The sequence below is a fragment of the Lactuca serriola genome, chromosome 7 (genome assembly GCF_051521515.1).
Source record: "Lactuca serriola cultivar US96UC23 chromosome 7, Lser_US96UC23_V15, whole genome shotgun sequence".
Taxonomy (NCBI): Eukaryota; Viridiplantae; Streptophyta; class Magnoliopsida; order Asterales; family Asteraceae; genus Lactuca; species Lactuca serriola.
In genome coordinates, this window is record NC_136414.1 from 73,950,699 (window position 1) to 74,022,787 (window position 72,089).

The 72,089-nt window shown below is 37.6% G+C and overlaps 3 protein-coding genes and 1 long non-coding RNA gene across 4 annotated transcripts; all 4 read right to left on the reverse strand.

Moving 5' to 3' along the window:
• Window positions 1-17,760: 17,760 nt before the first annotated feature.
• Window positions 17,761-23,793, reverse strand: LOC145064924 (uncharacterized). The gene is made up of 7 exons (XM_079012291.1): window positions 23,325-23,793; window positions 21,093-21,743; window positions 20,898-21,020; window positions 20,651-20,788; window positions 19,250-19,363; window positions 18,719-19,161; window positions 17,761-18,615 (listed from the first exon to the last, which is right to left on the reverse strand). Exons 1-7 carry the CDS (start codon window positions 23,731-23,733, stop codon window positions 17,956-17,958), a joined length of 2,538 nt encoding a protein of 845 aa, XP_078868417.1. The 5' UTR covers window positions 23,734-23,793; the 3' UTR covers window positions 17,761-17,955.
• Window positions 23,794-25,566: 1,773 nt separating this feature from the next.
• Window positions 25,567-27,147, reverse strand: LOC145062293 (uncharacterized). Its single transcript, XR_013687522.1, has 3 exons — window positions 26,828-27,147; window positions 26,624-26,717; window positions 25,567-26,006 (listed from the first exon to the last, which is right to left on the reverse strand). It is a non-coding gene; the product is annotated as an uncharacterized LOC145062293 (long non-coding RNA).
• A 20,023-nt stretch (window positions 27,148-47,170) lies between these two features.
• Window positions 47,171-47,701, reverse strand: LOC145064098 (BTB/POZ domain-containing protein At5g47800-like). Its single transcript, XM_079011613.1, has one exon. It carries the CDS (start codon window positions 47,699-47,701, stop codon window positions 47,171-47,173), a length of 531 nt encoding a protein of 176 aa, XP_078867739.1.
• Window positions 47,702-59,264: 11,563 nt separating this feature from the next.
• On the reverse strand, window positions 59,265-59,912 carry LOC145064099 (uncharacterized). The gene has a single exon (XM_079011614.1). The coding sequence runs from the start codon at window positions 59,910-59,912 to the stop codon at window positions 59,265-59,267; it is 648 nt and encodes a 215-aa protein (XP_078867740.1).
• Between the last annotated feature and the right edge of the window lie 12,177 nt (window positions 59,913-72,089).

Genomic DNA, 72,089 nt, shown 5'->3' on the forward strand with positions numbered 1-72,089 from the left:
CGCGGTAGCGGCACATCATGCACACACTTTGGTTTCCGCATTTACTAGATTTCTTTGGGAATTATACTCTGATATTTCGATTGGTTGTATGATTTGGCTTTTAGACATGATTTACGTTGTGATGTGGTTTTATCAAACAATGTATTTAATTATTAACGTTTACTAAAGAAATGTTTTAAAATCCAAATTTCTAGACGTGAAAATTGGGTCGTTACAAGTTGGTATCAGAGCCCTGGTTTGAGGGATTCGGACTCACCTTCGGGGGTGTCTGAACTCAAATCGAGGAATTAAAAGATTTTTAAAAGAAAATGTTTTCTAAAATTGAGAAAAGAGTTTAAGAAAGAACGAAGTGTGTGATGTGCGCGACCGGCTGAGCTCAAGTAAGTATTCCCTAAAGTACCCATACAAGTTTATGTTATGTTTATCAGCTTTTGTAGAACAGCATGCTAGAATAGGACTAAGGATCTAGGAGTGATGCCTTATGTGCCTGCTTTATGTGTTCCAGCTGTATGAGAATTGCATGCTAGTATAGAGTAGACAGCAGTAGGGTAGCCTGTTAAGGTGTGCATGATAGTATGAGTTAGCACGGTGTGCTAGTTCAGTTTCTCTCTATGAGAGCGGAATTGCTTGAGGTTGTTTCCCTTGTCTGAATGTTGCTTGCTTCGTGCTACGAGGGACTCCGAATAATGGGAATTAGCCATTAGGCGAATACGTCACGTCACATGTGATCAGAGTTGAATAATCTTAGAGTACCGGATTTGATCCTACTGCGCAGCTCTTGTTTGAGTCCAACCGTTGTAGGGATGAGTCGGGTACTCGAAGGATTATCTGTGTCTCGTCGAATGTGATGGTATTCGGGTGATGGCTAATTGGCATTACAAGGAGGCCTGCAGCAGCTGAGGACTGGATCGAGTAGAGTCCGAGATTTCCCTAGGGCGAGCCTGGGATGAGTATAGTAGTGATCAGCCTTAGTGAAAGGGATCTGGTGGAGTCGAGGCAGTCCTTGAAGAAGGTACGAATAGATGTGGAAGGTAGTATGGGCCCGTACTACTGAAAGCAGAGGATCTGTACCCGAACCAAGGAAGGCCAAGACAAGACCAGGGAGCTTGTAAGTAGCTGTGATCCCTCAGGAAGTATCAATATCTCTAATGATTGTTGTGATGTATTGCAGAATGGTGGTACTTCGATCGAGGCTGGTGGATGGCGGTTCAGGAGAGGGGTCAGGTTCTGGATCAGGTTCCGAGCCGATAGATGAGGGGCTACGCGAGTTCATCGCGTCAGAGATCACCAAAGGCATTCTTGAGTCGACCCCCATCCTCTTTGGGTCGATCAAGGAATGGATTATGGAGTTGACGGAGGATCTCCTGCGGGCATTCAGGAGTGATTTGGCATCTAGCCAGTCGGGATCTCGCACACTGTCCTTCAAGGACTTCAGGGGCAGTGGTGCGCCGGACTTCCATGGGGTGAAAGACCTTATTGCTTCCAGGCGATGGATTGCAGACATCGAGTCTGCACAGTTGACTAGCTTCTGCCCCGAGGGGTCGAAGGTGAGGTATGCAGTGGGGTGTTTACGGGACCGAGCCCTGGATTGGTGGGAGTCAGTGGGTGACTCATTGGGAGCCTCAGCTATCGAGGCTATGACCTGGTTGGACTTTGTGACCAGGTTCAGGGCAGAGTTTGCACCGGCTGTCGAGCTTCAGCAGCTGACTAGGGAGTTTCTGGATATGAGACAGACGACGGAGACTGTGGCGGAGATCACCGCCAAGTTCCGGAGAGGGCTTTGTTGGTGCCCCAGTATGTTGGTGACGAGGATATGAGGAGGACTCGTTATCACGATATGCTTCGAGCTGACATCCGGGAGCATGTTAGCCTTTCGGCTTGCCCTACCTTGGACTCTATGATTGCCAGGGCGAGGGAGAGGGAGATAGATTTGGAGCACATCCGGAAACGGGAATTAGAGGAGGGACAGGCATTAGGGGCTTCGGGGAAGAAGCCCAAGGGATCAGATGGTAGGCCGAAAGGCCAGTCAGGACCTGGCCGCTGCAGGAAATGCGGCAGGCCGCACGAGGGGGCGTGCAGGATGGGATCATCAGGCTGCTACAAGTGCGACAAGTCTGGGCACATCAGCAGGGATTGCACTGCTCCGGCAGCAGTTATTCAGACATCAGAGTTGTTGTGTTTCCACTGCAACCAAAGGGGCCACAAGAAGGCCAATTGCCCCCAGTTGACAGTTTCAGCGCCGGTGAAGGCGCCAGCTCCAGCGACCCTGTGGATCACGGATGGCCGACAGGGCAAGGCAGAGGCTCCAATGGTGAGGAGCCGATCATTCCAGTTGGCTACCGAGGAGGCACGCGCCGCACCCGATGTGGTGACGGGTAAGATTCTTTCCCTCTATCTTTTGTTTTATGATGTTATGATATTGATATGTGCTCCGTATGTATATGTATGCATTAGGATCGTTCCATGTGAACGGCATCCCAATTCAGGTATTGTTCGACTCGGGTGCATCCCGATCGTTTGTTTCTCTTGCGCTTAGCAAGAGGTTTCATGAGACTTCAGGCGAGTTAGATTGCCCTTTAGAGGTAGAGATTGCTGATGATTGATCGGTGCGAGCATTGATGGTGTTTCGAGATTGCGTTCTGCGACTGTTTGAGGAGCGTTACCTGGTAGACTTGGTTCCCATACCGTTGCGTGGGAACAAGGTGATTATTGGCATGGATTGGTTGAGCCCTAATGGGGCGGTGATAGACTGCGCACAGCAGCTGGTGCGGGTCAGGACCCCAAGCGGGGGAGAGTTAGTGATTCATGGCGAGAGGCCGCAATGTGGACCCACTGTATGTTCAGCAGCGAGGGCTAGGCGCTATCTCCAGCAGGGATGCGCAAGATACGTCGCGTATGTGATGGATACCTGGAAGGCGGGTAAGGCGTCAGTGAGCGAGGTTCCGGTGGTTCGAGATTTTGCAGATGTTTTCCTGGAGGAGCTACCTGGGATAAATCCGGAGCGACAGGTGGAGTTCAGGATTGACCTTATCCCCGGTGCGGCTCCGATAGCCAAAGCACCGTATCGGTTGGCTCCTCCCGAGATGCAGGAGTTGTCTACGCAGCTGAAGGAGCTGCTAGACAAGAGATTCATTCGTCCGAGCAGTTCGCCTTGGGGAGCCCCGATTCTATTTGTGAAGAAGAAGGATGGGTTGCATCGGATGTGTATAGATTACCGGGAGTTGAACAAGGTAACGGTGAAGAACCGTTACCCACTCCCGAGGATTGATGACCTCTTTGACCAGCTTCAGGGAGCATCTTGGTTCTCCAAGATTGACTTGCGTTCGGGTTATCATCAGATGAGGGTCAGGGAGGAGGATACGCAGAAGACCCCGTTTCGGACGTGCTATGGCCATTATGAGTTTGTGGTGATGCCGTTCGGGCTCACTAATGCTCCTTCCGCGTTCATGGACCTCATGAACCGCGTTTGCAGACCCATACTGGATCGGTCTGTGATAGTCTTTATCGACGACATCTAGGTTTATTCGAAGACTCAGGAGGAGCATGAGGAGCATCTGAGAGAGGTGCTGGAGGCCCTGAGGAGGGAGAGCTTCTATGCCAAGTTCTCCAAGTGTGAGTTCTGGTTGCGCGGGGTGCAATTTCTTGGACACCTCGTCAACCAGAACGGGATTCTGGTTGATCCGGCCAAGGTCGAGGCCGTGATGAGATGGGAGGTTCCGAAGTCTCAATCTGAGATTCAGAGTTTCCTAGGTTTAGTGGGCTACTATCGGAGATTTATTAAGGATTTCTCCAAGATAGCCATACCCTTGACGCGGCTGACGAAGAAAGCCGTGGTCTTTCGGTGGGGACCCGAGCAGCAGGCTGCATTTGAGACACTGAGGCAGAGATTGTGTGAGGCGCCGATCTTAGCCCTGCCAGAGGGTGTAGATGATTCTGTGGTTTATTGTGATGCATCCATTTCAGGGTTAGGCGCGGTTTTGATGCAGAGGGGGCATGTCATTGCCTACGACTTGAGGCAGCTCAAGCCTCATGAGGCAAACTACCCGACGCATGATTTGGAGTTAGGGGCGGTGGTTTTTGCCCTCAAGATTTGGCGACATTACCTCTACGGGGTTCGATGTACCATTTACACGGACCACAAGAGTTTGAGGTACCTCATGGATCAGCCGAATCTGAACATGAGGCAGCGTCGGTGGTTGGACGTGGTGAAGGATTATGATTGTGAGATCCTCTACCACCCGGGGAAGGCCAATGTAGTGGCCGATGCGCTTAGCCGCAAGGCGGCGCCGATCAGGGACGTTTGCTTGAGGATGACCGTAGTGACTCCCCTATTGGAGCGAATTCGGGAGGCTCAACAGGAGGCTATCAAGGAGGAGCATCGGAAGAGCGAGCGCGTGGTGGGTCAGGTGTCCTCCTTTGATTATGATAGCCGAGGACTACTGACACTACACCGTAGGGTGTGGGTGCCGTATCACGGAGGCGTGCGCCAAATTTTGTTGGAGGAGGCGCACAAGTCCCGATTCTCTATTCATCCCAGGGCGACGAAGATGTATAGGGATCTTCGTCTAGATTATTGGTGGCCCTGCATGAAGCGGGATGTGGCATGGTATCTTGAGCGGTGCTTGACCTGCAGGAAGGTCAAGGCCGAACACCAGAGACCGCATGGTAAGATGCAGCCGTTGGATATTCCACTATGGAAATGGGAAGATATCACGATGGATTTTATTACGAAGCTTCCCAGGACCGTGCGTGGAGTGGATTCGATTTGGGTCATCGTGGATCGATTGACCAAGAGTGCTCACTTTATTCCGATTCAGGAGAGCATATCGGCCGAGAAATTGGCCACCATCTATATCAGGGAGATCGTGGCGCGGCACGGGGTGCTGGTATCGGTGATCTCGGACAGGGATGTGCGTTTTACTTCCAGATTTTGGAAGAGATTTCGTGACGAGTTGGGCACTCGTTTGCATTTTAGCACCGCCTTTCACCCGCAGAAGGATGGCCAGAGCGAGCGGACCATCCAAACTTTGGAGGATATGTTGCGGGCATGCGTGTTAGACTTCGGTGGTAGCTTGGATACCTATCTTCCCCTGGCCGAGTTCTCATACAACAACAGCTACCACGCGAGTATTGACCGTCCCCCTTTTGAGCTGTTGTACGGACGAAGGTGCAGGACCTCGATATGTTGGGGTGAAGTTGGCCAGAGAGTCATGGGGAGCACTGAAGTGGTGCTCAAGACGACCGAGAGGATCCAGCAGGTCCGGAGCAGGCTTCGGACTGCTCAGAGTCGGCAGAAAAGTTACGTCGACAAGCGTCGATCCGACTTGGAGTTCCAATTCGGGGATATGGTTCTCCTGAAGGTGCCGCCTTGGAAAGGCGTCATTCGATTCAGGAAGCGGGGCAAGTTGGGCCCGAGATTCATCGGACCATTCAGGGTTGTAGCTCGGGTGGGCAAGGTGGCGTATAGGCTGGATCTGCCAGCCGAGCTCAGCCAGATCCACAACATTTTCCATGTTTCTCAGCTGCGGAAGTGCCTAGTGGACGATTCAGCGGTAGTGTCGTTAGAGGATATTCAGGTTGATGACAGCGTGAATTACATTGAGCGCCCAGTCGCAATCCTCGACAGAAAGTCGAAGGATTTGAGGAACAAGAGGGTGGAGCTAGTGAAGGTGCAATGGCAGCATCGCAGGGGTTCGGAATGGACTTGGGAGCCGGTGGACGAGAAGATGGAGCATTACCCCGAGCTGTTTCAGGATCGAGCAGCAGACTTCAAGGACGAAGTCTAAAATAAGTGGGGGAGATTTGTAGCACCATGTTCCTGGTATGTAAATCTTATTTGAGTATTCTCTTCCTTTTTGCCTTGGACTCGACGAGTCATAGGTCAGTCTCGCCGAGTAAGGACGGGACCCGGGACATGTTTAAGTTGGCGACTCGGCGAGTCCATATTCTGGACTGGGCGGGTCACCGCTGTTGGATGAAACCCTAAGTTTCAGGGGTTTGCAGCCTATTTAAACATCATATCCGCCCCAAGCCAGCCCCCATTCACCCCCAGAGCTCCCAACCCTTGTTCTAAGCTTGTTCCTTGAGAGTTTGAGGCTATTGTGTGTGTTCTTGAAGGTTTTGAGGCAAAAAGGGGAAGTAGATCAAGAGGAAGGAAAGGAATCCAAACATCTTTGCACTCTTTCAGCAGTTCCTTTGAGGTATAATCCGTTTTTCCCCTGTTTCTATGCTTATTACTTCATGAAAGTCATTCTTGAGCCAATCCCCAAGTTTGTATGTGCAAATTATCTCGTAATAGGCTGATTGGCCCTTAGATCTAGGCATGGTTGAGCTCTAGGAGCTCAGATCTGTTGCCTTTATGGACCCTCATTGCATGAAGACCCTAGATCTACCCTCTTGAGTACATTTTGAACCCTAAAACCCTCATGGGTGAATATCTACACGTAAAGTTGGAAACTTTACGTGTGATTCGTGTTCTAGAAGTCCAGATCTGTGAATGGCATGGACTGGAATCGAGCAAATCTGTGTATTTAGTGGGTGCATGGCAACGACTCGGCGAGTCGTTCATGTGACTCGGCGAGTCTGCTTGCGAGTCTCCGAGTTTGTCCCCTTTTCGTAGTGTCGAGTGTGCAGTGAGTCACGGGGTGTGACTCAGTGAGTTGGCAGCTGAACTCATCTATGGAGGAACTCGGCGAGTCGATTCCCTGACTCGGCGAGTTCAAGGCAATCTCCTTAGATCAAGAACAGACTCGGCGAGCTGTTCATACAACTCGGCGAGTCGCCGCATAAGTGTTCATCAGATGAAGATGAACTCGACGAGTTGTTCATATAACTCGACGAGTAGGATGAAGGACTTGAATATCAGTTTAGAAGAAGAACTCGTCGAGTCATAGCCTAACTCGACGAGTAGAAACGGGACTCAGGAAAATCATCTAGATAGGGACTCGGCGAGTTGGAGAGCCAACTCGGTGAGTCGGGTCAACTGAAAGTTGACTCTGACTTTGACTTAGGGCTTGACCAAGGGTAAAATGGTCATTTTACCCAAAGGACAGTTAGCAGTGATTGATTGAGTATGTTGTGGGAATTGCAACCGGAGGATTTCCGGAGTAGCAGCAGTAGCTACAGTCAATCAGTTCAGCAGCTACTTTGAGGTGAGTTACCTTCCAGTAGCGGTGGGTCTACGGCTACAATGTCGGCCCACCAGTAGGAGTCGTATGTTAGATGATTGTCTTTGTGATATCATCTTGGTTGCTACTACCTGTTATGTTATATGCTAGCATGATACGTTATATGTGATAGTAGTAGAGTTCGGTTGTTAGGACCGAAGGGTAGTCAGATACCCCAGAAATGTCTGACAGTATGTGATGATATGTTTGTATGCTGACCTGTTATGTTATGCGATAAAGGTAGTAGGAGGGGACCAGTCCCCGAGGATCGGTTGTTAGGACCGATGGGTAGTCAACACCCCAGAATGGCTTGACATGGGTAGTCAGCACCCTAGAATGGCTTGACATGGGTAGGACGGCACCCCAGAATGGCCGTATGGGTAGGTCGGCACCCCAGAATGGTCGTACCGGGTAGTCAAGCACCCCAAAATAGCCTGGCAATATGTATGTTATGTGTTTGTATGGTATGTGGTACTATGGGGGAACTCACTAAGCTTTGTGCTTACAGTTTACAGTTTTGGTTTCAGGTACCTCTTCTTCAAATGGGAAGGAGTTGGCGCGGTAGCGGCACATCATACACACACACACTGATTTCCGCATTTACGAGATTCTCTGGGATTTGTACTCGGATATTTTGATTAGTTGTATGGTTTGGCTTTTAGACATGGGTTACATTGTGTTATGGTTTGATCAAACAATGTTTTTAATTATTAATGTTTTCTAAAGTAATGTTTTTAAAACGAAATTTTCGGACGTGAAAATTGGGTCGTTACAAAATGTTTTCTAAATTGAGAAAAGAGTTTTGAGAAAGAACGAAGTGTGTGATGTGCGCGACCGGCCGAGCTCAAGTAAGTATTCCCCAAAATACCCATACAAATTTATGTTATGTTTATCAGCTTTTGTAGAACAGCATGCTAGAATAAGACTAAGGATCTAGGAGTGATGCCTTATGTGCCTGCTTTATGTGTTTCAGTGGTATGAGAATTGCATGCTAGAATCGGGTAGACAACAGTAGGATAACCTGTTAGGTTATGCCTAATAGTATGAGTTTAGCTCTGTATGCTAGATCAGTTTTTCCCTATGAGAGCGGATTTTCTTGAGATTGTTCCCTTAGTTCGAATGCTGCTTGCTTTGTGCTTCGTGGGACTCTGAGTGGTGGGAGTTAGCCATTAGGTGAATACGTCACGTCACATGTGATCAGGGTTGAATAATCTTAGAGTGCCGGATTGGCCCTATTGCGCAGCTCTCGTTTGAGTCTAACCGTCGTAGGGATTGAGCCTGTTACTCGAAGGATTATCCGAGCCTTACCACATGTGATGGTATTCAGGTAATGGCTAATTTGCATTACAAGGAGACCTGCAGCAGTTGAGGACTGAATAGAATAGAGTCGGAGATTTCCCTAGGGCAAGCCTAGGATGAGTATAGCAATGATCAGCAATAGTGAAAGGGATCTGGTGGAGTCAAGGCATACCTTGAAGAAGGTACGGATAAATGTGGAAGGTAGTATGGGCCCATACTACTGAAAACAGAGGATCCGTACCCGAACCAAGGGAGGCCAAGATGAGACCAGGGAACTTGTAGTAGATATGATCCCTCAAGAAGTATCAGTATCACTAATGATTGTTATTTATGTATTGCAGAATGGTGGTACTACGATCGAGGCTGATAGATGGCGGTTCAGGAGAGGGGTCAGGTTCCGGATCAGGTTCCGAGCCGGTAAATGAGGGACTACGCGATTTCATCGCGTCAGAGATCACCAGGGGTATCCTTGAGTCAACCCCCATTATCTTTGGGTCGATCAAGGAAGGGATCATCGAGTTGATGGAGGATCGCCTCAGGGCGTTCAGGAGCGACATGGCATCTGGCCAGTCAGGATCTCGCACACTGTCCTTTAAGGACTTCAGGGGCAGTGGTGTGCCGGATTTCCACGGGGTGAAAGACCCCATTGCCGCCAGACGATGGATTGCAGACATCGAGTCTGCACAGTTGACTAGCTTCTGCCCCGAGGGGTCGAAGGTGAGGTATGCAGCAGGGTGTTTACGAGACTGAGCTCGAGACTGGTGGGAGTCAGTGGGTGACTCGTTGGGAGCCTCAGCTATCGAGGCTATGACCTGGTCGGACATTGTGACCAGGTTCAGGGCAGAGTTTGCGCTGGCTGTCGAGCTTCAGTAGCTGGCCAGGGAGTTTTTGGACATGAGGCAGGCGACTGAGACTGTGGCGGATATCACCGCCAAGTTCCAGGAGAGGGCTTTGTTGGTGCCCCAGTATGCTGGTGAGAAGGATATGAGGAGGACCCGTTATGATGATATGCTACGGGCTGACATCCGGGAGCATGTTAGTTTTTCAGCTTGCCCTACCTTGGACTCTATGATAGCCAGGGCGAGGGAGAGGGACATAGATTTGGAGCACATCCAGAAACGGAAGTCAGAGGAGGGACAGACAGGAGGGGCTTCGAGGAAGAAGCCCAAGGGATCAGTTGGTAGGCCGAAAGGCCAGTCAGGACCGGGCCGCTGCAGGAAATACGGCAGGCCGCACGAGGGGACATGCAGGTTGGGATCATCAGGCTGCTACAAGTGCGGCAAGTCTGGGCACTTTAGCAGGGATTCCACTGCTCCAGCAACAGTTGTTCAGACATCGGAGTTGCTGTGTTTCCACTGCAACCAGAGGGGCCACAAGAAGGCCAATTGCCCCCAGTTGACAGCTTCAGCGACCCTGCGGATCACGGATGGCCGGCAGGGCAAGGCGGAGGCTCCGATGGTGAGGAGCCGGGCATTCCAGCTGACTACCGAGGAGGCATGCGCCGCACCCGGTGTGGTGACGGGTATGATTCTTTCCCTCTACTTTTATTTTATGATGTTATGATATTGATATGTGCTCGGTATGTGTATATGTGTTAGGATCGTTCCATGTGAGCGGTATCCCAGTTCAGGTGTTATTCGACTCGGGTGCATCCCGATCATTTGTGTCCCTTGCACTTAGCAAGAAGTTTCCTAAGTCTTCGGGCATGTTGGATTGCCCTTTTGAGGTAGAGATTGCTGATGATCGATCGGTGCGAGCATCGATGGTGTTTTGGGATTGCGTATTATGGTTTTTTGAGGAGCGCTATTTGGTAGACTTGGTTCCCATTTCGTTTCGCGGGAACAAGGTGATTATAGGCATGGATTGGTTGAGCCCTAATGGGGTAGTGATAGATTGCACGCAGCAGCTAGTGCGAGTCCGGACCCCAGGTGGGGGAGAGTTAGTGATTCATGGCGAGAGGCCACAGTGTGGACCTTCAGTCTATTCAGCAGCGAGGGCTAGACGGTACCTTCAGCAGGGATGCGCAGGATATGTCGCGTACGTGATGGATACCCGGGAGGCGGGTAAGGCGACAGTGAGAGAGGTTCCGGTGGTGCGAGACTTCGCAGATGTTTTCCCAGAGGAGCTTCTTGGGATACCTCCGGAGCGACAGGTGGAGTTCAGGATCGACCTCGTTCCTGTTGCGGCTCCGATAGCCAAGGCACCGTATCGGTTGGCTCCTCCCAAGATGCAGGAGTTGTCTACGCAGCTGCAGGAGCTGCTAGACAAGGGATTTATTCGTCCGAGTAGTTCACCCTGCGGAGCCCCGATCCTATTTGTGAAGAAGAAGGATGGGTCACACCGGATGTGCATAGATTACCGGGAGCTGAACAAAGTAACGGTGAAGAACCGTTACCCACTCCCAAGGATTGATGATCTCTTTAACCAACTTCAGGGAGCATCTTGGTTCTCCAAGATTGATTTGCGTTCGGGTTATCATCAGATGAGGGTCAAGGAGGAGGATACGCAGAAGACCGCATTTCGGACGCGCTATGGCCACTATGAGTGCGTGGTGATGCCGTTTGGGTTCACCAATGCTCCTGCCGCGTTTATGGACCTCATGAACCGCGTATGCAGACCGATGTTGGATCGGTCTGTGATAGTCTTTAACGATGACATCTTGGTTTATTCCAAGACCCAGGAGGAGCATTTGAGAGAGGTGTTGGAGACCCTGAGGAGGGAGAGCTTGTATGCCAAGTTCTCCAAGTGTGAGTTTTGGTTGCGCGAGGTGCAATTTCTCAGACACCTTGTCAACCAGAACGGGATTCTGTTCGATCCGGTCAAGGTCGAGGCCGTGATGAGATGGGAGGTTCCGAAGTCTCCATCTAAGATTCGGAGTTTCCTGGGATTAGCAGGCTACTATCGGAGATTTATTCAGGACATGTCCAAGATAGCCGTACCCCTGATGCGGCTGACGAAGAAAGCCGTGATCTTTCGGTGGGGACCCGAGCAGCAGACTGCATTTGAGACACTAAGATAGAGATTGTGCGAGGTGCCGATCTTAGCCCTGCAAGAGGGCGTAAAAGATTTTGTGGTTTATTGTGACGCGTCCATTTCTGGGTTGGGCGCAGTACTGATGCAGATGGGGCATGTCATTGCCTACGCTTCGAGGCAGCTCAAGCCTCATGGGGCAAACTACCTGACGCATGATTTGGAGTTAGGGGCGGTGGTTTTTGCCCTCAAGATTTGGCGACATTACCTCTACGGGGTTCGGTGTACCATCTACTCAAACCACAAGAGTTTGAGGTACCTCATGGATCAGCCGAATCTGAACATGAGGCAGCGTCGGTGGTTGGACATGGTATAGGATTATGATTGCGAGATCCTATACCACCCGGGGAAGGCCAATGTGGTGGCCGATGCGCTTAGCCGTAAAGCGGCGCCGATCAAGGACGTTTGCATGAGGATGACCGTAGTGACTCCCCTATTGGAGCGAATTCGGGAGGCTCAGTAGGAAGCTATCAAGGAGGAACATCGAAAGAGCGAGCGCAGGGTGTGGGTGCCGTATCACGGAGGCGTGCGCCAGATCTTGATGGAGGAGGCGCACAAGTCCCGATTCTCTATTCATCCCGGGGAGACGAAGATGTATAAGGATCTTCGTCTAGATTATTGGTGGCCCTGCATGAAGCGGGATGTGGCATGGTACGTCGAGCGGTGCTTGACCTGCAGGAAGGTCAATGCCGAACATCAGAGACCACATGGGAAGATGTAGCCGTTGGACATCCCGTTGTGGAAATGGGAAGATATCACGATGGATTTTATCACGAAGCTTCCCAGGACCGCGCGTGGAGTAGATTCGATTTGGGTCATCGTGGATCGATTGACCAAGAGTGTTCACTTTATCCCGATTCGGGAGAGTATATCGATTGAGAAATTGGCCGACATCTATATCAGAGAGATTGTGGCGCGACATGGGGTGCCAGTATCGGTTATCTCGGACAGGGATGTGCGTTTTACTTCTAGGTTTTAGAACAGATTTCATGACGAGTTGGACACTCATTTGCATTTTAGCACTGCCTTCCACCCGCAGAAGGATGGTCAGAGCAAGCGGACCATCCAAACTTTGGAGGATATGTTGCGGGCATGCGTGTTAGATTTCGGTGGTAGCTGGGATACCTATCTCCCCTTGGCCGAGTTCTCATACAATAACAGCTACCACACGAGTATTGACCATCCCCCATTCGAGATGTTGTACGGACGGAGGTGCATGACCCCGATATGCTGGGGTGAGGTTGGCCAGAGGGTCATGGGGAGCACTGAGGTGGTGCTAAAGACGACCGAGAGGATCCAGCAGGTTCGGAACAGGCTTCAGACTGCTCAGAGTCGGCAGAAGAGTTACGCCAACAAGCGTCGATCCGACTTGGAGTTCCAAGTCGGGGATATGGTTCTCCTGAAGGTGTCGCCTTGGAAAGGCATCATTCAATTCAGGAAGCGGGGCAAGTTGGGCCCGACGTTTATTGGGCCATTCAGGGTTGTAGCCCGGGTGGGCAAGGTGGCGTATAGGCTAGATCTGCCAGTCGAGCTCAGCCAGATCCACAGCACTTTCCATGTTTCTCAGTTGCGGAAGTGCTTAGTGGACGATTCAACAGTAGTGCTGTTGGAGGATATTCAGGTTGATACCAGCCTGAATTACATTGAGCGCCCAGTCGCAATCCTCGACAGGAAGTCGAAGGATTTGAGGAACAAGAGGGTGGAGCTAGTGAAGGTGCAATGGCAGCACAGCAAGGGTTCGGAGTGGACTTGGGAGCCGGTGGAGGAAATGATGGAGCATTACCCCGAGCTGTTTCAGGATCGAGCAGAAGACTTCGAGGACGAAGTCTAAAATAAGTGGGGGAGATTTGTAGCACCTGGTTCCTGGAACGTAAATCTTATTTGAGTATTTTCCATTTTTTTAGCCTTGGACTCGGCGAGTCATAGGTCCGACTCGCCGAGTAGAGACGAGACCTGGGACACGTTTAAGTTGGCGACTCGTCGAGTCCATATCCTGGACTCGGCGAGTCTGCGCTGTCTGACGAAACCCTAATTTCCAAGGCTTTGCACCCTATTTAAACGACCATTTGCGCCCCAACTCCACCCCATTCACCCTTAGAAGCTCTCCATACGTCCTAGCCTTTTTTCTTGTGAGTTTGAAGCTTATTAGTGTGTTTCCTTGAAGATTTTGTGAAGGAACAGGAGTAGATCAAGAGGAAGGGAAGGAAGCCAAGCATCTTAGCGTTCTCTCAGTGATTTCTTTGAGGTATAACCCGTTTTCCCTCTGTTTTTATGCTTATTGCTCCATTAAGTATTTCTTGAGCCCTTCCCCAAGCATGTATGTGCAATATAAGTCGTAATAAGTTGATTGGCCTTTAGACCTAGGCAAGATTGAGCTCTAGGAGCTTAGATCCGCTACCTTTATGGACCATTGTTGCTTGTTCACCCTAGATCTACCCTTTTGAGGCATTTTGAGCCCTAAATCCCTCATTGGTGAATATCTACACGTAAAGTTGGAAACTTTACGTGTGATTCATGCTCTAGGAACCCAGATCTGTGAATCACATAGACTGGAATCGAGCAAAATCGTGTATGTAGTGATTGCATGGCGACGAATCGGCGAGTCGTTCATCTGACTCGGCGAGTCTGCTCGCGAGTCTCCGAGTTGTCCCCTTTTCGTTGTGTCGAGTTTGAGTAGTGAGCCACGCGGTGTGACTCGGTGAGTTGGAAGCCGAAATCACCCATGGAGGAACTCGGCGAGTTCAAGGCAATCTTCTTAGATCAAGAACAGGCTCGACGAGTTGTTCATACAACTCGGCGAGTCTCAGCATGGTGTTCATCGGATGAAGATGAACTCGCCGAGTTGTTCATACAACTCGGCGAGTAGGATGAAGGACTTGATCAATCAGTTTGGAAGGAGAACTCGTCGAGTCAACGCCTAACTCGACGAGTAGAAACGGGACCCAGGTCAGTCAATTAGACAGGGACTCGGCGAGTCGAGTCAACTGAAAGTTGACTCTGACTTTGACTTAGGGCATAAGTAAGGGTAAAATGGTCATTTTACCCATAGGTCAGTTAGCAGTGTTTGATTGAGTATGTTGTGGGAATTGCAGCCAGAGGATTTCCGGAGCAGTAGCAGCAGCAGTAGACAGTTAGTTCCCGATCAGATCAGCAGCTACTTCGAGGTGAGTTACCTTCCAGTAGCGGTGGGTCTACGGCCACAATGTCGGCCCACCAGTAGGAGTTGTATGTTAGATAATTGTCTTTGTGATATCATCTAGATTTGTTACTACCTGATATGTTATATGCTAGCTTGATGTGTTATAGTAGTAGAGCTCGGTTGTTAGGACCGAAGGGTAGTCAGACACCCCAGATACGTCTGACAGTATGTGATGATATGTTTGTATGGTGGCTTGTTATGTTTTATGCGATAAAGGTAGTAAGAGGGGACCAGACCCCAAGGTTTGGTTGTTAGGACCGAAGGGTAGTCAGCACCCTAGAATGGCTCGACATGGGTAGGTCAGCGCCTCATAATGGCTTGACATGGGTAGGACGGCACCCCAGAATAGCCGCACGTGTAGTCGGCACCCCAGAATGGTCGTACCGGGTAGACAGGCACCCCAGAATAGCCTGGCAGTATGTGTGTTATGTGTTTGTATGGTATGTGGTACGATGGGGGAACTCACTAAGCTTTGTGCTTACAGTTTACAGTTTTGGTTTCAGGTACCTCTTCACCAAAGGGAAAGGAGCTAGCGAGGTAGCGGCACATCAAGCACACACTCTGGTTTCCGCATTTACTAGATTTCTTTGGGAATTATACTATGATATTTCGATTGGTTGTATGATTTGGCTTTTAGACATGATTTATGTTGTGATGTGGTTTGATCAAACAATGTTTTTAAATTATTAACGTTTACTAAAGAAATGTTTTAAAAACGAAATTTTTGGACGTGAAAATTGGGTCGTTACATGATCCTATTGCGCAGCTCTTGTCTGAATCTAACCGTTGCGGGGATGAATCTTTTACTCGAAGGATTATCTGATCCATTTGCTGGGGAGGGTGTTCAGTATTGAGGTGAGACAAGTGGAAGCATTTAGTGAGTAGCAGCGGAGAGACAGCACTGAGAGTGACTGTAGATTTAGTACATCATAAGGCTGTTCTACACAGAGATATAGAAGGTTGTTTTTTATGGAAAGTTACCTTGGGAAGGCCGGTTAACGTGCGGGATAACAAGGGGTGAACTCCTAGGATGTTCAGTGTAAATACTCAGGGAGTACCAGAAGGAGTATCGATTGGGTAAAAGCGACGCACTAAAATTTTATAGCGATTGGATGGTTCTCCAGAGGATACCCTCAAGGTGTAGCATTTTGCTCAGAAAGATCGGACAGAAGAAAAATAGAAGCGGTTCTTCGAGGATTGGACCGGGCAGACAGAGTATGCATTGTATCAAAGCACCGTGAGAGGTTGCGGGGTAGTTGGCCATATCGTACTTCGAGGAAGAAGTCTAATTTAAGTGGTGTGACAACTCGAAATTTCTATCGTGTACAACCATTCAACTCAATCAAAGTCAAACTTATTCCTGCTATCTTTTAGCACTGTTTAGAATCCGTTTGGGTGTTCTGAGCTTAGTACATCCAAGGAATAAGTGTTAGGAAGTATATGTTGAAGTTCAAAACCATCAAATAATCCATAAACTCTTTCATGAGCAGTTTACGGCCACAACACATGAGTTTATGGCCGTAAACTCATGGTGGCTGTAAACCCTTGGCTTAAGTGTGATGTTCCTTCATGTTTTCCACATTCTTCACCCTTTCAAGTCAAGAAAACCGATTTCTCTCTCAAGTATCATAAGGATCTTCATTTTGTTCTTCAAAAATGTAAGTGTTTCATCCATTGATTAGTTGACACATCTTCTTAACTAGCATCACCCTTTGATTTCTTAACTGGCACCGACTTTTACCTTCATCCTCCACCTACATGACTCTTCCAAGTGATGAAAATGAGAAGCAACAAGAAAAAAGAGAGAAGGAAATGAGAATAGAAAAAAATGTCACGGAAGAGGAAACTGGAAAGGGTTTTCTCTGAGGGGCATTAGTGGTGACAGGCAATAGCGGCGACTCAAAGGTATTAGCCGCGACAATAGAGAAATAGCAGCGACACCTTGGAGAAAAAAATCAGCACGTTTTCTCTTTCCTTTACAACCATTGGATTGAAAACAAATCGGATGGATGGTGGGTAATTTGACACGGATCGTAGTTAGTGAGCATTAGCGGCGACGTTGGGAAATAGTGGTGACATGTAACGTGTCAATTACATGTCGCCGCTATTGCCCATCGTCGCCCCTAAAGACGTCGCGGGTAATGCCAACATTTCTTGTAGTGAATTTCCCATCAAATTTCCAAGGGAATTTATTCTTTTTTTTAAACATAGAAGACCATAAGGTATCTTTCGAAAGATCTTTCATTTTTTGAGTGTCACACCAGCTTTCTCCTTATTCTCATTTCAGTCACCTTTCATTACATGTCACTACCTTTTGTTTTTCTTTTTTTAAATATATTTCATACAAATACTATACCAATTTTGTACGGAATTAAAAATTGTGAATTTTGATATATATTTTTTATAATTTTTAATAGATATATAATTTAATAAATATTAAAAAAAACTTGAAAAAAAAGACTAACCAATCACACGAGGAGAGAGAGTAAGGGATAGGCTTCCCTCCAAACGCCAACTACTTCTAAAGTCACCTGGTTATATATTGGGTTGGAATTTCCATGCATTTTTTCCTCGAAAATCTTCTTAGGAGAAATAAAATCAGTTTTCTAGCAGCTTCTTAAATGATATAATTAGATATTTAGATACAAGGGTGGACCTAGGGGTGGTCCACGGTGGCACTGACAACCCCTAACTTTTCCGGCCGCTGTGGAAATTTTTTGGAAATTTTTATTTTTTCTATTCCTGTGCAATCCCTAGCTTTCTCGTGCAACCCCTAGCTTTCTCGTGCAACTCCTAGTCTAGTCTAAATTAGATATATATTGAATGTAAAATGTAATGGTTTAACTAGACATATACCGGATGGAAGAAAAAATGTTCACACATGAATACTCAAGTATCCTTTGTATATATATCTATTCTAAATTAGATATATATTGAATGTAAAATGTAATGGTTTAACTAGACATATACTGAATGGAAGAAAAAATGTTCACACATGAATACTCAAGTATCCTTTGTATATAGAAGCACATTAGCACATGAAAAAAAAATAGTCATTACAACAAATTCAAGAGGTGAAGATACGTGTTCTCAGAATAACATAGGAAACTCAATATGTGACAATACTTTAATTATATCAAATTAACTCGAATGTAGTTCTTGTTCTCACAATGACATAGGAAACAAATTATGATTGTTTTACCCAACATATCTTTGTAGAAAATGTAGTAAAATAAGTGATTCCTAGATGTGCACTTATTATCACTTGCTAAAAAATAGGCGGATGTCATTCAGATTAAATCTAATGCCGTTTTCGAAGTTATACTTTTCAAAGATATACTCGATCTGCCCATATGTCGACTGAAATAGATCTGCCATCAGGGGGATTTGAACAGTGATAAAAGATGCAATGGGGAGGAAAGCTAATGCACATATTGGAGCAAGCATCCAACGTTTTCCATGACAAAAGACAAGCAACAAGGTTACGCTGAAGGCCACCATCATAGCAGTTGTTGATATCATTAAGGTGCAAAGACCAATAATCAATCGTCTTGGCAAACTGACTAGAAAATCGTGCTCTGAAAAACGGCTAGTGAGGATGGATTGGAACATTAGTAATGCTGTACTCGATGCAAATAGTGAGATTGCAATAGATATAGCAAAGATCGTGAAGGGAATCTGTCCTGCAAACATGGGGAAGCCATTATCTTGATGGTTTCCACCTGGTACTGTAATTGCTGCCGCAAATACAATTGTGGTAATCAGCGCTGCAGTAATGCTGCATGATTCTGCTACGGTTTTCATCCACGCTTCTCCTTCCAACACCAAGTTTTTGTGTTCGTTTGTGAATACCATATCCGGTGTCTCATTAAAAATGTTTTCTTTAGTATGGTATGCCGGAGATACCATCCTCTTAACTTCCTATGGAATTAATTCAACTAATTTAATTATATATACCACTAAATTAAGAACAAAGACAATAATTCCCTAGCTAGCTAGAATTCATTATTTAAGGATAACGTACCTCACGCCATTGAAGCTCTCTTTGTAGTTGTAACGCTGCACCAGTGCGCAGCTTTAGTCTTTGCCAAGGAGCTAATCTTCCAACCAAGTGCAACATATTGTTCTTAGAAGAATCTTCCATCATTTTATAGATATTCCTAGCATTCCCAAGGTAATAGATCAACTCGAAGATCTTTTCTGAACGGTGTATGACGGATAACTGTATGATGTCATACCCTCTTTTATCTTTATACATAAATGCTTTAGGGGATCTCTTTAAAATCTCATCAACAACCTGATAAGCGTTTTGACGTGCGGCTTCCAGAATTGGTTTGGTGTAATAGCGAGAATGAGCATCAGGGAACTCTAACTTCTTCTTGTCTATTTCATTACATACCAATTTTAGAACTTCTTTTGCTTCTTCGGGTTCCTTGTTTTTCTTCTCGATATTCTCAATGGGTGCAACTGCGGCAAGTTAAAAAATAATTATGCAAAATATATCAAATTTATGTCCTAAATAATATATATCTCAATCAACTTCATATCCTCTTACTTAGTGTTTTTGAAACCTTCCACAAGGAAAAATAGAACATAAAGAATGGTAAATAAACCATCCTTATGAGGAGGAGAATGAAGTTTATGATCCATGATAGCACCCCTAATGGAACTGCAAGAGCACAAATTTTTATTAGAGAAATACTATCGATATACTTTCTAGTTCAAATATATAATTCATTCTCGAGCTGTTTATATATATATATATATATATATATATATATATATATATATATATATATATATATATATATATATATATATATATATATAACATAGATCAAATAAAAATAAAAAAATGTTAACAACCCCTAAGAACTATTTTTAGCTCATAATTAATAATATATATATGGGAAAACTTAATATGTGGCTGTTATGTATGTAATATTAGGTATAAAATCATCAAAATTGACTTCATTTTAATTAAAAAAACATAATTTTTTTCATTGTTACCTTCTTCTTATAGCTTTTGAGCTTATATTATTTCTGATTTCATAATTTATCCCTAACATGTATGTATTTCGAATGTGTTTTTTATATTAGACCTCTAGTACGCTTCATAATTTTCACAATGACAATATGTATACTTGCATGGTTCTTTTTGATGTGTTATGGGAAGAAGTTTATTAGGTTTTTAATGAACAATTTCAATCTTTCACTATAGTTTTCTATATTAAATTTGAATATCAAGATTTATATGTAGTTGATAATGTATTCTTATACATGGATTGTGTTGCAAAATTAAATATTTAAAACTCTAAAAACGTATGTACAAAGCCTATCATCTAGTTTAATAGAGAATACAAGAAGATGATAGAGAGATTTGATTGCATTTTGTTAAAACTATGTAGTTTTTGATAGTTTTATATCTAATATTAGATGCATAACAACCACATATTCCTTAAGCCCTATATATATATATATATATATATATATATATATATATAGAGAGAGAGAGAGAGAGAGAGAGAGAGAGAGAGAGAGATGACTCATTTTAAAATGAGAATAACTTAAAAAATTGAAAGAAAATCTAAAAAAAACATAAATCATAAAATCGAGCATAAATCTATGTCCGGAGAAAAAAAATGAAAAAAAAAAATAGGATCATTAAAATTGATTCATGGATCATAATAATTAAAAATTATAATTAAAATTGAATCATGGATCAGTTTTAGTGATAAAAAAAAATTCCAAATTTTTTTCTCGAGGATATAGATTTATGCTTTATTTTATGATTTGTATTTTTTTAGATTTTTTTTTTCAATGTTTTTTAGGTATCCTCACAAGTCCTTACTTTAAAATGATTCTTCACAAGAACAGGAATATATATATATATATATATATATATATATATATATATATATATATATATATATATAAGCGTTGATCTAAAACTCACTGGTTCTTATGAGCGACGCTATGTGTTGCAAAATACTTGTATTGTTAGGCGTATCCCATATGATTCTGCACAAAACTTCTAATATAGAAAACACGCACTTAGCTCTCATGACTATCCTATTATAGTAATACTCTGGACCTGAAAGAGAAAAACCATATTTAATCATGCATCCTTAGGAGGAAAGGGAAACTTAAAAATGAGTAACAAATTAAACTATCTACATATCTCCTTGATATCACAAACTTACTTGGATATATAAGTGTTTCCGAATAGTCTAGCCCACTCGGAAAAGTCTTAGCTATTGCCATCAGTACTTCATCTTCTTTCACAGCAAATTCAGGATACTTTTTGATTAACTCCTTTGCTAAATCTGCAGGCATGTATGTTTAAATCAGCAAGTCTTATGATCATTGTATTTATGTGATATATTTCGGCTACTCACCATACTTCTTTGCAGAAACAACATTAACAAGAAGGTTGACGCCTTTTCTTATATCTAAAGGGGTAGACGTTTTCTTGGTTTTTCCATCATCATTGGCTGCTTTCAACAAGTATTCAATGATAGAAAGATGCATATTTTCAAAAGCTTTATGCAAAGGTGTTTCATGCTTATTGTCTTCTGTTGCCAACAAATCTTTGTTTTTCTTAATCAAGAGCTCTACTGCACGTTTATTGCCAACCAATGCAGCAATGTGAAGGGCTGTGCTACCATCATGATTTTTCATTTCAGGTAATAATTTTGCATCTTTGATTAATGATAACATCTCATTGACAAAATAATTGAAACCGATCTCAACCATTATATGAAGTACAGTGTTGCCATCGCTGTTGATTGGCTCTATAATCAAATTCTTGTCTTTTTTTATCATGGATTCTAGATGATCCCATCTCCATTCCTCAATAGCTTTACACAACTCCCTGTTGCGTTCTGTTTTTGATACAGTCATAGCTTTTCTTCCAGCTGAATCGCAATTAAAACCATCCGTTATCTCTTTTTTATAATTTGCTACTTTGCCCTTGATCAATTCTGTTTTTATTCTTGACCCTTCAGCTTCTGTTGGAATCACATCTCTATCTTCAGTCGTTGTCTCTGCTGAAACAATATCTATTTCTTCTCTTACTCTATCGGTTGAAAGTTTATCTGTCTTTTATTTCCGGTTTCCTTTTTATTTTGGTTTGAAATGAATATGGGTGCAGTTTTTAAATCTCAATTAAATGACTATGTTGTTGGATTGAATGGTTCTTCTATCCGGAAATAGAAAAGAAGAACACTTTCCCTCTAATCTTACAAAGAAAAATAACCCTCAAATTAATACTCAATCTAAGCATTTATCTAACACTCTAATTTGTGTTACATTAGGACCAGTGGTCAAAAAAAAAAAAAAAAAAAGTTTAGGGGTAACATATATTTTTTCCACATAAGACCTACAGACAAACCTCTTAAACTCATGGGTAAAATCGAAAACACTTTGGTTTTGGATGTTGTATTGTTAAAGTATGTTGTGAATGAATGAATAATGATATTTATGTGGATAAATTATTGCCGGTATAAATATTGTTTATCTTTTAGATAAAAATACACTGATAAATCTAAATTACTTACTATTTTACCTTTAAGAATAACAAATTCATACTTATTTGATTGCCCTCAAATTAAAATTATATATTATCATTATACTTTATTAAATGCTAACTGATAATACTGCAAGCTCAAACTATATATTTATTTTCGTCTTATTGATCTAATTAATATGGTCTAAATATTATATAGAGTTATCGATTTATTAAAAAACAAAACAATGCATGGCTTACATACTAAACCTATAGCATTAAAAGTAAACTAAAGTAAAAACAATTAGTATAGGTTAAAAAGGTTTGAGGATGGAAATAAAAGGATAAAAAAACCAAAACAATTAATAGGGATAATGATTTAAATATTACTATTAATAGTTACTATTAGTTACTATCTTTACACCGAAGATAAAGAGCCATATGTATGTTTAAAAATGAGGCACCTGCTACACTATTTGTATGTTGGTTTGTCATATTCATTCCCAACCCAAAAGACAAAAAAAACAAAGGCTACCTTACAGTTACGCAGTTTCACTTGCAATTTTTTTTTTTTCAAAAGTTTATATTACTTGGGATTTTTGTGATTACATAAACCTGCAGCCACTATTGTTGGAGCCTCTATTTATAGTTTTATACATAAACCAGCCACCAAAGTTACGGTGGCTATATTAATTGTTTTTACTTTAGAGGATCACTACTTATTTTCGACAAAAAAGGCATTCATTGTGGTCGTAAAGTCAAATTTCGTTTAAACTCACACAGCAAAGTTAATTATAGGAAGTACTATGCCTAGGGACTAATAAATCAAGTAAAATACGTGCATTACATGCATTACACAATCCAACTTATGAATATTATGCAATTGTTTTACTCAGTCTGGAAGTTCTAGAAGCTTTATGTAATAGCAGTGTGTTTATAAACGATGAAGCAAGTGAAATTAAAACCCTATATGCGCATCGAATTGTTCATGATGTGGAAATTGTAATTTTAATAGTCTACGCATGTGAAGTAGGCTATCATGCGTATCAAACTTTATGTGCATATTAAGCAGTGTTGATTGTTAGAATGTTGCATTATTGAGTTTGGAATAACAAGAGAATACCTGTTTGAGGAATCATTATAGCCGGACAGTAGATAGATTGTAGTTTGTCCCAAACTGCTTTAGCTGATTCAAGTTCGACAACATTGTCAAGTAGTTCTTCACTAATCGAACCAAAAATCCAACCCTTGACAAGTCCGTCAAATCTGGTAATGAGGTCTGGGGTAATTGGTTCACATACAATGCCAAGCAGATTGTAACTCTTCAGGAGGCACCCTATCTGCTTCTCCCATAGACGGTAGTTTGGTTCACTGGAAAGCTTCACAGAAACAAAGTTAGAAACATTTGCATGAAATGGATCTGGGTATAATGAGGAGGCATCAGAAGAAGAAGATGATGGGTTTGATGGGAGTGCCATTCGCATGGAGAAGAGATATGTGTGGGTTAATTGCATGTTGATGAGCTTCTTCATGGTTTATATATAAGGCAGGGTTAAATATTATATTCGATGCGTGCATCAACTAGTATATCGGCTTTATCTTTTGTCCATTTACTTTCTTTTAGCGAAACATATTCCCACACAGATTAGGGGCGTTACTAATCTATACGATTTGTTTATTTTTTTTAATGGCAGTATTTATTGAAAAGAATAAAGCCAGCAGGGAATTGGAGACAGAGTACAAAGTTTAGCCCGTGTACACCACTCTATATTTAACTAATCCTGGAAACTAATCGCTATTCAGCACTAATATTATACCTAACACACCAAGATAGAGAACAACTAAAAGTGTAAAGGAATTGAGGGACATCACATGTCATTTCATAACACCAAGATCCGTTTGATATATTCCATAGTACTTGCATGCATGCATTGCGTGCTCTCCGCTTTATCTTTACTCACTTATTACTCTTTCTTTTTGCTACCGATATTCCAACACTGAGAGGTCTTTAAATAATTCGAACTTGAAAAACTTCGAGTATTCAATTTTAAATCTAAAAAAAAATAATAATAAAAAAATTAAAAAAAAAAACTATAATATTAATAATAACATTATTAATAATACATGCCTCATCAAAACCGATTAATATTTAACTATCAACAATTACTCATGACCACCACATATGCCATATAGAAAACCAATTTCATCTAAAGTTTCTCTTAAGTGACAAAGTAAATGAAACTTCGAGCGACCAATATGCCCTATAAACTAGCTATTTAGTAACCAATTCAGATCATTAGTGAAATTGGATTAACATTCAATTATACTAACGTTGAAAACTAACTAGCACTACCAGACACCACTAGAAAAAACAAGGTCAATACCTACAACACAATCCGTATTCGGTGGTATAATGCGATACCTACATAACTTCTACGGAAAAAAGCCTGTAGCATAAATGCTCATGGGTAAATTATACCTACAGATTAGTTACGGATACACCTCAAAAAAATATTACTAGTGTATTTTTTTTCGGATTTTTTTTATTGTGTTCTACGCGATTTTTTTTGTCGGCGATATACCTTTGCTTTAATCCTGAATCCACCACTAAGTGGAAGGATAAAAATGATAACCGGAAATATGAGAGGACCCAAATGACATACATATGCACACTTTTTCCACGCCACTGACATAACCCCCACCAGCCCAATCCTAGTATTGACAAGATTCATTAGAATAAAGTAATTATTAAAAAAAGATACTAGGAGTAGGATCGATAGTTGCGGTTTAAGAAAAAAATTTGGTACTTTATTCATCTTTAATGCTCTTATCTGTGTAGGAATATCTTCTGACAAACACAACGTGAGTGTAAAAAGATAAAGTGGAGACTAAACAATGAAAGTATCGAATACAATATAAACCTGTAGGTAAAACAGATTACCTACGGATTGGCTACAGAAACACCTCTGTAGGAATATAGCTCGTTGGTAATTGGTTGTGACGGACTGCCTACGGAATTTCTTACAGACTGCCTACGGAAATTTCTGATGGTAACTTACCTACAAATTACCTACAGCTACATTTACCTACGGCTTACCTACATATCCATTTTTACTACAGATTACCTACATAATTATCATCTACAGATTACCTACAGAATTGTTACCTATTGATTCCCTACGGAATCATTTTCTACAGATTGCCTACGAAATATTTTACTACAGATTGCATACGACTTTTCCAATTTGCTGCGACATATTTATCTATCAAAAATCTGTCACTAAAAGGATTTTATTAAAAAAAATTGAAATAATTGTACTAAAATCCATATTTTTTTGCCCAAAATACAAGAAAAGCTCAATACATTAGACCTAAATTTATATTCTTATTCAACCACAAAAAATAACACTCATTATAAGGAAAATTGTCAAATACATTACAAATGTTTAACAAAAACATAACGCTAAGAACTATTTATCGGATTATAAAGTGGTTTGTTCAAATGTCTCAAAATGGCCGCCATTTTCTTGTAATTGTGTTTGTCGCACATCCATTTCAGATTGTCTTTCATGCAACTGCAAATCAAATTGAGTGCTTCCGCACCACAATCGACACAACAAGAATAACCCATACATATATTGGTAAAAAGGTGAATCATTGTTTTATTAAGGATGTTAGTTGCATAAATTGGTGAAAACATAAAACATGGTTTTTTAAATTAACTAAAAATATAAGTGAAACATAATTGAATATATACCTTTGCAGACACTTCAAATTATTTTTGATAAATTTGATTTTTTGGATTCTGCAACATGAAATAAATAATTTATTACACTGCTAACACCAAATAGAAAAATATACATACATACATGATGTGTTGGCATCATTATACAAGCATATGATAGTTTAAAAGCAAATGAAGCTAACAAGATATGCCTAGTGATCGTTTATGTTCCGTGATGAAATTGAATCTTTTACAATTAACATGCTTAAAATAGAAAATAGCTTAATAGCTTTGACAACTTCACATTTTTAAAAGAGTGAACACAATTTATCAGCATAAGTTCCTAACATTTAACATAGAAGGAGAACTAAAATTGCCAACAATAGCTTAACATCTTAACACTTTGTCTAATAACATTGTTTTGAACTAAATAAATAGTTAAAACATAAACAAACACCCAACTCTTGTTGTTGACAGTAAACACCCATTAAGGTTGAACAACACACAACCAAGGTTTAAAAAACTGAAAAAAAAATGTTTCAATCGCATTGAAATATGTATAAATCGAACCTTGAGACAAACAATTTTGACTAATCGACACATTGACCACAAATCAAACATATCTTAACAGTTAACAGGGGAAGAAAAGTACAGAACTACCAACGAATATGCCGAGGACTGATTCGTGAGGTACTAACCTTCGCAAATGACGAGGAGTGTCGGAGGTACTCTGGAGAAGCAGACGACGTCGGAGGAGAAGGAGCCGACTCTGAATCGATTAACACCATATCCCTAAACATTAATTTTAGGGCTATTAGAAGGTGAATAGGACAATTATAATTACAAAGGGTGTACATCAGGACATCAAAATACATATTGATTTCTGGAGAAGATAAACTTACCGGGGAGGAAGACGCGGGTGGAAAAGGGGAGGCTAATGATGGATGAGGGTGGCGCTGGAGGTGGTGGTGTGGGAGGAACCGACGAGAGAGACATGAACCGTTATCGTTTTTCCCTTTACCTACTCCAGCAAATCGAACTTGAAGGGGAAGGGGGTGAGAAGCACGCACCTGGTGATCGATTTATGGAAGAGCTCTCATTCCCGGTTTTCTTTGATGGATTTTCATATTATTTTTTTTTTCCGATTTAACGCCTGCAAATTGGATTCTACCAAGGGGAAATGAGGTCAAATGGGGATAAATGAAACTTGGTTGGAGGCAACTGAAAAAATCAAAAGCAGCTTATATTTGGATGAAGCGTGACGTTTGATTTTTTTGGATCCGTAGGTATTTAGTTTGAAATTACCTACGGATATATGATGGAATCGAAAAATAATTAAAATTTTGATTATTTTAAAAGTTTGTTATTATTATTATTATTATTATTATTATTATTATTATTATTATTATTATTATTATTATTAAACATACTGTAACAATCCGTTTTTAAAAATAAATAATAAACCCTACAACCCGAGACGTATTTTTTATGTAATGTATTTTAACCCTAAGTCGTACTAATTACAGTGTGCACACATTAGGGTGTTAAAAGCTACATTTTATTATCGAGGGTTAAATGGTAACTGTTGGACTTAATTTGTATGGATTTATTAAAGTTGGGGGCAGATTGGTAATTTTTGGATTTAATACGAAAGGATTTTTGGGGGCATGGGCTAAAGGTTAAATTTTGGATTTAAACTGGAAAAATTTTGTAAGGAGGGGTTGATTTTGGAATTAAGGACAAAAGTTTGAAATGAGACACAAGATTAATCCCGTATCCCTTTTCCTTCTCATTTGGAAGATTGCAAACCCTAACCATACTCTTATGATAGCCGCATTCATGACCTTCCAGCCGTCACCACTCTTCTACTCGTCTTTCCGATCAGACAAGCTGCCAGGCGGCCACCTCGCCATCGAAGCGCCACCACCCCATGCCTTGCTGTCGGATGTCGGATGTTGTGGGCAACTGGAGAACCGCCGAGGGGGTTCGAAGCGGTGTTCGTCGTGAGTGGGTCATAAGCCACCGAAAACTTACCCTAAGTCCACCCGCAACCCACTTTTCTTCTCTTTCTCATTATTTTTTGTGGATACGACGTAAGAGACATCACCACTATCGTCGGCGGCCATGGAGCCGCTATTTGCGTCTTTTTGGGCGACGTTTTCCACTTAGGTGGTGGTTGTATGGTTGTATATTCGAGTGTACATGTTGATTGTTGCATTCATGGGGACTATACGTGTGTTATTTGTCTTGAAACCCACCGCCACCACCATGTGGTGGTGGCTTCTACCGCCTGGGTGGCTGTATGTGTGTCGCTTGGTGTGTGTGTGTGTGAGTACGTTTCTTTTATGTTGGGTTGTTGATTAGGTGATTTGGCCAAAGAATAGTCAAGGAAAACCACCACCACCACCACGGTGAGGTGGTGGCTGCCGCCGTGAGCCGCCATCATATATCCTATAATCATACATACATCCATGTGCACCATTGAATACATGCACATACACAAAAATGATTAAACATGAAATGAGTACTGGGTTTGATTTTGTACATGGATGTATGTATGTTTATATGATGTATAACTTTGTGAAAACAAACTAATCAATGTTTAATAATGTTGTAGAAAAAATAAAGCGAAAAAAAACGACATTTAACCCTTCGAAAATGAAAAATAAAAAATCATCCGTAGGTAATTGCCTACGGATTATCTACAGATTGTTTTTTGTATTTTTCATTTTCGAAAGGTTAAATGTCGTTTTTTTCGCTTTATTTTTTTCACAACATTTTTATACATTGATTACTTTGTTTTCACCAAATTATACATCATATAAATATACATACATCCATGTGCACAATTGTATACATACACATACACGAAAATGATTAAACTTGAAATTAGTACCAGGGTTTGATTGTGTACATGGATATATGTATGTTTATATGATGTATAACTTTGTGAAAACAAACTAATCAATGTATAACAATGTTGTAGAAAAAATAAAGCGAAAAAAAAGGACATTTAACCCTTTCGAAAATGAAAAATACAAAATCATCCGTAGGTAAGCGGCAAACAATTACCTACGGATTACCTACCGATTTTGTATCTGTAGATAATCTGTAGGAATTTAACTACAGATTGCCTACGGAATACTAAATCCGTAGGTAATTTCCTATGGATTACCTATAGATTTTTTTTTGTATTTTTCATTTTCGAAGGGTTAAATGTCGTTTTTTTCGCTTCATTTTTTCACAACATTTTATACATTGATTACATTGTTTTCACCAAATTATACATCATATAAACATACATACATCCATGTGCACCATTGTATACATACACATACACGAAAATGATTAAACTTGAAATGAGTACGAGGGTTTGATTGTGTACATGGATGTATGTATGTTTATATGATGTATAACTTTTTGAAAACAAACTAAACAATGTATAATAATGTTGTAGAAAAAATAATGTGAAAAAAAACGACATTTAACCCTTCGAAAATGAAAAATACAAGAACATCCGTAGGTAAACCGTACGCAATTACCTACAAAATTTTGTATTCCGTAGGTAATTGCCTACGGATTACCTACATTTTTTCTTTTGTATTTTTCCTTTTCGAAGGATTAAATGTTGTTTTTTTTTCATTTTTTTCACAATATTTTTATACATTGATTACTTTGTTTTCACCAAAGTATACATCATATAAATATACATATATCCATGTGCACCATTGTATACATACACATACATAAAAATGATTAAACCTGAAATAAGTACCAGGGTTTGATTGTGTACATGGATGTATGTACGTTTATATGATGTATAACTTTGTGAAAACAATCTAATCAATGTATAATAATTTTGTAAAAAATAAAGCAAAAAAAAAAACGACATTTAACCCATCAAAAATGAACAATACAAAAAATTTTGTAGGTAATCCATAGACAATACCTACAGATTACCTATGGATTTTGTATTCCATAGGTTATCGGTTGGTATTTAACTACAGGTTACATACGGAATACAAATTCTATAGGTAATCCATAGGTAATTACCTACAACTTACCTACAGATGATTTTGTGTTTTTTGTTTTTGAATGATCAAATGTCATTTTTTCGCTTCATTTTTTCATAACATTTTTATACATTAATTACATTGTTTTCACCAAGTTATAAATCATATAAACATAAATACATGCATGTGCACGATTTTATACATACACATACACAAAAATGATTAAACTTGAAACGAGTAATGGGTTCCGGCAGTGTACTTGGAATTATGTATCTTGATATGATGTATAACTTGGAGAAAACAAAGTAATCAATGTATAATAATGTTGTGAAGAAATTGAAGCCTAAAAAAAAGACATCTGATCCTTGGAAAATGAAAAATACAAAAAAAAAAAAAAAAAATCTGTAGATAATCTATAGGTAATTAGTTACTGCTTCATACATATGTTTTTTTTATTTTTCATTTTCAAATGATTGAATGTCGTTTTTTTCACTTTATTTTTTCACAACATTGTTATATATTAATTATTTTGTTTTCACCAAGTTATATATATATATATATATATATATATATATATATATATATATATATATATATATATGTCTATTTCTCATTATAATAATGAATTAATGAATAATACTAATAAAAAAAAGAGAAATGAAAATAGTTTACTATGAATAATTAAAAAGTTCCACTGTTTTTCACGTCTATAGGTTATATGTAGTTAATTGCCTACAAAATTCCTACAACACTTTTAAGTCGATTAAAAAATTGGGGTATTTCAATTTTCCATCGCTATGTCGTAGCTAAATTCCTACGAAATAACTACATCATACTAATTTGGAATTTATAGTATTATTATTTGTAGGTATGGTGTAGGTGATTAACAACGGATTACCTACAGAAATTATTTTAGTCACTAATATGTAGGTAGTTTGTAGGTGATTTAGGGAAAATATTTTAGTGGCTATGTCGTAGGCATTTCGTATGTAATTACCAACAAATTTTATTCCATAGGTAATTTTTGTAGGTAAATAAGAATTTTCTAGTAGTGTCCACATGCTTTAGCACAAATACCTGAAGACCTAAAGCACTTATATGCATCAAATACTAATGTTTTTAATTTTGTTTCTGTGAAGCTTTCCGGCAACAACAATTACCATCTTTGGAAGACACATATGTTTTCCCTCATGGACACTTACAATTTGTATGGCATTGTAGATGCAAAATTTACTCGTCCAAGAGGTTTGAACCTAGAGATGGAGAAACAATATAATATACTTGTCAAATGTTCGATCTTGGCTTCAATTAAGGAATAGCTCCTTGACATTGTTGTTGATCTTGATTCGGCCGAAGAAGTGTGAGAGATACTGATATCGTTGTATGATTCAACCATTCTAAGTTCTCAGACAACTTCTGGTACCTTTTGATATATCTGCTAATCAAACCTAATAATTATCGCTGCATGTTCATAGAGATTATCTAACAATAAAAGATCATCACAGTTGACCTAGTATTCAATGGCTACCCCTAACTTTTGTTGTCCATTGTATTTGTTGGACTAGACAAACTCTATACATATCGATGTCTCTCCTTTCACCTCAAGGGCTCTTATAGTCTTATGGTGAGAAAATCTCAACATATATAATGCTTTGACAAAACTGCAAAAATGGTCCCTATGATGTGCATTTTTTCTGAGGTTAAACCTCGATTTCTTTGGTTTCATGGTCTTTCTGGTTTTTGTTCTCTCCGAAAATTAAAATGACTATTATACCCTTTTATTTTTATTTGTACATTTTTAGTATTTGCTTTAATAAGTTTATAACTAAATATATAAAAAAGGTCTCTCTCTCTCTCTCTCTCTCTCTCTCTCTCTCTCTCTCTCTCTCTCTCTCTCTCAACAAACAAACGCTTACCATCATCAATCTTCCTTAAAGCTTTTCTAGTGTATGGGTCTAAAAATTAAAACAAATTTGACCTCAAATTGTAAGTACGTTAACCAAATTGTATTGGTAGAGCATAAAAAATGTAAAATGAATGGGTTTTGGATGACCTCCGATGGTATAGTCAAAGCAAGATTATGCCATCGATTCAAAGCAAGGACGGGAAAGCACAAGGCAGCCTTCTTAATCTCAATCAATAGATAGGTTTGCACTATACATTCAATGTGAGAGAGAGAGAGAGAGAGGTCCCCTTTTATATTTTTAGTTATTAAATTATTAAAACAAATATTAAAAATATTAAAAATAAAAGTAAAAGGATATAATAGTCAATTTAATTTTCAGAGCAACCAAAACCACATACAAACTAGGCAAAAATGATCATGAAACCAAAAAGGGCGTATTTGAACTAAAAAGCAGAAAAAATGAACAATTTTTGTAGTTTTGTCTAATACCTTTATAAACAGGTCATTTTTGGCGCAACCATATATGTTATCGTTTGCATAAATATACATACAAAAAATACGTACATACATATCTATATGTTAATATACAGATGTTAATTTATTGGACCTTTTCTTCTGTTTTACAGCAATATTTACTGGAATGATAGCCAGAAAAAGCATTTCAAGTAAGTTATCATGCTACGGAGAGACATTACATTAATCGATCTAAGAAACATGCCTACATGTTTCTTTTAATTTAGTTACCAATTGTATGTGTAAAATGTTTATTTATCACCATCCATATATATAAAAACCGTTATGGTCACATAGCCATTTAAATGAAATTTCAAAAGTGGATTCAGCTCAATCGAATCAGGAAGCAGAAACAAATCGAAGAGAATTCATCAGAAGAGAATTGCATAATTTTAACTGAAGAACCAGACACAAAATAGATCATTTGCAACAGGGAGTTGCGTCAAGCTATTGCCAAAGGAAATTGGAGTGAAGTAGCCAGCTTAATGGGTGCTACTGAAAGTTGGAAAATAATTGGTTCCAAACAATCATCAAACGTATATTATATACAAGTTAATTATAGTTTAAAAGCAACTGATATAAACTGAGTCATTTACCTACTCTTGTTGCAACCATCCAGAAGAGGAAATAAAACATACATAATGGAAAATAAAGCATCAATATGAGTAGGACAATCATGGAATAAATCCATGAAAGCATGGCTAATGGACTTGCATAAGCAGAAAACTTTCATTTGTAAAATAGGTTATATTTTGTAATGTCAGTTATATGACGAATTCAAGGGTTGTTGGGTTGTACTAACAGGTTATATATATATATATATATATATATATATATATATATATATATATATATATATATATATATATATATATATATATATATATATTACCTTATAATGTGAAGTATACTAATATTCACTACTACATAAGTGATTTAATAATGTGAACCATTCTTTATTTTTGAGGCGTTTGATGGTAAAAACCGTCTTATTAAATGTATAGAGCATTAAATAGTCCATGAACCGTTTTAAAAAAACACCATATAAATTTCCAGAAGCTTTTGTTAAGGCGGTTAATAACGAATAGCATCAAAAAAGAATTTAGTGCTACTTCATGTAAAAACATCATTAAATACGGATTTTTTGATGGTGTTTTTATAAACGAGCATCATTAAATCTTTATCTTTTGATGCTATATTTTGAAAAACGCATCAAATGAAAACGCTATGATTTTTTAGTGCTGCTTCATGTAAAAGCATCATTAAATAAGGATTTTTTGATGTTCTTTTTAATTAAATAACATCATTAAATCTTTATCTCTTTTCCTCTAAAATTTTCGTTGTAGCTTTCTAAAAGCCCTCCATAGCCGCCATCAAATTTCATACAAATCGCTTCAGTAAAACCTAAAACCGCCCTAAATCATCTCTTTCCCTCTAAAATTTTCGTTTTAGCTTTCTAATATTTTCATTGCGCGCCAGCTTTTCTCTAACTAAAATGTTAAATGACCCGGTTTAGAATAGGAAATCGGGCTTTATGCTCGAATAAATAACCCAGTTCCCTTTTTTACAATCGAGTCCTAAAAAAATAACACCCATTTCAGCAGATTTCCCACTATGGCGGTCGAAATATACTAATCTCCCCCCAAACCTAAGTTCCTCTTGCCTTCAAAAAAATTCTAATATCCCTCCGACCTAGGTTTCCCTCCCACTGAAAAATTTTGTGATTGAAATCTAACCGACCCCTCATAAATCTATGGCTTCATCAACCATTCATATTCCTAAACGTTACTGGTTATCTCTATTTCGAATCTGATGAAACCACTAAATCCTCTGCTTCTTCATAAACCAGAATTTACTCCTAAGAATTCATCATCATCTCTTTTACTTCGACTAAACTTCTCCTTAGTGCAAAACCTTAAATATGTCCATCCTTGTAGCAGTAGATTTTAGGGCGCCAGGATTCAGTCTCAAAATGAACGCAATCAAGTATGTCCTACACCTTCTGCATCAACTTCTTCCAACTATAGTATTTTTCCCTAAAAAAGGCTATGGAAGGTACGCAATATTGATCACATTAACTATTCAATTAAAGAGCATTATTCAATTTGGTGATTTTTTTCGATTTCATCAAGTATAGTTGAAATAATCATCTTTTGTGTTGTTTTTCTTTTATTTAAACCGGGATTTCTATGACTTTTCAAGGAGGATCGATAGATATAAGAAAAGTGATTCAACATGAAGATTATATTAGAGGATGTGGAACATATTTACAATTAGGAAGCAGAAGTAAAGAAGGAAATGATGATGGGAAGAGAGATGCTAGCAATGAAGAGAGGAGGTGTTTGATCAAGAAAATTAGTGCATATCTGAGCATGGTTTACTAGAACATCTTGCAAGAAAGAAACATCAAGCCAAAGTGGCATATTTGACAACCGAAAACTCTGTCAAATCCATGGAGTCTGCTGAGAACTCATCTGAATATGTTCCAAATGATTCAAAAAAAGATTGATGATATTTTATGTTGCCATTAGTATTGTGTTTTAAAAGGCGGTTAATTTTCTAATGTTGTTCAATAACAGCATCAAAAAATAAGTCTATTTTATGAAGCTATATTTTATAAGGCGGTTTTGGACAACATCAAAAAATAAGTCTATTTTATGAAGCTATTTTTATGAGGCGGTTTTGGACATTTTCTAAGGCAGTTGTAGAACCGCCTCAAAAAACAACACTATTTTATGATGCTATATTTTTTGAAGCGGTTGAATAACCGCATCAAGAAATAAAATAAAAAAAAAACCGCTTTATTAAACCTCTTCTGTACTAGTGGTTTTAAAAGTCCCTGGCTCTCTTGACTATCCTTTCACAAATATCACCCATAACTAAAAGATGAAAAACCATAATAAAAAGAGGATTACAAAGAGATTATATATATATATATATATATATATATATATATATATATATATATATATATATATAAACTTACCTAGATATATAAGTGTTTCCCAATAATCCAGCCCCATTGAAAAGAGGATTACAAAGAGATTATATATATATATATATATATATATATATATATATATATATATATATATATAGAGAGAGAGAGAGAGAGAGAAAGAGAGAGAGAGAGAGAGTTAGGTTCATATATAAACGATAAGTATTGTGTGATTGTACGATCAATTCTGGACCAATCATTCATATAAGGGCAAGTTAGACAATTTACATAATATTAATAAATACATATTGATTAATTAGTTAAATTACCTAAATTAAAAACTTATATTTATGGAATGAAACCTACAGAACTCGATTTTCCCTTATTACCTTTTACAAATTAGAATGAAACCTACAGACAATTTACATAATATTAATCAATTCATTTCATTGTATAGTTTAGGTGTTTTTTTTTTCATTTTCTTCTTTGAAAAAGTTGGCACGTTTGCTTTTTTTTTTTTTCATTTATAAATTTTTTCCGTTCATTTATTTTACATCTTTTATGACCTTTGTTTCATCAACTGACACGGTGCAAGTGATGAACGGTTGAATTCTTCATGTGCAAAGAAGTTGGTGAGCTAATAATCTTACATTAATGCCTCTTTTTTTTACAAAATATTATTTCATATGGCTGTATATAATTCTAAAAATGATTTTATTGTTTCTTCCAAAAACCAAATGTTAGCCTATAATTCGAGAAGTGCAATAAAATATTAATACTTTTATTAATCAACACATTCTAGAAGAATTTTATTTTTACTCTTAAAGAATGAATTCTAGTTCTTAAAGAATTCACAATGCCTGATGGTGGTGGTTTTCGATAATGAGATCTTGATGGGGACATTTTTATGCAGGTGAATGGAAGGATATGACGGTGATGCACGCGGTAATAGACATCAATCGAAGAAACAACCATCGACATCCTCCTATTTAGACCAACAAACAACCACCGCCAAAACACAACCCATGTTCATCACCATCTTTTGCATATATTATTTTAGGATGATTATTCTTTTATAATTAATATTCTTTTAGAATGCACTTTACTCTTCAAGAATTTCTTCACATTCCTTTCAAGAACGTCTCTTATTCCTTTTTCAAGAATGTATTTTATTCTTTCAGAAATATCATTATTTATTTTTTTAATTCTTAAAGATTGTACTTGTATCATATTTTGAGACTATATGCAATTTAGTTTTATTCTTTAAGAATACTTCTGATTTGTGAAATTCATTTTAATTCATTCTTGACACATCATATTTTTTGAAGAACATTTAGAATTTAGTAGACAATGAATATAATTAAGATTTATTCTTTAAGAATGTCTATTATTATATTTGTAATTTGCAATAAGAATTCTTAGTATTTGATGTAAATCGTTGTTTTTCAAAATATATATTCGTATTCTTTAAGAATGTTGATTTTACAAAATATATTTTGAATAAAAGAACTATAAAAGTTCATAAGAATAAACAAGAAAACAAATGTGAACGTGTTGATAAAAGTCGTATTCCAGAAAATCTAACAATTTGAAAATATTCAATATATTCCAAGATTTCATCTCAACTTTTATTAATTAATTTGAATTAGTTGCCTAAAATATAAAGAATATTAAACTTCTCTCTCTTAATAAAATGTCAAATTTGCCCTATTAATTAATTAAGTCAAATTATATAGTAATTGCTATTCCATGATAATAATATGTACCTAAAGATCATAATCATTCATTCATTTTAATCTAGAGGTCACAATTTGGTTATACATTTACACAATACTTATGATTCATATTTAATCCTAACCCTATATATATATATATATATATATATATATATATATATATATATATATATATATATATATATATATATATATATATATATATATATATATATATATTACAAACTTACCTGGATATATAAGTGTTTCCCAGTAATCCAGCCCCATTAAAAAGTTTTAGCTATTGCCAGAAGTACATTATAATTTTCCACAGCAAACCCTGGAAAAGTTTTGACTAATTCCGCTGCTAAATCTACAAGCATATTCGAAAAACTGTGAATATTTAAAGCAGTAAATCTTTGGATCATCGTATTTCTATGATATATATTGGGTACGCACCATATTTCTTTGCAGAAACAGCATTAACAAGAAGGTTAATGCCTAATTTTAGACCAAGGATAACAGAATCCTCTAAAAGAAGAGTCCTTTTCTGGTCTTTTATAATATCGTACCCAACTTTCAACAAAAAATCAATGGTGTCAAGATGCATATTTTGATAAGCTTTATCCAAATGTGTTTGACTTTTATGGTCTGTAATTTCCAACAAACATTTGTCATTCTTAATCAAGACTGTTGCTTCTTCTTTGTTTCCAACGATTGCAGCAATGTGCAGGGTTGTGCTTCCATCCAAATTTACCATTTTTTGTAAGTTTACTTCTTTTATTAACTGTAATATTTCTTTGACTATATTGTTACGACCTAATCCAACCGCTATATGAAGCGTGGTGTTCCCATCACTGTTTATTGCCTCTGTCAATGCACTTTTATCATGATTTAGTTTGGACACTACTAATTAAGCATATCGAGAAGAAAATGAAGGAACAGAAAGCAGCAAAAGAAGTTCTAAAATTCGTATGTGATGAAATAGACAAGTTGAAATTCTCTGATGCTCATCCTTACTATATATTACACCAGACCAATTCTTGAGGCTGCATGTCATGATATTTATGAGGTTGTTGATGAGATCGATTTTAATGAGATCCCCAGAAGCTATTCGATATAAAGATGAGAGTGGGTATGTCGTTATACAGTTAGGAATTATATACCGTTCAGAAGAAGTCTACAACCTTATCTATACCATTGGGGAGCGTCAGAGTGTTTACAAAATGATCGAAGATTCTTCTAAGAACAATATGTTGCACTTGGTTGGAAGATTACCTCCTTTGCAAAAACTCAGACATAGAACAGGCCTAGCATTACAACTACAGAGAGAGCTTCACTGGCGCCAGGTACATCCAAAATGAATTCTTAACCATTGTTGTAGCTAGGGAAATAATATATATATATATATATATATATATATATATATATATATATATATATATATATATATATATATATATATATATATATATATATATATATATGGTTAGACAAAATATGAATTACAAATATTTTATGAATGTGTGACCAAATCTTGTCTATTAGATTAAAAGAATAGAATGTTGTGATCTTAACATACATGATATTAAAATGGAATAACATCTATTATATAATTACATCTAATTAATTATAGGGTTTAGGTCATTTTTGGTCACTTAACTTTTGGTTTTGTGCTAATTTGGTCACTTAACTATTTTTAAGTTTTAAAAGGTCGTCAAACTTTTGATTTTGTGCTCATTTAGTCACTTAACTTTTGGTTTGATCACATTTAGTCATCTAACTTTTAGATTTGTGTTCATTTAGTCACCTAACTTTTAAAATTATGCTCATTTAGTCACTAAACTTTTAAAAAAATTTAAAAGTTTAGTGACTAAATGAGCATAATTTTAAAAGTTTGGTGACTAAATGTGATCAAAACAAAAGTTAAGTGACTAAATGAGCACAAAGCCAAAAGTTTGATGACCTTTTAAAACTTAAAAAGAGTTAAGTGACCAAATAAGCACAAAACCAAAAGTTAAGTGACCAAAAATGACCTAAACCCTTAATTATAAAGACAAATACATCATTTAATTAAGTGAGAGAAAGAAATGAAATGACTTACATTTTAGGATACTAAGTCAAATTATTTAATAAACATAAAATCAAATCAAATCTTTGATTTTATTCAACACTTAAATTCAATATGATTTTTTTAGTATACGATTCTGTACATTCAAATATGTTTAGGAGTTATTTTCAGATATTTTGCTTTCATTCTTAAAGATATGACTTCATTCAACACATTCAAAATTGTTTTCTAGAGATTTTAATATCTATTATTATTTGACAAAATTGCAAAAATGGTCCTTATGGTATGCATTTTTTTGGAGTTTTAGTCCAAACCCCGACTTTTTTGGATTAGTGGTCCTTTTGAGCTAGTTTCGTTGCGGATTTGGTCCCTCGGTAAACTGAAATGACGTTAATACCCTTGGGGTATTTATTTTCTATTTTTCTTTCATTTTTCTTAAATCTAATAATTATTTATTTATTTAAAAAATAAAAAAATAAATGGGTCTCTCTCTCTCTCAATGACCCATTTGCAAATAAACTGATAATCCCCATCCATAATCAAAATCCAGCAAGAACAAGATAGTATAATAGAGGATCTGCTACATTTGTTTAGAGATTCAGTTGACCACCATAACCCCTCATCTTTCTGTCTAAAAAGTCCATGCGGCACTCCCAAGCATCTTCCATCGATAGAGGTTTAGATCCGGCGTTTCCCTTTGAAATCGTCTCCAGATTCTCCTACATCTCGGTGTCGTACATCTTCTAGCGGTGTCTTGATGTTCATCTCCTACAACTGCACCATCATCGGAGAAGACTGTAGAGAAGGTGATGTCGACAGAGTCCCGTAATGCACACCTCCGAAAAAAGAAAATGGCAAGCCGCTCGTTACAGTAAGGTGGGTTTGAACCATATTGTGTGGAAACTCTGATGGAGGTGCTTGTTTTGCAAATGGATGGCCGACAAGAAGGTGGGTGGTGGTCACCAATTGGGGGAGGGTGTCTATCTCATCGCTTCAGATTTAGATCCCAACTCCTTAACACATCAATGTGTACTTAGGTTTAGCAAATTCCTCTGCTGTACACCCATGTTTCACAATCGAGTTTGATACTAAACATATTGCATCGTTTAAGTTAATGCTGGAAGTGATCGATGTGTACTTAGGTTTATAGTGATTATTGTTCAAATTTTCTTTGTTGATTTACAATATGTTGCAGTCTGGAAAAGGCAAGCCTTGGTGATGATCTTTATAGAACACTGAATATAATCTCTTCTTCAACCATCGGGATGCTGAACTTACTCAACTTAAAATCTGAACAGGCTGCTATTAAGACTATTAATAGACTAGAAACAGTGATATATGCATGGAAAGAAAAAATTATGGAACAAACCAGTGCATCAAAATCACCGCCAAGAGCAAGAACATCATGGTCCTTAAAGGATCCTTCCATGGAGCTTGATAAGATAGAGTTCTTGATAAAACAAGTTGAAGTTCTTTTGCAGCAAATCAGAATCAGACACCTTAACCTTCCTCAAACATTTCTGGATGTGCGATTTTGGAAGCATATTCTCATGTTCTTGGAAACTTGGCATTCAACATACTTTCTGGAATCAGGGACATTGCTTAAATTGGAACTGGATGCAACAAGGAATAGACGAGAGCGAGAATGGAAGTGCTAAAATTGGTTTTAAAGATAACATCGTCGGAGAAGACAACTTCACCGGAAGAGGCAGTGGTTAGGGAAGTGAGGGGTAGCATCAAGGATGAGAGAGAGAGTGAGTGAGTGAGTGAGGCCTTCTTATTATTTTGATTATTAAAATAAATAAATAATTATTAGATTTTAAAAAATGAAAGAAAATTAGAAAATAAATATCCCAAGGGTATTATAGTCATTTCAATATTTAGAGGGACCAAATCTGCAATGAAACTAGCTCAAAAGGACTACTAATCCAATAAAGTCATGGTTAGGACCAAAACCTCAAAAAAATGCATACCACAGGGACCATTTTTGCAGTTTTGTCTTATTATTTTATAGTATCCATTCACATAATTCTTATTCATTTTATCCTTCCTTTTCTTTACAATTACATTTAAGTCTTTAAAAATGTGTTTATTTATAAATGATTGTTTTGTAATCGATGGACCACTATTGTCATAAGAATCATATAATGAAAGAGAAGAATACATAAAATATATGTGTAAAATCTAACATTATCGAAAGAACGAAAATAAATTACAATTTCAAATGTCATTCTCATGAGAATGACCAAAAATACAAGTACAGATCGAAATTCTCCTACGAATGAATGAATTAAAATACAAAATAAATAAATAAATAAATAAATTACTAGTGCAGTTATGAAATTTTCATGAGAATGATATAGATTAAATGGTTAATGTAACTTGCCAAAATGGATGTTGATGTATTCTTCAAGAATATGTTGTTGATTCATTCTTCAAAAATATAATGTTGATGCATTCTTCAGGAATATGTTGTTGATTCGTTATTTAAAAATATATTGTTGATTCATTCTTTAAGAATATGTCGCATTCTGAAAGAATATGTTCTTGATGCATTCTTGGTGAAGTCAGAAGTAATGGAAGTAAGGCCGATGATAAGTGATTAACCTTAAAATGATGCATTGTAGGATTTAATTTGTATGGTATTTAATTTAATTAATCAAATTACTCTAATACCCTTACCAAATGATTTGACCATATTTAGTTATACATTCACAAATACTTATAGGTTATATATATCCTAACTCTCTATGTGTGTGTGTGTGTGGGTGTATATATATATATATATATATATATATATATATATGGGATTGCTCAAATAAAAATAGTAAGTAGTGTGAGAACGTAAAAACACTATTTTTTGTTATTATTCTACAATGAATTTTGTATCCACAATTTTATATCATTACTAAGTAACGAATAACAGAATAGTCAAAAGTTATAACTAAAACTAGAATTTACTATAAAAATGCACAAACATAAATTTATAATAGAATAATAACATTCTAATGAATATATGAATAATAAGACGTTGATATTAATATTAGAATTACTTCAACAATACACATATACAACATTTATTATAGAATAATAATATAAACATAGTGTTTTTACGTTCTCACACTATTTACTGTTTTTATTTGAACTTACTTCTTTATCTATCTCTTTCTTTCTTTCTTTCTCTCTCTCTCTCTCTATATATATATATATATATATATATATAAATATATATATATATATATATATGTATATATATATGTATATATATATATATATATATATATATATATGACTATGTTATAATTTGGATGGACAACTATTGTGTGGACGTGTGGCCAATGCTATTTGATGAGAATTATTAAGAAAATAGGCTGTTTAGTAACGTAAATGCGTTCAAACTCACACAACTGTTGTCATTTTCATTTATTCTCACTAATTCTTATTCATTGTAGTTCTCACACATCGTTCTCCACTCATTTTCATTCTTACAGAATACGACTTAATAAACATTTTGACAACATTATGATAGAACGAGAATAATAATAAAAAAAAAGTTTATAATAATCTTATGGAAATTTTAACTAGTGAGAATGTGTGATAATTACAATAGTTTTGTAAGATTGAATGTGTTCACATTATCAAACAACATATTTTCTTTGTCTTTCTTGCATAATAGCATTTTCCACACGTCTGCATAATAGATGTCAATCCACATTTGAACCTATATATATATATATATATATATATATATATATATATATATATATATATATATATAATAGCAAAAATAACGGGTTAAATTTATTTTACAGGAAGTGGAGAATCACGTGTTTCCCAGTTGCACTACTAAAGAGATCACTTTTAAGGAGACACCAAATAAGGTGTTCAAAAGGGAGCATGAAAATTTGGTGAAGGAAGCAGAAAAAAGTATGAAAGCAGTAGCACTAATTACCACAATCGTGTTTGCCGCAACCATTACAGTACCAGGTGGAAGCAATCAAGAAACAGGCATCCCCATGTTTTAAAAAAAATTGCTTTCAAGATCTTTGCAATATCAGATGCAATCTCACTATTTGCATCAAGCTCAACATTACTGATGTTCTTGTCGATCCTTACAGGAAGTTTTGATAAGAAAGATTTTCTATTCATTTTGCCAAGACGATTGATGGTTGGTCTTTGCGCCTTGATGCTATCTACAATTGCCATGATGGTGGCCTTTGGGGCAACATTGTTCCTTGTCTTTTTTCATGAAATACCATGAATGTTTGCTCCAATTTGTGTATTATCTTCCATGCCAATTGAAACTTGAAGACATATGACATACAACTTTTGGTGCTCTTCAAATCCCCCTCATTGTAGATCGTTATAGGTCGACATATGGAGGCAAATCGATCTTGAAGAGATTCAAGAGTCAAGCGATGAAGGAACCTCTAACACTGGCGCTCAACTCGAGGAGGAAACTTCGGTTGAACCGATTGACAAATCATTACCTCTTAGACGTTCTAGTAGAGTTAGTGTTCCTCCCGTGTTGTATGGTTTTCATATAACAAGCGAGGGTGATACGTATATTAGTGATAGTACACTAATAAATTTAAATGAACCTAACAGCTACCAGGAAGCCATGGCAGGCCCGGAGTCTGCAAAGTGGAAAGAGGCGATGGACTGCGAGATTCAGTCCATGTATGATAACCATGTTTGGAGCTTGATTAATCATGTACCAGGTCGTAAGATGGTCGGGTGCAAATGGGTCTTCAAGAAGAAGACCGACATGGATGGGAATGTGCACACTTATAAGGCGCGATTGGTTGCGAAGGGATTTACTCAACCTCCGGGAGTTGACTATGGTGAGACATTCTCACCAGTTGCGAAGATAAAGTCTATTAGGATGATGTTGGCCATTGCTGCATTTCATGATTATGAAATATGGCAAATGGATGTCAAAACCGATTTCCTTAATGGGAAGTTGGTTGAGGATCTTTACATGGCTCAGCCAGAGGATTTTGTCAATGCAAAGCATCCCAATAGAGTGTGTAAACTTGAGAAGTCCATTTATGGACTTAAGCAAGCGTGTCGCAGATGGAATCTTTGTTTCGATGAGAAAGTCAAAAAGTTTGGTTTTCTGCGAAGCGAGGAAGAATCATGTGTATATGTCAAAGCTAGTGGGAGTATAGTAAGCTTCCTCGTATTGTATGTCAATGACATACTACTCATAGGAAATGACGTCCCGATGCTGCAGGAAGTAAAGTCCTGGCTTGGGAAGTGCTTCGCTATGAAGGACCTCAGAGAGGCTGCCTATAATTTGGGAATAAGGATAGTGAGAAACAGGAGTAAAAAACTAATAGGACTTAGTCAAAATACTTACTTGGACAAGGTACTAAAACGTTTTAGTATGGAGAATTCCAAGAAAGGGGAGTTACCAATCCAATGTAATGCCAAGTTGAGTAAGACTCAAAGTCCGAGTATCGAAGTCGAGATAGCAGAGATGAGTCGAGTACCTTACATTTTCGTAGTTGGCTCGATCATGTATGTTATGACTTGTACTCGCCCTGATGTGTCCTTCGCTTTGAGCATGGTCAGCAGATATCAAGGGAACCCTGGCAAAGCATAGTGGACCGCAGTCAAGAATATTGTTAAGTACATTCGGAGGACTAAGGAATGGTTTCTAGTCCTCAGTGGGAGTGATGACTTAAAGGTGCGAGGGTATAGTGACACCAGTTTTCAAACCGATAGAGACAACTATTGTTCACAGTCGGACTGAGTCTTTACCCTTAATGGAGGAGCGGTGACTTGGAAATTTTCCAAGCAAGAGACCGTAGTTGATTCAACGTGCAAATCAGAGTACATTGCAGCAAGCGAAGCGTCAAAAGAGGCAATATGGCTGAATTTCATTGGAGACCTTGGAGTTGTGCCAGCCATACAGGAGCCTATGAAAATCTTCTGTGATAATGAAGGAGCGGTTGCCTGGACCATGGAACCGAGGGATCATGGTAGATCTCGACATATCGACAGAAAGTATCACTTTATTCGACATCGGGTAGAAGAAGGACTCCTCATAGTAAAGAGGGTATCGTCGGAGGATAACCTAGCCGATCCGCTTACGAAGGGACTGAGTAGGGTTAAGCACTTGCAGTTGCAGCACGTTAGGAGCATTGGGCTGAAGGACGATATTAGTTTAGATTAGATAGTTTGGAAATGTGGAATAGATAAATCTAATTGACATTCACTGATTAAATAAATGAGTATTATTTATTACTAAAGTTACTGTCTTATGTTAATTACTTATCTATTGTTTCATTTTGCATGTTTTGACTTCCTGGATAATAGATTATTCGAACGGTCCACAGTCATTCATATGTTGGAAGTAGCTATGAATAAAGACTATCATGAATTGGTGTTTAGATTGTCTAAAATGTATTAGACATAGCAAAAGGTTGCTACAATATCATAAGTGCTTATGAACAAGTTTTGAGAATTGGAATAAACTCACACTTGCTGGAATTACTTCATGGAATTTATCACGAGTGATCGCAAGATGATAATATCATATGGTCTTAAAACCTAGATATATGGTTTATTGTTTGCCGAATGGTTATGCATTGATAATGCGAAAACGCATCGGTAACTTGATGTTATCACTACAACAAAAATTGCCTTTAATGACGTGCAAACAACGACACTCGCAGATTGAGGATACGCATTCTTGTGTGTTCATAAAAAAAGTAATGTCAGGTTTCCAAAAACTGAAGTATAGAGGACACGAATTTTGGTGTACCCTTAAATTAGTGTCTAAAAAAACACGGAGGGCACCTTTTATAAATAGTGTGTCGTCTAGGATTGTCGTTTTATAATATTTTAATGAAACACGCGTCTCCATCCATATAGCATCTCTGTATACCTAAGGAGGGAAATGAAATCCCAAAAATCAAAAGCCCTGTTGATTCTCCTCTCCCTTGTTTCCATCAGTTGTGCTATTGATTTTTTGATTCATTCACACTCTAAAACAAGTACATACATCACTCTCTTATCATTCTCCTTTAATTTCTTACTCTTGCAATTAAGGATTTAGGGTTTTTTCATATTACCGTTCCAATTTTTTTTGTTCAGGTTTGGATTTTAGTCAAATTGCATCCCTAAAGGAAAGTCTAATGCGTCGAGTTGTCGGCCCATGGTGTCGACAGTCCGTCTCACCATCCCAGCTGGCGGAGGAATACATGGACCACCGGTAGTAGGTCAATAAAAAGTCAACGCTTGCACCCAGAAATACATATCGGAAGACCTGATTGCTGGTACTGTGATGTTTTCAAAGACAAACTTTTGAGATGAGTGTTCGTTTCCCTTTAGTGACCCAATTTCTTAAAAACGTTGGTGGAATTGACTCCGGGAGTGGGCGTGCAGGTCATGTTGTTGCATCAACCGTAACCATAAAACACATCTATGAAATCGCAAAGGTGAAGCAAGTAGATCTGTAGTCCAATTTCTTCCACATCGAGCCTCACACTAACTGGTTCGGTGACTGTAACTCCCTTGAATGTAGCGTCGATCAACAACTACGAACCCTAATCGATAATTGCATGGATAAGGTACTTGTTGGCTATTAAATTCTATTCATCTTAATTTCCCCTTGCATATATGTTTTTCATTAGTTCTTTATTTGTATAATCAACCACTTTCTCCCAAAGATGAAAGGATTGTTTCTCCAGATGCAACCCTCACAGGGTCCATGAGAAATATATCCAACTAATTATTGGAAGAGCATTATTGAAAGCCTAACTGTGTTCTTGATACATTTAGATTTTTCGTGCTCATGAGTTTGAGGAACATGCTGATGGAAAACTAGGCTTTTATTACTTATTTGTGTTACATTTTTGTTACTTCCTTTTGTTACTTCTTTTTATTACATTTTCTTGTAATCTGCAGGGGGCTTTCAAGGAAACATGGACAGGGGTAAAACAGACAACAATCATCATATGAAGCTTATGCACTTGTATCTATTTACAACAAGGTGCAGACCACTGCTCTTATATCTTTTCTTTTGTCCTATTCCTTAAGTAGTAACAGCCTTTTTCTTGGATTTTGTAAATTATGAAAATCATGACATGTTTGCATCTGTGGAGACAATTTGGAGATAAGAGACTATGAGTTTTGCAATTTTTGAAATCAAGATCATTGATTGTTCTTCATCTCTAGAATATGATTTTCTCCATTGTATGATAAAACCCTCCAAGACAGCCATTACCGGATCAATATCATAAGTTTGATGATGGTCACCAGAAGAGTCATGATCATGTGAAGGTAATAACAATATCAAATCATTTGGTGTTGCCTCCTCTAACTGAAAGCTACATTTCCTAATGAGTATCATACCTATGGATGGAGATGCCCCTAAAATATTCACCATGCTAAGGAGTCTCAGTAGGAATCGAACTGAAACTGATCCTCTATCTTCTGGAATAAGGCTTACAATTATCTCAAGTTGTTTCTTTCTATTTAAAGATTCTTCTTGAGTGATTTGAGAAGATGTTGATGTTTCAGGCTGATCAGATCTACCCCTTGTAACATCTGGAAGCCAATGAAATGTATAAACATGCAAAGCTTCACCTATAAGCTTTGGTGGAATCATGTCTGTTGACCTTACAGTATTAATGACACATCTGAATAGGTCTATATTAAGGTCTGATATGTCTTCTGTCCACCAATCTTTGGGTGCAGATTTTTGCTTCTTTTGAAATTGGTAATTTCAGGAAGAGTTGTTGATGGAAGAAGCCCAAGTAGGTCTCATGTAAGGTAAAAAGATGTAAATGCCCTTATCATTGAAAATAGCATCCGCAAATTTTTTTTTTGTCTATTTAAAGTTGATGTTTTGTTAGGAACTTGATGGACTATTCACTATTCTATACGTGTTTGTTACTATTCACTAGCAAAATACAACCAGGTTGACTTTTTCTCCTTTTCTTCTTTAATAATATTTTTTACTTTATTATAAAAATTAAGTTAGAAAACAATAAGTCAAGAAAATGAGTCTATACAATATGTTATTCAAGACAGTTTTTAACGAAAATTATTGATGGATGATATTATCAGCTTTTGAGAATTGAAAAAGAGCTTGGTTCAGAGGTAGTTTATGCAGGAGCAAACTTCTGGAAGCCAGTGGAACCTTAATAGATTTGTGTTGACAGATATGAGGAAGAGTTGTCTATAAACAATTACCAATCTATAATAAGCACAATTTAAGCAAAATTAGCCTACCAAGCAATATCTTGACTTTAACTAATTACTGACATCTACCAATCTATTGAAACTGTTTACTTTATGTGCAAAATGAGTGTACTGAAATTTATCATATGCTGGAGCCTCAACAACTTTACAAACCTTCAAAACATTATTATAATTATAATAATTATTATTAGAGTAGTTGGTGTTATTACAGCCTTCAATTTTCCTTGTGTTGTTCTTGGTGAGCAATAGCATTACAACACTTCTTAATATATTGATTATCATTGATAAAGATGAGTTTGGCATACATGGAGTTCAAAAACATATATCAGGTTCAAACCTTTTAGCATCTTGTTAATTTTTGACTTATTTGTCTTTATGCATAAGGGAGTTTACCTTTGGTTTATTTTATATATACTAATGTTGTAATTGGTCTTGATATTGTTTTATAGGGAGAATGTTTGTCAAGAAGTTGGGTAGTGTAGTAACTCGGATATTTGAAAATGCAGGGAGCTTTTACTATCTTTTGAGAAGGCAACAGGGAGAAAGCCACTGTGGATCATATTATATTGTTATATATAATTATAATTTCAAGTGGTACAATTAAAGAAAAAAAAACTAAATCTTCACTTTGTTTTTTATTTGCAGGGATGGTGTAAGTGATGGGCAACTAATGAGCCGAAAGCAACTTCTTTAATACAAGAGTGGGGACACTGTTCTCTATAATAATGTGGTTAAATTCTATACATTTTGTTTATATTCTGGTGTTTTCAAGGCGAGAAACATTTCCAGATTTGGATTGTGTTGACTCGGTGACTTCAGTGGAAAAACTCGTTATACTTTAAAAGACCTTAACGACCAGGGACTAAAGGTATCTTCTCCTTGATTTTTAGGCTTATTCTAACATTAATTAGTTGAGCACTTTAGGAGGTTATTATCAATGTATCTGCATCCATGGTAATGAATCGACACTTGCAATCCGAGTTTTAGGTTAAGATTCTTATAATTCTTGTATTTTTTCCTTGGGTTATTTTCTTTTTTGATGGTGGGATGTCAAAATAAACGGTTCTTATATAGACTACAGAGCGAGAGCTATGTAATTCTTGTCTCTTCAACTACATTTAACTAAAGAAACACAATTATCTTATTAAATTTAACTCAAAACCCATAGGGCATTGGTCTTGTAAACACTAAAATCACTCAAAACTCAAAACAGTATATACCAATAAACAAATATTCAGTAGATTTCTAATATAATGACTTGTGTTGATGCAGTTTTTTCTTAAATATTCAAACATGGTACAATAAAATTTCAAGAAAATCACAAGGGTACCTTCTGGAAAAGACTTTGTATACCTGAAAGTGTTCTTGAAGCACAGCTGAAAGCAGACCAATTAGTCCAAGAAAATTTGATAAGACAAGAGATTTACATTTGAGAGAAACGGTCATCATTAGGGCTTGATCCATCAAAAGCAATGTAAAGGGTGAGAAGTGAGTCAAGGGGTAGAAAGAGGGAGAGGTCATCTGATCATGGTGATGGAATGGATGTGGATGATGATGAAGGGTCAAATAAGAAGATGAAGATAAGTTCAAAGTCTTGGTCAATGTCGAGGTCAAGGTCAATGTCAAGGAGACCTGTGCATGAATTGGTTCCGGGTGAAGGGTATAATATTCAGCTCAAAAGCTGAAGGCATTTAAAATTGGAAAGAGTTCAGTTCACAAGAGGAATAAGGCTGCTAAAAAGGGTGAGGGAGATAGAGTCATTCCGACATTGAATTTGCTTTTTGGATAGGTTTTGTTCCATAAAAATGCTTCTGTCAATAACTGATTTTGTGCACACATTGGATTTTTTTTTATTAGAATCCATTGAATCATTGAGTTTCAGTCAATAACTAACATTCCTTTGTGCATATGAAGCTTATGATTTCTGTTTAAGAGCTGTTCAAATACTACACATACTCTCTCTCTCTCTCTCTAATAACTATGTGAAGAATTGTACTTAAAACACGATTTTTGTGCAGCTTCTAGAATTTATAATGGGTCTTGCAAAGCTTGCTTTACTTTTTTGTGAACGTTCATCTTCAAAGGTACTTGTTATATATAGTCTTGCATCAGGTCCCGCATCTATATTTACACTTACATACCCTCATTTGTCATAGGTTTTTGGACCCATAAGCCAGGTCTTGCATTAGGCACCCCCAGTATCCAGAATCTCACAATCTTCTAGTGCTTGTTTTTTAGGCAAGATGTGATTATTGATGTCCTATTACGACTTTTAAGTTAGCACGTTATGCAGTCAACACTTCTTCTCGTGACACCTCAAAACTCCTTGATATATCAAATAATTTGGCAAGGTCACACTGTAAGGTAATTATTTAATTTCCTTTCTTATATATTATATATTTTCACAATAGATTTAACATTTAATGCCTTTATTTTACATTGATGCAGGATGGTAAAGCTTATGAGGCAGTGCAAGAATGTGAAGAACTAAAGAAGAAATGTTTGTATTTATGAGTATTGCCTTCTCTTTCATTCCTGCTTCGTTAGTTGTTGCTATTATGAAGGTAGGCCACTCTCCGGTTGTATTTTTCACATAATTGACAAGGAGCTGTTGTATCTATTCAGACTAGGCTTAGAGCAATGGTTGCAAGAGATGAGTTCAGAAGAAGAAGAAACAAGGATGCAACTATAGTTCAGGTATTATGGATGAATTATGTTTGTAAAGTATTTAAGAAAATGATTAGAAACAAGGGTCAATTTGTACATATTATTTAGCTACTTGCAGGTTGATCTTGAATAACCAAAGGGGCAATGGATTGTATTTTTTGTATCTAATTCGTTTGTAAATTTTTGTTACAACTTCTATTGATTTGTTTTATTTTTACATGGAACGATTATTTGTATGGCATTAAATTTATGCAATGGATTCCATTTTTTGCATATGATATTTTATTTTCTATTATGAAACATTAAAGACAAATTTAATTTGAAAATAAGTAAATCTATAAATAACTTTTTTTTAACATTTACAATTATGATACGCAAAAATGTGTGTCGTCTTCATTTATGACATGGCCTTCCTTGACGGGGGCTTTCTTGATATGCATTGCGTGTCATTGACACACGCGTCGTAAGGTTACGACACGCGAATGCGTGTCGTCTTCCTTTATGACAAGGGCTTCCTTGATACGCATTGCGTGTCGTAAACGCGCGTCGTAATTGCACGTCGTGAATGAGCGTCGTAAATGCGCATTGTCTCTCTTTATGACAGGGCCTTCCTTGACGCGCATTTGCGCGTCGTCTAAGCCTTTTACGACACGCAATGAGCGTCGTAAAAGGCTGTTTTTCTAGTAGTGTATAAAACGCATTGTAATGAATGATTTGATTAGTGGGTAGTAAATGCATATAACTCGAAGTTTATCTGTTCCTTTTATCCTAAGAGGGTAAAAGCAATATCAGGGCCCCTCGATGATTTGGTTTGACTTATGTACCGGGCCCGGTCAGGACTCAATTGATGTGTTCAATTAAGTTCTATGTTAAACGAATCTGAGATCGAGAAACAAATTGTTGGGCAATAAGTATGACTATGTTCCATATGATTGTCCACACGATATCTAGAACAAAGGATTATACGATCCCTTATCTAAAGGACATGTTACGGATAAGACTAGAGTTCGACACCGTCTTTGAGAGCTACGATTGCTAATCGGATTATACTTGCATTTATAGTTACTAGACTTATCCAAGTCGGAGACTGTTGGATTAGCGTCTAAGCCCGTAACAATATTTGGTAAGTACTTGACCCGGTTGTGCATGATCCCTTTGGGTTGTCTTCACCAAAGCAACTTGACTGGAGAAATAATAGAGAAGGAGGTTATTATGGTTTATTAATATATTATAAGAATAATATATTAAAAGAGAAATCTTATTTATTTAGTTAACATTGGTCAATAATTAATTTGTGATCAAAAGAAGTTAATAGAACTAAGGGGACTGAACTGTAATTATGTGATAGTTACAAAGTTGGGCAAGGAAGCCCTAGATGATAGGGTGGATGAATTCAATGGATAAGGCCTTAGAATTTGTCCATGATAAGGCTTCTGGAATTATCTTATGGGCTACTTGGTGGGCAAGTAACCAGATAAGGATAATGACTGAAACCCTAATTCCTACACCTATATAAAGGACCTTTGGCATAGGAAATTCGGCCACTTGATCCCTAGAGTTCCTAGAGCCGAATTTCTCCTCTCCTCTCTCTCTCTCTCTCTCTTGCTTCTTCATTTGCTCTTGGTGTTTGTGAGCCATTAGAGGTACTACACTTGTGGTACTTGCTTTCAAAGACAAGAAGATTCAATAAACAAGTTGTTATTAAAACATAACAACAAGAGGTATGTATTCCATTCTTCTTTATAGATTTCGAAATTACTAGGAGCATGCTAGGTTTCCTTTTGTGTTCATAATGTTGTATGACTAATAGTGAAAACATAGATCCGTATCTAGGGTTGTATGCACACGTAGGATTGTTTGTATAAAACCCATCAATATATATATATATATATATATATATATATATATATATATATATATATATTCAAACAAGATTGAACGCTGCATATTAGAATCTTGTTGCATACAAAAGAACTCGACTAAATAATGGTATAAAAAAAATGCATGTCTTCTCCTTATGTGACTCGGTTTATCAATTTGAAACTGTGTTATTTGAAACCTGAAAGGACCCGGCTTTTTAATTGCAACCGTGTTCTTTTAAACATGGCATATAGGGGTCAAAATGCCAAAACAAGCTACATAAAGGGTCTCATGCATGGAGAATTGCCCAAAGCTTGATAAAGCTTGGATCTTTGGGCTCATGGCACCTTAATATGTCCAGATCTGGAGTCTTAACTCCATGACCAACTTCAGCAACTCAAAAGCCACAGGATAAGGAGGACCCGGTTCTAGCATCTTGCTAGTTCTTCTTTCGAGTTTATAAAATTTGTCGTTTCAAGAAAAAAGCAAAAGGGACATAATTATAACATGTTATATAAATCAATATGTAAAATTATAACAGTTTAACGGACCATTAGATAATTTGATAGAATTATTAAGGGGGGGGGAGCAAAAAAAAACATGAAAACAAAACAAAACAAAACCAAAATCAAGCCTAAATTGTGGCTTTGAGACTAGATTTTTAAAATAAAAAATTCGGCTTGGGTTTGGACTTTGGGTTTAGTTTTACCCCCAAAATAGAACCATGTTCAACCCTAACACATATACACATACATATTTAATACATATATAATGTACACACACAAGTTCTAATGGTGTACACACATACTTTCAGCTAGGCTTTCTCAGAAAAGGGTCGCGATGCACTCCCAACCAACGTCATATATGTCACTAATATGTTAGAACACCGTCGATACCGACGAATGGAATTAAGTCTTTGCTATTTTGAGGTTTAAACACCATTTTTTTCGTTCAATCTTCTTAACACGTTTATTAAACATAAAATATAGTTACTTCATCAAGTTATATATGCTATATACATACGTACATGTACACAATCAAAAATATAATAAAGATAATAATACAAATAGTTTTACCGTTGATAATAAATATAAGTATAATACCTATAAGAAGAATAATAATCAATCATAAACATACTAATAATAATAAACAATAATAAACAATAAGAATAAAACTATTAATACAAGTAGTATAATAAGATTTAATAGAAAAAATAATACTTATATAATAAAAATAATATTAATTATATCAATATTTTTATTATTAGAACTATTTTTGTCCCAAAAAAAGATTGGTAATTTCCCAACAAATTTCCAAGCGAATTTATACTTTTTTTTTTAAAACATATAAGATGGTAAGGTATGTAGGTAAAGATCTTTCACTTTTTGAGTGTAATGTTATTTGTTCCTTATTCTTTTTCACTCATCAATATAGGAAATGATCACCTTTTATTACATCTAACTACCTTTTGTTTTGTTTTTTTTTAAATATATTCAATACAAATGTTATACCAAATTTGTAGGGAAATAAAAGTTGTGAATTTTGATATATATGTTTTATAATTTTTAATAGACATATAATTTAATAAATATAAAAAAAACTTGAAAAATAGTCTGACAAATCACACGAGGAGAAAGAGTGAGGGATAGGCTCCCCTCAACTTTGAAACACCAACTAGTGATTAAACTACTTCTAAAGTCACATATATAAAGGTTTTCTATTGGGTTGGAATTTCTGTGCACTTTTTCCTCTGAAAATCTTCATAGGAAAAATGAAAACAGTTTTCTAGCAGCCACAACGAGAATTTGGAGTATTAGGGATGTCCCTTTTTGCAACGACATGAGTAATAGCGGCGACACCAGAGTAAACGCGTTTGGTGTCGCCGCTAAAACATTGATGTCGTCGCTAAATATCACCACTGACTATTTGTCGGAGACACGCTACTTTTAATCCGCACCCTTGGTTCGGCAAATAATCCAACGTATAGGGTTTCTGTGAATAAGAATTAGAGACGACGCTTTTAGCGACGACGCGTCGCCGCTAAAGGTGTCGATCCGTTGACCAACCTTAGACCAAATATTGGCCCTATGATTCTTTCCTAATCCAACGGTTGGGAATCGCCAGAAAGCGCGTGTATGATTTCCCTCCAGCTTGTCGCCGCTAATAGCCCATTTCTTGTCGCTGCTAATGGTCCCTTCCCTTTTAGTTCCAGTTCGTCTTCCCTAGATTCCATTTGCTCCCATTTGTTGAAAATACTCAAACGGCGATCGATCGTAGTATCTCCGGCGACGACCACTTTTTTCCACCGGTGATTGGGCTCCAAACTCAACTCCCACCCCCGATTTGCCTCCAAAGCTGAGTCCCACCACCTCCTCAGCCGATTGTCGTCGATTGCCGCCAAATTTCCGATTGGAACTTCGATTTCCTGTTCGTATCTCCGGCGAGGTTTGTTTTCAAGACCAATTTCTCTTTCAATTCTTCTGTTAACACACATAAAAACCCCCGATTAATTCATATTTCAAGTGTTTTTTTTTCTCGTTCCAGTCGGGACACCGATGACTGCAGCTTCACCACCGCATTTACCTTCGTTTTTCCGGGAGAGAAGAGGTTAGTTTCATCTGTTTCAGTTCTTAATATTGATTGTATGGGGATATTCATAATTCATGAAACTGTGAAATTTGGAAACTGTGAAATTTATTTTGACTTTAAAATTTGGAAAGTATGAAATTCATATGAAATGAAACTGTTAAATTGAATGTGTATGTAAAATTGATTGAATGTATGTGATTGAAAATTGTTAACTTTGTGCTTGATAATTGTGAGGAAGTCAGAAAGTATATTGCGTAAGTGTTCTTATCTTTTAATTCATTGTCTTTTTTTAATTTCTCATTTTTACTATATATATATATATATATATATATATATATATATATATATATATATATATATATATATATTTCAAAATGTAGTGAATTCAAATCATTACATCCTGAAAGTGATGAAAAAACCGAATTCCGTAAATGGTTCCTTCGTAAGGTCTATGATATGCAAAAACAAAAATCTCCAGAGTTTAATAAGGAGTTATGAGCTCTTTCAATCGGTGTGCATGCACATGCCTTTACTTACACCGCTTGCATAGTGAATGGTGTTAGGTATATGGTACTTATGCGTGACGCCCAACGATCAACATAAAACTCGGGGGTTCTAACTGAGGGAGAGAATAAGCAGAAATATTATGGTTAGCTAGAAGAGATTATCAAGTTGCATTATTCTCATAAATATTCCACCGTACTTTTTCGTTGCAAGTGGTTCGATACTGCAGGAGTTAAATCTGATAATAATTTAACCAGTATCGACCCACAACAGGAATTGAGCACCGAAGATCAACTCATATTTGCTACGCAGGCCAAGCAAGTATTTTACATCCAAGAACCTTCTCCAAGTGATGAAAATGACACCCAACGGTAGGTTGTTGAAAATGTTAATCATAGAAGAATTTGGGATATAACGATGAATGATGTTGATCATGATCCCATTGAAAATGTCGACAGTGATTCAACCTACGTCGTTCTTAGTAATGCTTCTTCTAATTTCACTCTTTCAATTGACTTTGATCAATACTTTCAAAATTCTCAATCGGTTGAAGATGATATTGAAGTTGACCCACCGACGGGTATCATCAATAATGTGTCTGATTACGAGATTGATTATGATGAGGAAGATTCTGATTAGGATAGTGATGTATCGACAGACACTGAAGTGTCTGGGGCGAGAATGATAAAAAAATCTTTTTACATTTAATTAGTAAAATAAGGTTTGTATTTGTTGTAATTATATATATATATATATATATATATATATATATATATATATATATATATATTCATATTGTGTTATAATTTATCAGGATGTCATTTTTTTGGATTGTATTGTTCCATCTCATGGCTGCTGTGATGGGTCATGGAGGCGACGGTGGTGATGAGCCACCACATTCGTTCGGTGGAGGTTTTGGTGATCACCAAAACGATGGTAATTAAGATTTATTCTAATTCATTGTATTTCACATTGTATGTATATAAAAAAATTATTCTGACTAATATTTTTTATGCAGTGGTGCCGCCGAAACAAAGAGGCATGGCGGTAAATAAAAAAATGCACAAACTCTATAAAGCTAATGGTGAACGGCCTCTTAAGATAGTATTTGACGTAAATACTAACATGCCGATTGGGGAGGGGTACGAATGTTTCATTCGGGAGGTTGGGAGCTATATGTGGCGGGACATCGGTTTTGATAAAGACACATGGATAGAGGTTTCTTAAGCCGAAAAGGTTGGAATGTTGCAGTATCTTTCAGTAAATTATTTATAAAGTTATATATTTAATATTTTTTAATTTTGATTTACTTTTAATTTCTCTATTTTTTTGTAGAGATGGTTTGATTTTGACGCGATTACAAATCATCCCATGGCTTCAACTTATTGGGCATCACTGAACAATCGGATATGTGCGCGGTATAGAAGCCACATAATATTGCAAAAAACCGTTTTGATGATTTTGCAGGGAATGTGGAGGCAGCAAGGGCTCAAGCCCCTAGGGGTATGGATCAGCAGCATTAGAATGTTGCTATTGACCATTTCTTAATAGAAAAACATCAAAAACGATCCGCTGGAAACAAAGAATGCCGGAAGAAGCAAGTAGTGAAGAATCTTGGAGGGACGTGCAGCTACGGTAGTGCTTGTTTCAAGAAAGTAAGTTACAATAATGTTTATTCAGTTATAACATATTTTTTAATGTTTATTCAAATATAACATATTTTGTAATGTTAAACAGAATTTGAATAAACTTGAAGTATTTCATCGTGCGTATGTAAATAAATTGGAGAATTTGTTGATCGTTTGGTTGAAGAGCAATATGTAAGTTATTATTACTTAAAAAGAAAGTATATTGTTGAATTTTTTTGTTAGTTTTAACGTATATTAACAATCTTTGTGAAATACATAATACCTTAGTTCCTAAGGTTGCTCTACAGACTCATCACGTAGCCGACTCTGGTGGTGATCCAGACACCATTGATTGGATCGCAATATTTGAGAAGGTATTGGGTACTCGAAGGGGGTATGTGAGAGGCATTGGGCCTAAAGCTTCTTCAGCTGTGGGTACAAGTGCTCCATCCTAATGGCAGTCGCAGTCATGACAAGCATCGTAATTATATTTTTTAAGAAGTTAATGTATTTGTAGTAATTTTTTATAGCTCGGTAGTTTGTTAAATTGTTAAAGACTTAATTGATTTGGTGCTTTGATGGTTTAATAGTTTGTTGAATTGTTCATGACTTAATTTGTTTGTGACTTAATTGTAGGATGTTGATATGAATGCTTTTCTTCAAAACCCGGCATTTGTGCGGCCATTGGAGACATTATTTGCTCGTTTAAAAACCAAATCAACGAGGAAAACAACGACGAGGAGGACGGTGGGGAAGACGAAGACAACTAGTAATTCTTGTTTTATGATATGGAGGATGTTATTTTGGATTTGGAAACTAGTTTATGTATGATATATATTAGATGTTTGTTTGAGATTTATTAGATATGATATGTTTGATGTTTGTTTGGAAAATAGTTTATGGAATATGGTATGTTTGATGTTTTTATATAATGTGGTATGTATTTATTTATGTATTTTTATCAAAACTGCATTTTATAATATATATATAAATTAATATTATAAAAAATAAGTTTTTTTCTCAAAAAAAATAATAATAAATAAATAAAAACATTAGCAAGGACGCCTTTAGAGATGACTAGTATCAATTGCGACGACAAGGACCTCCGGCGAGTATTGCCGGAAAAACTCCTACCGTTTGCCGGAATATTAATAGAGGCGACACTATTAGAGATGACAGGAGTGTATTAGGGATGACATGTATTAAAGACGACAGTATTAGAGACGACAACGGGCTATTAGCTACGAGCCAATTACGGCGTCACTTTAGTGACGACATGTCATCGCTAATACTCTTAGCGACGACAGATATGACCAATTGCGACGATATTTGTCGCTGCTAAAAGTTAGTTTTTTTGTAGTGAGCGTCTTAAATGATACAATTAGATATATATTGAATGTAAAAGGTAATGATTTAACTAGACATATACCGAATGGAAAAAGAAAATGTTCACACATGGTTGCTCAAATATCCTTTGTATATAGAAGCACATGAAAAAAGAAAAAATAATAATTATAAATAGTCATCACAACAAATTCAAGAGGTACGTGTTCTCAAAATAACATAGGAAACTCAATATGTGACAATACTTATATCAAACGAGAATGTAGTTCTTGTTCTCTCAACGACATCAGAAATTAACAAATTATGATTGTTTTACCCAACATATCTTTGGAGAAAATGCAGTAAAATACGTGATTCCGAGATGTGCACTTATTATCACTGTTTGAAAAACAGACTGACGTCATTTGGATTATATGTAATGCTGTTTCCAAGGTTATACTTTTCAAAGATATACCCGATCTGCCTATATGTTGACCGCAATAGATCTACCGTCAGTTGGATTTGAACAATGAGAAAAGATGAAATCGGGAGGAAGGCTAATACACCTATCGGAGCAAGCATCCATAGCTTTTTATGACAAAATACAAGGAACAAGGTCGTGCTGAAGGCCACGATCATGGCAGTTGTTGATATCATTAAGGAGCAAAGACCAAAAATCAATCGTGTTGGCAAACTGTCTAGAAAATCTTCCTCAAAAAAACGGCCAGTGAGGATGGACTGGAACATTAGTAATGCTGTAGTCGATGCAAATAGTGAGATTGCAACCGATATACCAAAGATCGTGAAGGGAATCTGTCCTGCAAACAGAGGGAAGCCATCATCTTGATGGTTTCCACCTGGTACTGTAATTGCTGCCGCAAATACAATTGTGGTAATCAGCCCTGCAGTAATGCTGCATGATTCTGCTATGGTTTTCATGCACGTTTCTGCTTCCAACACCAAGTTTTTGTGTTCGTTTGTGAATACCATATCCGGTGTCTCATTAAAAATGTTTTCTTTAGTATGGTATGCCGGAGATACCATCTTCTTCACTTCCTATGGAATTAATTCACCTCGTTCATTTATATATATTCCCACTAAATTAACAACAAAGACAATATAATTCCCTAGCTAGCTAGAATTCATTATTTTGTTGGAATAATTCAGAAGCTTAGTTATTTAAAGTTATGCACGTTTAATTCAATAGGGAGAATAAATCAAGGCCACGTAAGTTGTTACCTGGTCTTTAGCTAAGTGGTAGTTAGTTCCTAATTTTCAGCATTGTTTTATATTTATATTCCTAGGCATTGTAATCGTTGTATCTATCCACTATCAATACACGAAGTACTTTTGCCAAACTTTCTCTCTCTCTATTTTTCGTCATTGTCTATCTTGCAGCAACCTCGTGAAGAACCTGCAAATACCAACAAGTGGTATCAGAGCGAATCTGGGTGTTTTATGAAAATACAATCTCGTGAAGAGATGACAGGAAATAACGGAAACGGTGAAAAGGAAGGAAATGTTACTCTGCACTATCCGATGCTGTCCAGGACCAATTATGGTGCGTGGGCAATCAAGATGAGGGTCTTCATGTTAGCACAAGGCGTCTGGGACGCGGTGGAGCCCAGAACAGCGAATACCCTAGTTGAAGCAAAGAAAGATAACATGGCATTGGCGGCCATTTATCAGGGTATTCCCGAAGATCTACTGATGGTGTTGGCTGAAAAGAAAACAGCAAAGGAGGCATGGGAAGCATTGAAGATCATGTTTATTGGGGCAGATCGTGTGAAGACAGCGAGAATCCAAACTTTGAAGGCAGAGTTTGAAGCCCTAATAATGAAGGAATCAGAAAATATTGATGAGTTTACTGGGAAAGTAACCAACATGGTCAGCACCATACGTACCTTAGGTGAGAAGATCGAAGAGGCCTATGTAGTGAAGAAGCTGCTTAGGGCTGTTTCTCCGAAATTCATCCAACTTGCGTCCACTTTGGAGCAGTTTGGTGACCTTGACGCGATGTCAGTTGAAGAAGTGATAGGGAGATTGAAGGCTCATGAAGAACGACTAAAAGGTCACAGTGAGGGTGATGATAGAAAACTTCTCTTGACTCATCAAGAGTGGTCAGAAAGAAACAAGAAAAAAGGAGGAAGTGATTCCAAATCCAAATCGCAAAGAGGAGGTTTTGGGAACTCACGTGGACGAGGAAGAGGTAGAGGGAGGAGTAATGGTGGTCGTGGAGGCCGTGGAAGAGGTGGCTCACACCATCAACGAGAAGGTAACAATGGTAGTCAAGACAAGAGTGGCATTCAATGCTACAATTGTCAGGAATACGGTCATTATGCGGCTGAATGTACAAACCCACGGAAAGAACGAAACTTTGAGAACAATCTGATCCAAGAAGATAACGAGCCAGCCTTGTTATTAGTGTCCCTGGAAAACAAACAAGAAGTTGGTGAAGTATATCTAAATGAAGAAAATATTCACCCAAAGTTGAAGACAAAAGGCGGAGAGACAGATCAGTCAAGGCTATGGTACCTCGACACAGGGGCAAGCAACCACATGACAGGTGATAGAAGGAAGTTTCGCAACCTGAACAAAGAAATACAAGGTTATGTTAAATTTGGAAACGAATTCAGGGTCAGAATTGAAGGTAAAGGGTCAGTGTTATTCAAATGTAAAAATGGTGAACAAAGAAGACTGGAAGAAGTATATTACATACCTGACTTGTGCAACAACATCATAAGTCTCGGTCAGCTATCAGAGGGAGGTGATGAGATCAAAATAAAAGAGCCGTTCCTATGGGTTCATGACAAAAGAGGAAGGCTGCTGATGAAGGTACAAAAATCCCCAAATCGCCTTTACAAAATTGAGCTTGAAGAAGTTAATTCGCTATGTTTGACTGCTGAAATTAAAGACCCAACATGGCTATGGCACACAAGACTAGGTCATGTAAACTTTACCTCGTTAAAGTTAATGGCTGACAAAGGCTTGATTGAAGGAATTCCAAAGATGGTAATTCCATCTAAACCCTGTGAAGGATGCCTCAAAGGAAAACAAACCAGGTATCCCTTTCCGGCTTGCACGAGCTTTAGAGCAAAGAAGAGGTTGGAGCTGATACACGGCGATCTATGTGGACCCGTCTCACCACCTACACCAGGTGGAAACAGGTACTTCTTACTGCTTGTCAATGACTTCAGCAGGGTAATGTGGGTATACCTGTTAAAGACAAAAGATGAAGCATTTCAAACTTTCAAAACATTCAGAACAAAGGTGGAAGTAGAGACTGGTGAAAAAATGAAAATGTTTCGAACAGATCGAGGAGGGGCGTTTCTCTCGGATCAATTCGCTGAGTATTGCAACGAAACAGGTCTCAATCGAAATTACACTTCACCTTTCTCTCCACAACAGAATGGGGTTGTGGAGAGAAGAAATCGAACAGTTTTGGAGATGGTTAGATGCTGCTTGAAAACAATGAACGTACCTGATGTTTTGTGGGGAGAAGCTGTGAACCATAGTCTCTATGTCTTGAGCAGACTGAGCTCGAAGACACTTAAGGAGTCCTCGCCATATGAGATGTGGACCGGAAGGAAACCGAATGTCGGGCACCTGAGAGTTTTTGGGTGTATCGCACACATGAAGATAGCAAAGGGTCATCTGAAGAAACTCGATGATCGAAGCAAGAAAGTCGTGTATGTTGGAACTGAAAAGGGGACCAAAGCTCATCGGTTGCTGGATCCTGATACCGGATCGATGTATGTAAGCAGAGATGTCGTGTTTGAGGAAAATCAAACATGGAATTGGGGGGAGAAAGACAAGATTAGAGCAATTCCAGGTATGAATTTCACGGTGGAAGGTTTCAATTTTGCAGATTCGGGGGAGTTTGAAGACGAAGGCGGATCTGATCGCTATACCCCACAACACGGTATAGGATCTGATTACGGGTCGGATGCTGATGAGCCCATTACTCCCCACACGGACTCACAAGGAAGCCCACTCGTCCCATTCGTGTCTGATGGCAGCCCAAACTCTTCACCGAATCAATTTGATGGTCCAAGTGACTCGCCGAAAACTCCAAATTCATCGGCATCCTCTACTTCATCGAGTCAAAATTCGTCTCCGTCTCCCAGCACTGCTTCGAGTTCCACCGGCGGTGGAGCCCCAAAACGCTATCTTACACTTGCAGACCTATACGAAAATACAGAAGAAATACATTTGCCCCCAGAAGAACTCTTATTTCTCCGAAATGAAGAAGAACCGACCTCATACCAACAAGCGAAGACTAAAGCAGAGTGGGTCAATGCGATAAAGGAAGAACTGGCTTCGATTGAAAGAAACAAGACCTGGACTCTAGTCGATCTACCTGAAGGGCGAAAAGGGATTGGATTGAAGTGGGTATACAAGCTGAAGAAAGACCCAAATGGCCGAATCTCGAAACACAAAGCGAGAATTGTGGCCAAAGGGTATGTACAGAAACAAGGGATCGACTACGAGGAAGTTTTTGCTCCCGTGGCTAGAATTGAGACAGTACGTGTCATTTTAGCACTTGCAGGGTCCAGTGGATGGTGGGTACACCATCTCGATGTAAAATCGGCATTCCTGAATGGAGAATTAAAAGAAGAGGTATACGTGATGCAGCCTGAAGGCTTTGAGAAACGAGATGAATCAGGCAAGGTGTACAAACTCTCAAAGGCTCTCTACGGGCTCAAGCAAGCACCTAGAGCTTGGAATGCCTGTCTTGACAAGCACCTGAAGAATTTGGGGTTTATCAGGTGCTATCAAGAATACTCTGTCTACACAAGGAAGAAAGACGACAATACTCTCATTGTGGGAGTATATGTAGATGACTTGCTTGTCACCGGAAGCAGCTCTAAAGATGTCGAAAAGTTTAAAGCAGAGATGAAAGTCAAATTCGAGATGAGCGACCTCGGCCTTTTAACTTATTATTTGGGAATTGAAGTGAACCAAAATGAAGAAGGGATCACATTGAAGCAGGAAGCATATGCAAAGAACATCCTTCTTAAGTCTCGTATGACGGATTGCAATGCAACGAGGACACCCATGGATCACAAATTGAAGCTACTTAAAGACGAAGAAGGGGAGGCTATGGACCCCACTGAATACCGAAGCCTAGTAGGCGCACTCAGGTACTTGACCCACACACGTCCTGATCTCTCATTCTCAGTGGGAGTAGTTAGTCGCTTTATGGAAAAGCCAACAGTAAAGCACTTTCAAGCTGTAAAGGCCATACTTAGGTACATAAAAGGAACTTTAAATTATGGTCTAGTGTATAGCAAAGGGGACAAACGAGTCACGCTCACAGGGTATTCGGACAGTGATTTTGGGAAAGATATGGAAGATGGGAAAAGTACAGGTGGTACAGCTTTCTACATGAATGGAAACTTAGTGACTTGGTCCTCTCAAAAACAAAGAAGTGTGGCTCTGTCATCATGTGAAGCAGAATTTATGGCAGCAACACAAGCAGCTTGCCAAGGCATCTGGCTTCGCCGACTACTTACTGCAATAACAGGGCAAAGATACCACCGGTGGAGCTGTTGGTTGACAACCGATCTGCTATTGACTTAATGAAAAATCCAGTATTCCATGGACGTAGTAAGCATATCAATATAAGATACCATTTTATCCGTGAATGTGTCGAAACAGGGGAGATCGTAGTAAATCATGTATGTGGTACGAAACAGAGAGCTGATATTCTTACAAAGTCAATGGCAAGAGTCAAGTATGAAGAAATGAGAAGTTTGATTGGAGTGAATTCAGTCAATCAAGTTCTGAATTAAGGGGAGAATGTTGGAATAATTCAGAAGCTTAGTTATTTAAAGTTATGCACGTTTAATTCAATAGGGAGAATAAATCAAGGCCACGTAAGTTGTTACCTGGTCTTTAGCTAAGTGGTAGTTAGTTCCTAATTTTCAGCATTGTTTTATATTTATATTCCTAGGCATTGTAATCGTTGTATCTATCCACTATCAATACACGAAGTACTTTTGCCAAACTTTCTCTCTCTCTGTTTTTCGTCATTGTCTATCTTGCAGCAACCTCGTGAAGAACCTGCAAATACCAACATATTTAAGGATAACCTACTTCACGCCATTGAAGCTCTCTTTGTAGTTGTAATGTTGCACCAGTGCGCAGCTTTAGTTTATGCCAAGGAGCTAATCTTCCCACCAAGTGTAACAGATTGTTCTTAGAAGAATCTTCCATCATTTTGTAGACATTACTAGCTCTCCCAAGTTCATAGATAAGCTCGTAGATCTTTTCTGAACGGTGTATTACAGATAACTGTATGATGTCATACCCGCTTTTATCTGTATACCGAATTGCTTCAGGACATCTCTTTAAAATCTCATCAACAACCTGATAAGCGTTTTGACGTGCGGCTTCCAGAAATGGTTTGGTGTAATAGCGAGAATAAGCATCACGGGACTCCAACTTCTTGTTTTGTATTTCTTTACATACCATTATTAGAACTTCTTTTGCTTCTTGGGGTTCCTTGTTTTTTTTCTCGATATTCTCAATGCGTGAAACTGCAACAAGTTAAAAAATAATTATTTAAAACATATCGAATTTATTGCCTAAATTATATCTCAATCAACTTCATATCCTCTTACTTAGTGTTTTTGAAAACTCCCACAAGCAAAAATAAACCATAACGAATGGTAAATAAACCATTGTTTTCAGGATGCAAATCAAGTTGAAGATCCATAATAGTACCCCTAATGGAACTGCAAAAGCAGAAATTTTTATTAGAGAAATACGATCCATATACTTTCTGAGTTCAAATATATAATTAATTATCAAGTGGTATATATATATATATATATATATATATATATATATATATATATATATATATATATATATATATATATATATATGGGAAAATTGAATATACCCTTAAGGGTATATAAGCTTAGGTACCCAAACTCATTATAATACGTCATTTTGTTTAATATATTCATTATAACGTTTTTAAACTTCAACCCTTGACTTGATTTACTTTCAAAATTTTCAAAATTTCATTATTATCTTCCTCTTACATCACATCTTTTTGCCGAACACCTACTAGGCTATATATATTATAGTTGAAAATGAAAATTATGTAAGAGGAATATAAATGTGAAATTGATAAAAATCTTGAAAGTAATCAAGTTAGAAGTTCAATTATAAGAACATTGGACAATTACAATGTATATATATGATACAAATCGGTAAAGTATAGTGAGTTTGGGTACCTAAGCTTATATACCCTTAAGGGTATATTCACTTTTCCCTATATATATATATATATATATATATATATATATATATATATATATATATATATATATATATATATATATATATATAGAGAGAGAGAGAGAGAGAGAGAGAGAGAGAAAGTGAATATACCCTTAAGGGTATATAAGTTACATACCCAAACCCATCATAATACGTTATAATTTTGTTTGATATATTAATTATAATATTCTTAAACATCAACCCTTAACTTTATATTTGCAAGATTTTCGAAATTTCACTAGTATCTTCCACTTACATCATATTTTTTTTTGACGAACACCTACTAAGCTATATATATATATTATAGTTGAAAATGAAAATTATATGAGAGGAAGATAAATGTGAAATTTATAATAATCTTGGAAGTAAATCAACTTAGAAGTTGATTATAAGAACTGTGACAACCCGAAATTTATTCCGTCATCTTTAACCCCTTTTTTCTGTTAATAAGTCTCGTTTTATTTAACTGTCCGTTAACTTTTGGGCTGGTTATTTAATGTGGGACTTTTATAATGACTTGGTAAGGGTTGAAATAAAATAGAAACACCCCAAATTTTTCCTTTGAAAAATTTTAGTTTTAACCAAATCAAAATACGACCACTAAATCGGGTGTGACCAAAAGCCCCGTTTAACAATAGTATCGGGTAGATTTTCACTGAGCCCCAACTCAAGCCCCTATATAAGGGAGAGTAAACTCCATTTCCACCTTTTCCAACCCTCTCTCTACACTTTCTCTCTACAACTTAATTTCAAGCCAAAAATCATCCGTTTCGAGCACCAAACGAGTAAGTAATCTACCCTAACTTGTTGTATAGCTTAACTAACATGCAAATTCGTGTTTAAAACATGAATTAGGGGCCAATACATGTGTTTACGGCCCAAGAACTCTCTTGGACCGTGAACACCACTAAATGGGGTTTTTAAGCCCCAAAACCCCTCCAAATTGCCCCTAAGGCTTAGATATGACTTGTAGGCTTACACACTCGGACCTAGAAGACCTTGAAATGAGTTTTTGGAGAGTAAACATGAGTTTACTGCCCAAGAACATTCTTGGGCCGTAAACTCCTCTTCATGGGGAGTAAACTCAATTTTATGTGTTAGAAATGCCCACAAACACTTCCTATGGCCTTAGAAAAATGTCTAGAAGCAATCCCATTGATGTAAAGGCATTAAACTTCAATAAATCCAAGGACATGGGAGTTTACGGCCGTAAACCCCCCTAGGAAAGTTCCATGGGCCGTAAACTCCTAGAAAATGCTCAAATGGTGCCCTAAACTCCCCGTTTGACTTAGAAAAATGCATAGGATTTTATTCTCTATCATTTAAGCCCTTAAAACACCAAAGGAATATGTACATAGGAGCGTACGGCCGTAAACTCCTTGTTGAGGGCCGTAAACTCCTATTTGGTCCATTTAGATGCCTTAAATCCACTCATGTGCATTATATTTGGACCTAGCATAAATCTACAAATGATATGAGACATTTAGGCATCCTAGAATACCCTCACCATGAGTTTACGGCCGTAAACTCATGGGGAGTTAGTCCCAAGGCCGTGATCTCTATATAGAGTTTACTCTTGAAGAGTAAACTCCCTATCTAAGCCATACACACCCTTAGATGTTACCCGGGACACTCCAAACACTTAATCAAAGTGTTTTCCGCTCTTTAGGATGCGTATACTTGTTTAATTAGTATTATATGTACTAATTGTATGTAAACATATGTTATCATATGTTAATAGGTCACTAAGTGTGTCCAAGTCCTTACTTGACACCGAGCACCCAACCGACACCTTCGTCGGATCCACTTACATCAGGTGAGTTCATACCCTGAATTAACCTTTTAAATGTTTTTACATGCTTTTATGGGGGGGGGGGGGAGTACAAGTTAAACATGGCAGTTATCATATCAATCACATGTGATTGATAACCCGCATGCACAAGGATTCATTACACTGCCAACTGTTTTACCAAGTATGATACTAGAAATGGTTTTCTAAAACGGCTTTATGTGATCAAAGCTTTTCTCAAATTGCCTCTCGTGTTGTATGTTTTATTTCAAACTCTGTTACAGCAGTATTTTAAATAAAGGTTTTCACTATTTAATCAAGGTTATATTCAGAACTTGTTTATGAATGATTTTCTCAAAGTATAAAGGTTTTCCACAGATTTCATCAATTAAAGTTTTCTTCCATGTTTTTATACTCCTACTTTGTTAAATGCTACTACTTTGTTAATGCTTATACTTCACGATACGCTTTTACTTCACGATTCACTTATACTTCACGATACGCTTTTACTTCACGATTCACTTATACTTCACGATACGCTTATACTTCGCGATTCGCTTATACTTCACGATACACTTATACTTCATGATTCACTTATACTTCACGATACACTTATACTTCACGATACACTTATACTTCACGATACCCTTAAACTTCACGATTCGCTTATACTTCACGATACGCTTATACTTCACGATACGCTTATACTTCACGATACACTTATACTTCATGATACACTTATAATTCACGATTCACTTATACTTCACGATTCACTTATACTTCACGATACGCTTATACTTCACGATACGCTTATACTTCACGATACGCTTATACTTCACGATACACTTATACTTGATGATACGCTTCTACTTCACGATACGCCCCTATTCGTTAACTCTTATACTTTGTGAAACACTCCTACTTCGTTCAACACTTAAACTTAGTTAAATGTATGCTTATGCTTGTATAGTTATATAAATAATTTTTAAAGGACTTAGGAAGGCTAGTTCGCCCTATTTCCTTTTCTTCGTTGAGATGTGGTCTGGTGGGATCGAATACCCGTCCGAAGGTCGTTTGATCATTAGTTATACATTATGTATACAAGCATAGACATATAGGTTTACATCGGTCAGTTCAGTTGTGAGCCTCTATCATTAGTCCAGTATTTTACATCAGATCTCACTACACGAGATACATCTTCAGTACACGGCCTTCTCCTTTGTCAGGATAGTAACCAGAGTCTCTTGTAGGGAGAGCGGGCATTATGTGTATAGATCTATACGGGATTGACACCCCCGCACCCTGACTGCTAGCTACAGTCCCCGGCCTACCAAGCCCAAAAGGGTGACATATGTCACATTATTACCGATGCTTGCACGACGTCAAGTTCTCTAGTGTCTATTAATATGGTTGCGAGTATCGCGGGGTTACCTTATAATTCATGGCCTTAAGGTAACGGGTTTTTAACACTGTATTCACTGTATTTAGACATTGCTAGACGTATCATTCATTTGATACTGTCTGGGGTCTGTGCTCATTGTATTTAGACCTTGCTAGACGTATCATTCATTTGATACTATCTGGGGTCTGTGTTCACTGTTTTTAGACCTTGCTAGACGTATCTTTCATTTGATACTGTCTGGGGTCTGTGTCTCCTCTAGTTAGACTGAGTCAGGTGTGTCGTTCATTCGATACTCCCCTAGAGTCTATGAATTCTTTTGCCTTAGTCAGCAGTCATCACTACTGAGGCATATGTTATTTTCCCTGATATTCTCCTACTTTCTTTCAAAATCTATATCACATTTTGATAATGATAATGTTAAGGAAAAATTACTTTTTACCACATAACTTTGTCCAGTCTTGGTAGAATACTGCTTTTAATTAGAAAATATAGGATTTTCTGGAAAGGACTCTAATTCACTATATACTTTAAAACTACTACTTATATAAAGTTATTTGGATAAAATGACACTAAATACTTATGAACTCACCAACATTTGTAAAAATGTTGATACTCGCTTTTCAAATAACTTGTATTCTCAGGTCAGCAATAGACAGTTACATCCTAGGAGCTTTTGGTGAAGACAGTTTAGTACCAAGCTACACCTATATTATTACTTGTATTACTTTGATGATGTAATGTAATGTAAACCATGTAAAGCTATTACTATTAATGAAATGGTTGTTGTACTTTGATTACTATATTGCATATGTTATGATACTTGACATGACGTCATCCACCCCAGAACGTTTCCGCCATTCTGGTTTTGGGGTGTGATAGATTGGTATCAGATCATTGTTTATTGTGAGCTAAGTATATCAATTCATAAAAGATATACAGCCTATAAATACATAGGGATAAAACACTCTGACCAAGAATTATACTTTAAAGTATAACAATATTTTACCAAAGTATAAGAACATTCAGAATCTAAACACTCGAACACAAATATCACAAGAAGAACAAGAATAAAAGTCTTCGGATGTTGAGCATTACCGTCAAACCTGGGCAGTTATGTAATCGTAAGTTGGAATAAATGTAACCTGATCAACTACATTTATTCGAGATGCAATGAACGTGTGCTTGGGAATGATAGTGGTGTTGCAATAGGTCTGAAACTTACTAACTAGGAATGCTAGAGCCAAACATAAAGTTTAAAATACTATAGGAGTATTTTGGAATACTAAAAGACTCACACTAATCCCAGAATCATATTCAGAAGATAAGAAACAAACAAGAAATTCAAATACCGTAGGGGTATTTTAGGATCCATAGATAACCTTGTGTGAAAAACTAAAAAGATCCTTATTGATATACTTAAAATTACGGAGGGTATACTCCCAAGGTTATATATAATAAGGATCTCATAGGCTAAGAATGTGTGGTTTCGCTCTACTTCCTTTTCCTTGTTTGGATGTGGATATAAAGTAGCATCACATATTCGAAAGCCTATCGGATTTAAGCTATATATGATTTGTATACCCTGTGTAATCGTAGCAGGACTCGATATGGATCACCCAGTGAAATGTTAATAATCTCTTAAGATTCTTTACACATTTCCATTCTCGCACGAACCCTGTAGAAAACCCTATCCACTTCAGTACTTGGCAGAAGGATTGATTCAGACCCAGAAGAGGTTCATTGAGAGGATTTCCAGTTAGGAAATAAATGAACCAAGACGAGACTGTTGAAATCACCAAGTGCCTATATCTTGTAGGGACGTCGGTGAGAAATTTGTCTAAACTTCCGAGATTCCCAGTCATCCATCCTGAAGCGATGACACTCAGAGTCGGAATCAGAAGGAGGGCGAAGTAGAGATTCAATATGTCCATACGAGGAGAGAACCCTAGGTAACTACCCGAAGGAAACCAACGCCGGTCCCAGTCAAAAATACGAGGTAGACAGAGGGAGCCAGTACATGGAACCCGAGAAGTGTCTTTTCCTCGTGTTCGTCACACTAATACACCTATAAAATAATACAATTTAGTGAGTTAGTGGTTACACTACTCACACTATGTGTTAGGTAAATCGCCATTTCCCGATGCCAGTAACACGATTAGAGCGGATCCCAGCACCTCTATTGAGGACGTTTAGCCATAAGTTTTCATGAGCCTTTCATCTCGCGCTCTTCATTCCGAACTGTTGTCAGATCTTTCCAAGCCGGAGAGTGAACCTTTCCCAGTATAAAGGTAACTTAGTAGGAACGACTTCCATCTTATGGCTTTTCCCGATACTCACACTCCTACCTTGTACACTAGGACTACATCATAGGGATGTAGGTCGACACCCAGACAACCAATATCCGAGGCACGGGGAGGGAAGTACCTCGGCTCAAGGTCCTTCCGAAGGGCAACGAGCTGAGGCCGTCAATACCCCTGCCAGCCCTTCCATCCCGACTTCAAGAAGACCATACCTAGGAGACCTTCTCCGCTATAGCAAGTACAGTTACCTCCATCGTGATAGCTGTCGAGAAACTCTTTTGTGCTAGGTGCAATATGAAAGGCCATGCTGCCCGCGTCTGTAGAATCATGGTTGAGTTTATTGCATCAACCACCAATGTGGCAGACAACCCAGTTTATCGCCTATGTGGTAAGGATGGACACTTCAAGAAGAACTATCCAAACTGAAGGAAACA

What these genes read in the sequence shown, in the direction of transcription:
- LOC145064098 (XM_079011613.1), bottom strand. Translation starts at nt 47,701, where the DNA reads ATGATTCCACCAAAGCTTATAGGTGAAGCTTTGCATGTTTATACATTT.
- LOC145064099 (XM_079011614.1), bottom strand. Translation starts at nt 59,912, where the DNA reads ATGGTATCTCCGGCATACCATACTAAAGAAAACATTTTTAATGAGACA.
- LOC145064924 (XM_079012291.1), bottom strand. Translation starts at nt 23,733, where the DNA reads ATGAAGAAGCTCATCAACATGCAATTAACCCACACATATCTCTTCTCC. An exon ending in GGAAACACTTATATATCCAA is followed by an intron (nt 20,789 to 20,897) that starts GTAAGTTTGTGA and finishes TTTCTCTTTCAG; the next exon opens with GTCCAGAGTATTACTATAAT. An exon ending in GAGAGCTTCAATGGCGTGAG is followed by an intron (nt 18,616 to 18,718) that starts GTACGTTATCCT and finishes TTAATTCCATAG; the next exon opens with GAAGTTAAGAGGATGGTATC.